This window comes from Anomaloglossus baeobatrachus, chromosome 11 (assembly GCF_048569485.1).
Source record: "Anomaloglossus baeobatrachus isolate aAnoBae1 chromosome 11, aAnoBae1.hap1, whole genome shotgun sequence".
Classification (NCBI taxonomy): domain Eukaryota; kingdom Metazoa; phylum Chordata; class Amphibia; order Anura; family Aromobatidae; genus Anomaloglossus; species Anomaloglossus baeobatrachus.
Window position 1 is genome coordinate 59,628,406 of NC_134363.1, and position 63,211 is coordinate 59,691,616.

A 63,211-nucleotide genomic window follows, 5' to 3' on the forward strand; every position below is an offset into this window, starting at 1 on the left:
CTGGTGGAACAAGGCGCCATGGGAATGGACCCTAGCGCTCCAGCCGAAGCCCAACGCTTGTGGAAAGAACGAAAACGGCTCTACCTACACCAAGGGAGGCTGTGCCGTGAGCTGATCAACCCAAAGACCCATGAGAAAATATGCCAGTTGATCGTTCCTCAAGCTGAGGTCGCTACTGTCCTGCAGGCGTACCATGATGGTGCTGGCCACTTCGGGTGGAAAAAGCTGGAGATGCTGTTGAGGGAGCGGTTCTATTGGAGTGGGATGCGGGAATCGGTGGAAGCCTGGTGCCGAGAGTGCGGTCCTTGTACACTGAGGAGAAAGGACGAGACTAGCCAGAGGGCACCATTACATCCCATCGTTACCCATCAGCCGCTGGAACTGGTCGCCCTGGACCATGTCAAGCTCACCCCTAGCCGAAGTGGGTACACCTACGCATTGACCATGGTAGACCACTACTCAAGATTTATGGTGGTAGTCCCCGTTAAGGACCTAACTGGTCGAACCGCTGCTCGAGCGTTCCAGGCTTATTTCTGCCGACCCCATGGGTACCCCGAGAAGGTGCTGACAGACCAAGGTCCGGCTTTTGAAGCAGAAGTGTTTCACGAATTCTGCCAGTTGTACGGCTGCAAGAAGATCCGGACCACTCCGTACCACGCCCAAACCAACGGCATGTGCGAGAAAATGAATCACTTGGTCCTGGGGCTCCTCAAGACGCTGCCGCTGGAAGAACGGAACATGTGGCCGGAAAAGTTGCCCGACTTGGTCGACATGTACAATAATATCCCGTCCAGCTCGACGAAGTGCACCCCAGCGTATCTGATGAGGGCTCGGCCTGGCCGCCTGCCGGTGGATCTAGAGATGGGGTTGGAGGCCCCAGAAGCACTCCCTTCAACGGCAGAGTGGGAAAGTCGGAGGAGGGCACAGTACCGGCAAATCCAGGAGTATGTGGAGAAAAACCTCGGTCGAAGTCGAGAACAGCAAGAGCACCGGTTCAATCAGAAGGCGCCCGCAGGTCCTTTCCAGCCAGGAGATGTGGTGCTGAAATGGAAGAGAAAAGCCCACAAGCTGGATGATCAGTGGGAGCAGGTCCCTTACGTCATACAACCCACAGCATGGGAAGATGGGAAGACCTACCAGATCAGTCGTGACCAAGGGGGCACCCTGGCCACTGTTTCCCGGGACCATCTAAAAAAATGCCCCCCAGCGTTGAAGGCAGAGGCTGAAGTACCGGTTCCTTCACCCGTGGAGAAGGCAGCAGAGGTAATCCACACTGTAATGGGTGACTTCCCAGCAAACTGGCCTACACAGAACGGCGCGGTGATACTTCCAGTGATACTGTTCCCACAACCCGTGGATGAAGAAGTAGTGGAAGCGGTTAACCGTGAGCCAGAGCCAGTGCCAGTGCCCAGGGATGAACCTGTACCCAGCCCCCCTGCACCTCCGCCTGCTCCACACTATAGCAGGGAGGAGGAACCGATTGTTCCCTCTACCCCACTGTCTAGCACCACTGACACCGGGCCCCGAAGGTCCACCCGTTCCAACCTAGGTAGACCCCCACTTAGGTACAGGGAGACCGTTCTATGAGTAAGAGGGGTCCGCAAATGTAAAAGAGTGTTGTGTGTCTGTTTGAAAGTTTTGAAAGTTTGAAAGTTTTGCCAATAATGAAAATGATCCGAAGAAGTCACCTGATTTGTTGTTGATTTGCAACCGGCTGGAGCCGGCACCGTTGTCCCCGTGGGGACCGTTTAAAATGCATGGGAACTATCCATGGACAAGCCCGTGAACTCTGCAGGGCAACCACAAACGTTAGTGGCTTGTATATATGTTGGGTACCGTTACCGTTTCCGCAATGCCGCCTCCGGAGAGGCAGGTTGGAGGGAGGGCCCTGAGCAGAGCAGGCCAGGGCCCAGCTGCCAAAGGAACCGGTGGCTACCCTCTGGAGGGAAGGACAGATCCCGCTCGGGTACCGTGTGCTGGACAGTGGGTCAAGGGGTGCTGCCTGGGTTTTAGGGGCAGCATCAGGGCCAGGTTACTTGGGTGGGAGAGAGCGGAAACCGTGACCGTATACCGTTGAAACGTTAAAAGTAAATGTGCCTCCCGTCTTGGGAAGAGTTTATTAAAAATGTTATGCATGTTTGTTTAACCCTGTTATCCCCTTTTTACAGAAAAATAAAACCGGTGTAGGACGGCAGCCCGCGGACGGTCTGCATTTTGCTAAGGGGGAATGTGTCGCCCTGGGCAAGCCAGGGGACACAGGTCACAACACCACCGCACCCCACACTCCAGGTAGGCACATCTGCTAACCAGAAATCCTTGTTGCCTTCCTCCAGGAGTCTGTTGATGCACACCAGGGGGTGGGCCAGGCGGTTGGCTCCGCCCACCAAGGAGCTCACAGCTCTGGAGGCAGGAAGTGTCAGGCAGATAGCCCCGGGCAGGGGAAGAGTGAAGTCTAGCTGAGGGCTAGAGTAAACAACCAAGAAGTGAAAGTGGAGGAAAGAAAAGGAGTAAAGGAGGAAAGCAAGAAGTGGTGACAGAGCAGAGAGTGTGCAAAGCCTGAGAGCCCAGCTGTGTGTAGGGCTAGAACAGCAAGGTCAGCGACGGCGGTGACTGTTCGGAGGGGGACCGTTTGGAAGTTCCTGGAAGGACCCCGTTGGCTGTGTGCCCGGTGGTCTGGAGCAGTGTTCCAAAGGACAGTCAGCACCAGGGCAGGGGCCTCTCGGACCCCGGCAAGGCTAGGAGTCGCCAAATTTGCCGAATCCGTCAGTGAAGGGGACGTAGATCCCCCAGCAACCAAGTCCCGATTGACGGCAACAGCCCGACCATTACAGGGGAGACACCGCCACCGCCAGGGCACCAGTTTCCCCAGGGCCAGCGCCTGCGGGCAAAGTGTAGAGCTCCTCCGGCCCAGATTGCAGTCGGGGAGCGGGTAACCGGAGGGAATCCACCGCTACCATCAGTCAACACAGGTGCAAGGAAGAGAGACATCACCGTCACCTACCGGGAGTGCAGGTGCAGCCGTCTGTGGGACCGTCCTACCAGCCGTTTGGTTTACCGTACAAACTGTGTCCAAGTCTCAGGCTGAGTGAGTACCACAGTGCCGCAAGGCACAGCGCTGCCCCCGCGTCCCTGCGCCCTCCAGGCCCTACACTTCACATCTCTTCACTGGGCCCCGGGATCACCAACCCCTGCCCACGGAGGGGCAACACAACACCTGGCTGCTCCGCATCACCATCCCCGGGACCCCCACACTGAGCAGCGGTGGTGCAATCACCACAACCGTGGGTGGCGTCACGAACTATAACAATCCCCACACCCAACAAACACCCCCCTTTCACTCACGGGCGAGGAGTGTCGCTCGAGGAACCCCGGGATCCGGCCCACGGCTCGAGCCACCACTGAGCAGCTGCCGGACCCGAGCAGAAGGGGTGAGCGCGGTGTGCTGACACCCTCCTCCCCGCCCGCAACATATACAGGCCGTGTAATACTCTTCTGGGCACGCTCTGTATACAGGCCGTGTAATACTCTGCTGGGCACTCTCTGTATACAGGCCGTGTAATACTCTGCTGGGCACTCTCTGTATACAGGCCGTGTAATACTCTGCTGGGCACGCTCTGTATACAGGCCGTGTAATACTCTGCTGAGTACTCTCTGTATACAGGCCGTGTAATACTCTGCTGGGCACTCTCTGTATACAGGCCGTGTAATACTCTGCTGGGCACTCTCTGTATACAGGCCGTGTAATACTCTTCTGGGCACGCTCTGTATACAGGCCGTGTAATACTCTGCTGGGCACTCTCTGTATACAGGCCGTGTAATACTCTTCTGGGCACGCTCTGTATACAGGCCGTGTAATACTCTTCTGGGCACTCTCTGTATACAGGCCGTGTAATACTCTGCTGGGCACTCTCTGTATACAGGCCGTGTAATACTCTGCTGGGCACGCTCTGTATACATGCTGTGTAATACTCTTCTGGGCACTCTCTGTATACAGGCCGTGTAATACTCTTCTGGGCACGCTCTGTATACAGGCCGTGTAATACTCTGCTGGGCACTCTCTGTATACAGGCCGTGTAATACTCTGCTGGGCACTCTCTGTATACAGGCCGTGTAATACTCTGCTGGGCACGCTCTGTATACATGCTGTGTAATACTCTTCTGGGCACTCTCTGTATACAGGCCATGTAATACTCTTCTGGGCACTCTCTGTATACAGGCCGTGTAATACTCTGCTGAGCACTCTCTGTATACATGCCGTGTAATACTCTGCTGGGCACGCTCTGTATACATGCTGTGTAATACTCTTCTGGGCACTCTCTGTATACAGGCCGTGTAATACTCTTCTGGGCACGCTCTGTATACAGGCCGTGTAATACTCTTCTGGGCACGCTCTGTATACAGGCCGTGTAATACTCTTCTGGGCACGCTCTGTATACATGCTGTGTAATACTCTGCACTTTTTTGGGTTGCAAGGAAACAGGAGATCATCAATTAGGGGATGTGGTGTGGTGCTGGTGTTGGTGGTGTAGTTGCAGCAGGGAGAGGACGTGGTCAATCTGTGCCCAAATGAGACATCTTACTTCGGTGCACGCAGGCGACAGGACGCTGTGGGTAATTTATTAGGCCCGAGTACCGCTGCACGAATGGTGAGGTCAGAACAAGTAGAAGTGGTTTTAGATTGGATGTCTGACAGTGCCTCCAGTTCCTTCGTTTTGTCTTCCTCCCAGGGCCTGCGTCACCACCTAGCGCACCAAGGCAAATTCCGGGGCCCTGGACAAACAGGGGGGCCCACTTGCTTGTTAGCAACACTGTCAGCGCTGTTTGCTCGATGGTGTCCCCAGCCCTTTATGGTACTCATTTTTGTATCAGCTAAGTTAAGTAAAACTGAAGATTTTGTAACGACCGTTATACTATTAAGGCTGCTTTCACACATCCGTTTTTTGCCGTCAGGCACAATCCAGTTTGTGCCTGATGCAACGGATCCGTCGCAGATTGTGGTAAAACTGATACGACAGATCCGGTAAAAAAAACGGATCCGTTGTAAAAGTTTGTACCGAGAATCCAGCTATTGCCGTGGGTAACCTGAGTGACGTCACCGCTGATAGCACGACTCACTTCAGTTGCTGCGTGGAGCTCACAGTGAGAGGCGGTGTTCTACAGCCGGTCCTGTCAGCTTCCGATGTAGCAGTGCTGAAAGCGTCGTGGGACCTCGTGTGGATTACGTCGGACCTGGAGGGGTATTTGGGGATTAATAAAGTGGGGAAAAAAAGGGTGTTTTTTGTTTTTTATTTCAAATAAAGGATTTTTCGGTGTTTGTGTTTATTTACTTTCAGTACAGTTTAGTGATGGGGGGTGTCTCAGACGCCTGCCATCACTAAACTAGGACTTAGTGGCAGCTATGGCCTGCCATTAACTCCTTATTACCCCGATTGCCACCGCATCAGGGCAATTGGGATGAGCCGGGTACAGTCCCAGGACTCTCGCATCTAATGGATGCGGCATTTCCGGGCGGCTGCTGGCTGATATTTTTAGGCTGGAGGGCTCCCCATAATGTGGGGCTCCCCATCCTGAGAATACCAGCCCTCAGCCGAGTGGCTTTACCTTGGCTGGTATCAAAATTGGGGGGACCGCATGCCGTTTTTTTAAAATTATTTATTTATTTATTTTACTGCAAGAATTAGACCCACACACCGGCGGCCGACATCGACAGAGAGAGAGACTGACCGACAGAGAGAGAGAGACCGACATCGAGAAAGAGAGAGACCGACAGAGAGAGATCGACAAAGAGAGAGAGAGAGAGATTTTCTAACCAGAAAGGAATTTACATATCTGAGCATGCTCACTTAAAAAAACGGATCCGTCGGTGGAATGCGGTTTTTGCCGCATTACGATGGATCCGGCGCCTATAGGCTTTCATTTTACAACACACCGCACGGCGCCGGATCCAGCACAGTGCGTTCTTTTGCTGGTGACAAAAAACCTTCCCTTGTGCCTCCTTTCCGACAGCCAGACACAGAAAGTTCGCTGGATCCGGCGGACGCCGGATGAAATGCGATGCCTTGCGGCACAATCCGGTGCCATTACAAGTCTATGACGAAAAAACCGGATCCGGCGAGCAAAGACGCCTCATGTGACTCAGGGAATGTCATAAACTATGTTTTGATGGGAAAATTTAACCCCGCGCTTTACAGTTACTTTCCAAAAAACGTGCCTCCATTAAAGTGAATGGAGCTGGAAGCTACAAGTTATTAATAGCAGCTGTGATTGGCTGCTATAGGAGCAAAGGACATTCATACTATAAGAAGCTTATGTGTGAGGTGATATGATGTCGGTGGGGAGACGGATAGAGATAGACACAGACAGAGGCAGACAGGGAAAAAGACAGAGACATTCAGAGACAGATAGGAAAAAAAAGACAGACAGAGAAAGAGACAGAAAGACAGACAGGGAAAGAGACAAACTGAAAGAGAAAAAAAGGCAGACAGAGACAGAGAAAGAGACAGACAGAGGCAGACAGGGAAAGAGACAGACAGGGAAATAGGCAGACGGGGAAAGACATACAGGGAAAGAGATAGAGAGACAGGGAATGAGATAGACAGACAGAAAGAGACAGACAGAAACAGACAGAGACGCAGACAGGGAAAGAGAAAGACAAACACAGATAGAAAGACAGACTGATAGAGAGAGACAGACAGATACAGAGATAGACAGACAGAGAGACAGACAGAAGCAGACAGAAAGAAACAGACAGACAGAGACTGACAGGCCAAGAGACAGACAGAGAGACACAGAGAGATAGAGAGACAGACAGAGACTGGGAGAGAGGCAGAGAAACAGTTACTATCCCGGGTAACGCCGGTACTACAGCTAGTATACATATAAGGGAGAGATCGGATGAAATACTGAATGGGGGATAATGATGTCTGTAGGGAGGATGGAGGCCTCCATTGTGTGTGAGAAGGTACTGGGGGAATCACACTTTGTGTAGGGACATCAGACTGTGGGGAAACGGCAAGGGACATTGTACTATACATGTGGGGGACATGGGCAACTTATACTGTGTGGGGAGAGCTGTGGGGCACTCAGACTATGGGGGATTTGCATGGGGCATTGTGCTGTGTGGGTGGAACTGCAGAGCCCTCATATTGTGTGTGAAGGGATAGGGGGGTACATAATATGTAGGTAGAATTTGGGGGTGTCTGTGTGTTGGGTACTGTGAGAGCAACATACTGTGAGAGGTACTGGAGGAGAATTAAATTATGTATGGAGGGTGATATTGGGGTCATCATACAGTGTCAGGGAAGCTGCGAGAATATAACATTGTGTGTGGGGTGTGAGCCTAGTCTCTTTCATTCTTAGTGACTTTTGGGGGGGTATTTCACTCCTTTAGCCAATTTTGCCCCTCAATGCAAATCTTTAATAGTAGACTTTTAGCACCCCTGTAGATACTAGGGTCTGGTTTTACTGAAACCCCTGTACACATTATAATGGTCAAGATTTTTCTAACACCAGGATATGCCGTTTAATGATCATCCATCGTTCCAGAATAGCATGGTGAATCCTACTCGTAAGGTAGATTTGCCATTCAGGAGTCAGGGAATACCCTGTATTCCCAAAAATAAGACGGGGTCTTATATTATTTTTGACTCAAAAAAATGCGCTAGGGCTTATTTTCAGGGGATGAATATTTTATATTGGCATCAGTGATTGGGTCGCCTGTTTATAGAAATGAATATTCACTCCCTTCCTTATATTATAAGCATACTTTTAAAAGGCTCAAAAATCCTGCTAGGGCTTATTTTCAGGGGATGAATATTTTGTATTGGCATCAGTGATTGGGCCACCTGTTTATGGAAAATTAATATTCACTCCCTTCCTTATATTATAAGTATACTTTAAAAAGGTGGAAAAATCCTGCTTATTTTCAGGGTAGGTCTTATTTTCGGGGTAAGTTTGCACGTTTGAAACCTTATAATAACTTATGTAATCATCTTGCCCTGTAGTGTCCTAGACAAGCCTCAGTGTACAAATAGCCCCTGCCTTGTGCACACAGCGACTGCTCAGTGCATTAACCGCAGGTGACAATAGGAAGGATTATGGCAATTAATCATTGTAACCAGTTCAGCTCAAACATAATGGATTATTGCAGACACACAACGTGCAGCAACCGGGAATGTCACAATGGTAATGTGAAGTGTCCGATCACTGGACACTCATTAACTCGGGACATTGGGCCAAAAATAGAAGCTTGGGTAATGTGACATGAGTGACGACAATAGGCTGTGATCTGGAAGGACGGAGATGTGAGACAGATGGGTAGAACGAACAAATGAGGTCATGATTCTGGTTAGTATGAGTGATATTATGTGAAAGAGTCAGAATAAACTTGGTAGGGTACGCTCCAACTGAACAGCCCTGTCCATAAAAAAAATTAGAGACGTCCATGATTTATTTGAAGTCGAAAAAACTTATATAGACAGGGTTGTAGAGGTAAAACTGCTATCAATACAAATACCTATTTTCTTAGTTGGGGGTAGTCATCTAAGGAGGGGTTTGCTGTTAGTTGGGTGGGGGTAGTCATTTGAGAAGGGGTTTGGTCTTATTTGGGGGTAGTCATATAAGGAGGGGGTAGTTGGGGGGTAGTTGTGGCACCCCTAAGGCTCTCGTCACCACAGGGTATTGCAACTCAATTAAGGTGGTATTCATCTCTGGTAAGGGAGGGGGGGTAATCACATCCACACACTACATACAGTTTAGGAGCCTTCACACAGGGTGGGTTAGCTCAGGGTAGGCAGGGGGGTGGCCATACGATCATAGGACTTTACGGTCACTGAAGCCAGCCACCTGGGGGGCGGGTTCCACTTGGCTTAGAAATAGGCGCAACATGCTCACATCATGAGCAAACCCGTCAGGACCATAGTTCTGGCAAGACATCTCCGGAAGACTTGAACTTTACAGGGCTCGGGCCTTGGAGTGGGAACTTAGCCAGGGTACATAACTGCGGAGGGGGACACCCTAGAAATAGCACTCTCTCTCCTTCTCTCTCACAACACCGGTGGTGGCCCCATTTCCGGACCTGGGATGACCAGGCTGGTAGCCGAAGTTGTGAGTAAACTACACCCTGACCCGCAGAAACTGTGTTGGCTTGTCCTTACCGGTGCCACCGCCCAGCACTTAGGCGCCAACGGCCATCAAATTCTCATCATCCACCCGGGGCCCGCTCAGCCTGTGGGGAGCAACACCATCCCGGCTGCCATAATACCTGCCCCGGCGAGGAATTCTGCAGCGGCCACTACTCCCTGGCCGCATACCACAGGTGGCGTCACTGCAAACTTTCCCCAATAACCCGTTTCCCCCACCATTTACTGCACGCCTCGGGGCAACAGAACTGGGCAAGGCCACCCGTGACATCGTCTGACCCGACCCGTAACGGCCCCGCAACGAGTAGGCTAACCATCTGCCCAGTGGGGCACTGCATAGTCATATAAGGAGAAGTTTTTTCTTTGTTGGGGTCTAGTCATATAAGGAGGGGGTTGCTGTTAGTTGGGTGGGGGTAGTCATTTGAGAAGGGGTTTGGTCTTATTTGAGGGTAGTCATATAAGGAGGGGGTTAGTCTTAGTTGGGGACAGTCATATAAGGAGGGGGTTGGTCCTAGTTGCGTGGTAGTCATATAAAGAAGAGTTCGATCTCAGTTGGGGAAGGTCATTTAAGAAGGGGTTTGCTCTTAGTTGGGTGGGAGGTAGTCATAAAAGAAGGAGTTTGGTGTTAGTTGGAGTAGGTTAAATAAGGAGAAGTTTTCTCTAATTTGGGGCGGGTCAAATAAAGAGGGGTTTGCTCTTAGTTGGGGCACCTAATATAAGGAAGGGTTTACTCTTAGTTGTGGAGGTAATCATATAAGAAGGCGTTTACTCTTAGTTGGGTGGGGGGTAGTCATATAAGAAGGAATTTGCTTCTAGTTGGGGTTGGCTATATAAGAAGGGGTTCGCTCTTAGTTGGGGCACCTTACAAGGTATATGGAGGAGTTTGCTCTTATTTGGAGTGGGTCAAATAAAGAGGTTTGCTCTTACTTGGGACACCTCATATAAGGATGGGTTCACTCTTAGGCTGGTTTCACACTACGTTTATTTAACATGCGTCAGGAACGTTTTTTTGCTGCAAAAGCGGATCCTGCTTTTACAGCAAAAAACGCATGCTAACGCATCTGTTAGTTTGCAGGATCCTGTCACTGGATGTTTAGGGGCGGGCATTGGAGTCATGTGATCGGGAGTGAGGGGAACTAGACTGGGAGCCGGCTTCTGACAGCTGCAGACGCTGGTAACCAAGGTAAACATCGGGCTTGGATACCCGATATTTATCTTGGTTACGAGTGTCTGCAGCTGCTAGGAGCAGGGCTGCCTGCACACGTAACCAACGTAAACATCGGGTAACTAAGAGAAGTGGTTACCCGATATTTACCTTGGTTACGAGTGTCCGCAGCTCTCAGGTGGGAGAGAGAGGGAGGAGAGGGAGGGGGAAAGACAGAGATAGAGAGGGTGAGGGAGGGAGGAGGAGAGAGACAGATCACGCGAGACTGGTTCTGGGCATGCTCAGTAGAGCAAGCAGGATCCTGTCTATCAGCACGCCAGCGTTCACCTGCGTTTGCGTGCTGTTTAGTCAGGATCCGGTGACATGCAGTATTTGGACACAGCTCAAAAACGCTAGAAGTAGCGTTTTTGAAAGATGTTAAAAAACTGCAAGTCGCTGGATCCTCACTATAACGCACGCAAACGCAGGTGAACGCATGTTAACGCGAGTCCATTGCAAATGCATTGAAGTGAAAACGCATTTGCACTGGATCCGTTTTTCCGCTAAATAAACGTTATGGACGGATGTTAAATAAACGTAGTGTGAAACCAGCCTTAAGCCCGCTACACACGCTTCAATATATCTCACAATCCGTCGTTGGGGTCAAGTTGTAAGTGACGCACATCCGGCATCGTTTGTGAGGTATCTGCGTGTGACATCTACGTGCGATCAGGATTGAACGCAAAACCGTTGATCGCAAACACATCGTATCATTCTCTAGAATTGAGCGTTTTGTTGCACGAACCTAGTCAATTGTAACGTGTGACATCCCTCATACGATTTTGGTGTCTGATGCTATGTGCGCAGGTGTGCGCTCTGCACCGCAGCAGCTTAAAAAAGGTCCGCTTCAGAGCGCAGCTGAAAAGCTGCGTTCTGAAGCGCCTCACAATGTCTGTCATTCACTAATCTCTGTCAGTCCGTCACTATCTCTGTCCCTCACTCTCTGTCCATGTCAGTCTATCCCCCTCTCTCATATACTCACCGATCCCCGATCCCCGGCGCTGCACGGCATTCACACTGCTCCGGCGGCTTTTACTGTTTTGAAAAAGCCGGCCGCCCATTAAACAATTTCGTATTCCCTGCTTTTCCCGCCCACCGGCGCCTATGATTGGTTACAGTGAGACACGCCCCCACTCTGAGTGACAGGTGTCACACTGCACCCAATCACAGCAGCCGGTGGGCGTGTCTATACTGTGTAGTGAAATAAATAATTAAATAATTAAAAAAAACGGCGTGCGGTTCCCCCCAATTTTAAAACCAGCCAGATAAAGCCATACGGCTGAAGGCTGGTATTCTCAGGATGGGGAGCTCCACGTTATGGGGAGCCCCCCAGCCTAACAATATCAGCCAACAGCCGCCCAGAATTGCCGCATACATTATATGCGACAGTTCTGGGACTGTACCCGGCTCTTCCCGATTTGCCCTGGTGCGTTGGCAAATTGGGGTAATAAGGAGTTATTGGCAGCCCATAGCTGCCAATAAGTCCTAGATTAATCATGTCAGGCGTCTATGAGACACCCTCCATGATTAATCTGTAAATTACAGTAAATAAACACACACACCCGAAAAAATCCTTTATTAGAAATAAAAAACACAAACATATACCCTGGTTCACCACTTTAATCAGCCCCAAAAAGCCCTCCATGTCCGGTGTAATCCAGGATGCTCCAGCGTCGCTTCCAGCGCTGCTGCATGGAGGTGACCGGAGCCGCAGCAGACACAGCCGCTCCGGTCACCTCCACGCAGCTAATGAACACAGCCGCGCGATCAGCTGCTGTCACTGAGGTTACCCGCTGTTACTGGATCCAGCGGTGGGCGCGGGTAACCTCAGTGACAGCTCAGCTGATCGCGCTACTCACCTCCGCTCCTATCACCTCCACGCACCAGGGCAAATCGGGAAGAGCCGGGTACAGCCCCAGAACTGTCGCATATAATGTATGCGGCAATTCTGGGCGGCTGTTGGCTGATATTGTTAGGCTGGGGGGCTCCCCATAACGTGGAGCTCCCCATCCTGAGAATACCAGCCTTCAGCCGTATGGCTTTATCTGGCTGGTTTTAAAATTGGGGGGAACCGCACAACGTTTTTTTTAATTATTTAATTATTTATTTCACTACACAGTATAGACACGCCCACCGGCTGCTGTGATTGGGTGCAGTGTGACACCTGTCACTCAGAGTGGGGGCGTGTCTCACTGTAACCAATCATAGGCGCCGGTGGGCGGGGAAAGCAGGGAATACGAAATTGTTTAATGGGCGGTCGGCTTTTTCAAAACAGTAAAAGCCGCCGGAGCAGTGTGAATGCCGTGCAGCGCCGGGGATCGGGTATCGGTGAGTATATGAGAGAGGGCTGCTAACTTCAGTAACTTAGGAGATTAGCGGTCACCGGTGAGTCCTTCACAGGTGACCGCTAATCAGGGCGCGACACAGACAGAGCCGCAGCATGACAATGAAGTCGGGGGAAGTTCACCCGAGTTCATTCTGACAGTGCGGCTCTGTCTGTGTCTGCTGTCATCTGCCATTCAGCTCTGCTACATGGCTGTCTGTGTCTGCTGTCAGCGGCCATGTAGCAGAGCTGAATGGCAGATGACATAGTAAAAACGCATCCCACATTACACACGCTTGGCAAGTCAATAAATAAAAAAAAAAAAGGTGCCCAATGCATACGTCACAGAACACATGATCTAAAGGATCGCACACAAAATTGACCAATTTAACATAGACTACTAACGCACGTGTGGCAGCAAATGAACGACCTACGTGCAATCTCATAAGATGCCGTATGCAACCTGGGCGTGTTACATCGCAAATGCGATTGTACAACTAATTGCAACGTGTAAAGTGGGCTTTAGTTGGGGTGGGCCATATAAGGAGGGGTTCGCTCTTAGTTGGGGAACATCATAAAAGGAGGGGTTTTCCAAGGTACTAACTAATGAAAAAAATTACCCAATTCTTAAAATAATTTATTTCAGGTTCCGCTCTTCTGCTAATAATACAAGGGTATTCACCGGCTCTATAGACATGTTATAGCACAGTCACCTGAGCTCACTAATTTGATGGGACTAGCTGAGTAATTTATGTACATGGTGCTTCATAAATGTCCCTTAACAGATGATGTTGTAGAAAGTGGGGTCCGGTATGTCTGACTTCAGCGCCCAATCCCATTACCTGAGGAGATTAGTCCTCCCCAGAGGAGCCCGGCAGCTGCATCTTCTTCCCTCTCGCTGGTGAAAACACCTGCATTCACAGCCGAGCCGAGCATGCATGTGTATGGGGGATTTGGGAAAAATAATTGAAGTAGTATGTGCACTTTTTCTGAGTTTTTATCCAAGATGACAGAAAGATCTTAAGACATGATGGTTACAAGCTGATTCACTGCTACAAATATAACAGAGGAAGCATAAAGTGACTTCCAAGAAAGGAAAAGAAAGTGTAAGGAGCTGAACTTCAGGTCACCGCTGACTCATCTGAACAGACTATGACCTGCTGCTTGTGTCTCAGAACACGTAAGCTGTAGATAGCGATGGGCTAGCCAGAGATAGTCGCCAAGACAAGAATCCACCTGTATCATCAGTACTCAGACCGGGGATACAATGTGTGCAATATGATATGTGCAATATGTTCATGTGTATTACACAGATTGTTCTTGGATTTCTCCTATGCAATCTTTGCAGATATTTTACTTGCTGAATTACATGCTTTGTACTGTATTTTTTTGCAGGTTTTTCCTGCAGATGTTAATCACACATACAGAGGCATTTATGGTTAGGTTTTTGGATAATAAGAGATTACGGGTGGCACGGTGGCTCAGTGGTTAGCACTGCAGTCTTGCAACGCTGGCGTCCTGGGTTCAAATCCCACCAAGGACAATATCTGCAAGGAGTTTGTGTGGGTTTCCTCCGGGTACTCCGGTTTTCTCCCAAAGACATACAGATAGGGACTCTAGATTGTGAGTCCCAATGGGGAGAGTGCTGCCAAAGTATGTAAAGCGCTGTGGAATTAATAGTGTAATATAAATGAAGAAAAGTATTATTATTACCTTGTCGTGGTATCTGGACACAATTGCATTGATCAATACTTTTGCTAAATATCTCTTTTATTTCAAATATTCTCAGCAGTTATGCAATTTCCATTTTTCATGTTTTCCATTTTTCCAGTTAGTCAAAAGTATTTTTCATTGTTCTTATATTCCTATAGCAGTAATGATTTTTCTATAATCCCTTATAACATAGTGTTTAGTGTGCAGCTTTTTCACTTTATTATAGTTATGTGTTTTTTTTAAGCTAGCACCTAGTTCACACATATTGGTGTTCTAGACAGTCTTTTCTTATTTGTGATATACGGGTCAGCTTTGTACTTGGTGATGTACGGCTCGGCATTGTGCTTGGTGATGTACGGCTCAGCATTGTGCTTGGTGATGTACGGCTCAGCATTGTGCTTGGTGATGTACGGCTCGGCATTGTGCTTGGTGATGTACGGCTCAGCATTGTGCTTGGTGATGTACGGCTCGGCATTGTGCTTGGTGATGTACGGCTCAGCATTGTGCTTGGTGATGTACAGCTCGACATTGTGCTTGGTGATGTACGGCTCGGCATTGTGCTTGGTGATGTACGGCTCGGCATTGTGCTTGGTGATGTACGGCTCGGCATTGTGCTTGGTGATGTACGGCTCGGCATTGTGCTTGGTGATGTACGGCTCAGCATTGTGCTTGGTGATGTACGGCTCGGCATTGTGCTTGGTGATGTACGGCTCAGCATTGTGCTTGGTGATGTACAGCTCGACATTGTGCTTGGTGATGTACGGCTCGGCATTGTGCTTGGTGATGTACGGCTCAGCATTGTGCTTGGTGATGTACGGCTCGGCATTGTGCTTGGTGATGTACGGCTCAGCATTGTGCTTGGTGATGTACAGCTCGACATTGTGCTTGGTGATGTACGGCTCAGCATTGTGCTTGGTGATGTACAGCTCGGCATTGTGCTTGGTGATGTACGGCTCGGCATTGTGCTTGGTGATGTACGGCTCGGCATTGTGCTTGGTGATGTACGGCTCAGCATTGTGCTTGGTGATGTACAGCTCGGCATTGTGCTTGGTGATGTACGGCTCGGCATTGTGCTTGGTGATGTACGGCTCAGCATTGTGCTTGGTGATGTACGGCTCGGCATTGTGCTTGGTGATGTATGGCTCAGCATTGTGCTTGGTGATGTACGGCTCGGCATTGTGCTTGGTGATGTACGGCTCAGCATTGTGTTTAGTGATGTACGGCTCGGCGTTGTGCTTGGTGATGTACGGCTCGGCTGTTATGATCCGGAACCATGGAAGACCACCACAAATCATTGGCAAAAAAGGTGACAAGAGCATTGGCAACTAATCTGGCCGCCATCCCCTTACTAACCAACACAACTAGAAGTAGCCGAGGGGTGAACTAACATCCTGTGCACCGCGAACCCAGCCGGAGAACTAGCTAACCTAAAGGTAGGAAAGATGAATAACTCTCTGCCTCAGAAAATAGACAAGAATAGCAAGCCCCCCACATTCAAAGACTGCGGTGATATAGGAAAAACACAATACACAGGTAGATGACAGGATTAGCAAAAGGTGATGCCCCCACTGACTAAAATAGGAAAGTACAGGAAAGGAACTGATGGTAGCCAGAGAAAAACCCTACAAAATACCAACTTCCTGATAGTACAAAAAGGCCCTCAGATCGCTTGATCTGAACTCCGTCCTATACCAGGTGCCCTTGTCATACCAATGAACAGAAAACAAGAATTATAACAAATTCAACAAGCCATACACACATGGACCCAAAGGAGCTAAACTCCACACAGAACTGCAGGGAGTTCCTCAACAATCCCCAGAGGGGGAAAATCCCTGGAAGGAAATAAACTGAAACCAACCACAACAAATGACAAACTCAGATAAGCAAAAGAACCAGACAATAAATAAAGAGCAAGCACTTATCTGGAGTAGATGTGGTGTAAAGCAGGATTAAGCAGGCTGGAGATACAAAGAACAACTGACATCCGGCAACAGCCTGCAATCAGACCAGGACTTAAATAAGCAGAGAGTTAGGAAAGGAAACACCCACTGCATAACCCACCTGGTCTCTGTCCAAACCCTTCCTGGCCACCAGAGGGAGCCTCCCAGCAGCCAAGACATAACTAACATTCACAACACTCGGCATTGTGCTTGGTGATGTACAGCTCGGCATTGTGATTGGTGATGTACGGCTCGGCATTGTGTTTGGTGATGGACGGCTCAGAATTGTGCTTGGTGATGTATGTTCGGCATTGTGCTTGGTGATGTACGGCTCAGCATTGTGCTTGGTGATGTATGTTCGACATTGTGCTTGGTGATGTACGGCTCGGCATTGTGCTTGGTGATGTACGGCTCAGCATTGTTCTTGGTGATGTATGGCTCAGCATTGTGCTTGGTGATGTATGTTCGGCATTGTGCTTGGTGATGTACGGCTCAGCATTGTGCTTGGTGATGTACGGCTCAGCATTGTGCTTGGTGATGTACAGCTCGGCATTGTGCTTGGTGATGTACAGCTCGACATTGTGCTTGGTAATGTACGGCTTGGCATTGTGCTTGGTGATGTATGGCTCAGCATTGTGCTTGGTGATGTATGTTCGGCATTGTGCTTGGTGATGTACGGCTCAGCATTGTGCTTGGTGGTGTACGGCTCGATATTGTGCTTGGTAATGTACGGCTTGGCATTGTGCTTGGTGATGTACGGCTCGGCATTGTGCTTGGTGATGTACGGCTCGGCATTGTGCTTGATGTACGGCTCGGCATTGTGCTTGGTGATGTATGGCTCGGCATTGTGCTTGGTGATGTACGGCTCAGCATTGTGCTTAGTGATGTACAGCTCAGCATTGTGCTTGGTGATATACGGCTCAGCATTGTGCTTGGTGATGTACGGCTCAGCATTGTGCTTGGTGATGTATGGCTCAGCATTGTGCTTGGTGATGTACGGCTCAGCATTGTGTTTGGTGATGTACTGCTCGACATTGTGCTTGGTGATGTACGGCTCGGCATTGTGATTGGTGATGTACGGCTCGACATTGTGCTTGGTGATATACGGCTCAGAATTGTGCTTGGTGATGTATGTTCGGCATTGTGCTTGGAGATGTACGGCTCGACATTGTGCTTGGTAATGTACGGCTCAGCATTGTGCTTGGTGATGTACGGCTCAGCATTGTGCTTGGTGATGTATGTTCGGCATTGTGCTTGGTGATGTACGGCTCAGCATTGTGCTTGGTGATGTACGGCTCAGCATTGTGCTTGGTGATGTATGGCTCAGCATTGTACTTGGTGATGTACGGCTCAGCATTGTGCTTGGTGATGTATGTTCGGCATTGTGTTTGGTGATGTACGGCTCAGCATTGTGCTTGGTGATGTATGTTCGACATTGTGCTTGGTGATGTACGGCTCGGCATTGTGCTTGGTGATGTACGGCTCAGCATTGTGCTTGGTGATGTATGTTCGGCATTGTGCTTGGTGATGTATGGCTCGGCATTGTGCTTGGTGATGTACGGCTCGGCATTGTGCTTGGTGATGTACGGCTCAGCATTGTGCTTGGTGATGTATGTTCGGCATTGTGCTTGGTGATGTATGTTCGGCATTGTGCTTGGTGATGTACGGCTCGGCATTGTGCTTGGTGATATATGGCTTGGCATTGTGCTTGGTGATGTACGGCTCGGCATTGTGCTTGGTGATGTACGGCTCGGCATTGTGCTTGGTGATGTACGGCTACCGCTCTCCTCCATGAACCTCCCCGCACAGTGTTTATGCTGATGTTACCAGAGGAGGTCTGGACTCTGCAGTTATGGGGTCTGCAGAGAGGTAGTGACTTTTTTGCCCTCTCCTCCTCAGCACTCTGCCCCCCGCTCTGTAACATCATGGGTCTCCACTTTGTGGCTGAGTTGCTGCGGTTCCTTCCTTTTCTCAATAATATCACTCACAGGTGATGGGGAAGATTTAGGAGTAAGACATTTCATCTCATGTAACACTTTCACATAGCACCTCCCAACTACTGCCATATAGTGCCCAAATAATGGTGCCACACTATAACCAAATATTGCTACTATATGCATATGATGCCCACATTTATACAATGCTACCAATGTCCTCACTTCATTCAAGTTGCTCCTGAGGTTCTGTCCTCAAGATTTTGGAAATAGGGGTTCTGTACAACATCACATGTTCTTCAACCTGGAGCCGTCCCTGTGGACCTTCACCACAAAAACAAAAAGTTCTATGACTTTCGCTCCTGCAATGATTCGTCACTATTAACCCATCCTGTTCATCTGACACATGACAGATTAGTGAGTAAGAAGACCACGACGATGATAAATCTCTCTACGGTTTTCTCCTATCGTTGTGGCAAACCATAAATAAGACATGGTAAACGTAAGGAATCAGACAGATGTTTTTGCAGGGTTATTTTATTCAGCAAGGGACATTTCTGTGGTTGTTGGCCTGAAAGCACATAGAAATCTATAGACAGTTGCTGACAATGCATTTGGCTCACATTGTACAAGCAGCGGTATGTCCTTGTGCTTGGATCATTGTCTTCTCCAGACATAACATGAAATATAGAGCACAGGATGTATTCCCGAATACAATAACTTCCAGCATTGTGCACAATCACCATATTGGACCTTTACTTCCAACGACCCCCTACACGGCCTTTTCCGGCTCCTTTTTTGCTGAAGAAAAAGAAAGACAATTATTCTCAACCTTCCTCTGCATAATTAGACAATATTGACCAATTATTGATTTCATACTCATCAAACTGTTGGCTGAACAAGGGTATGCTAATGCTAATTAAAGAGGACCTGTCACTTGCTTAAAAAATTGAGTTAAATATTTTGTAAAAATCTCTGTTCTCCCCTGATTCTGGCACTTTTTTCCGTTTTGCTCTACGTCACTCCACTGCAGAGATATGCACATTTAAAGATTTTGGAGCGCACTATGTGAAATCTCTGCTTGTAATCCAAATTGGTATTTCTTTTTTCTTTCTTCTTTCACCCTTTCTTTTCAGCTGTTGTCAATTACAGCTCTGAGATGCTGCCGAGCTGTGATTGGCAGCGTCTTGGAGGGATGAAAAAAGAAGACTATGAAAAAAGCCTTGTTGGACTACAAAAAGAGATTTCACATAGTGCACTCCAAAGTAACAAATGAGAATATCTCAGCAATGCAGCGACGTAGAGCAAAACGGAAAAAAATGCCAGAATCCGGGAAGCTCAAGGATTTTTACAAAGTAGTTACAATTTTTTGTTTAGCATGACAGATCTTCTTAAATGATATAGAAAAAAATGTTCATCTGTTGCACAGCGCTGCACCTTTTAAGCCGTCAAATTTGGGGACCCACTCAGAGGTTCGCCTTGGCATGGCAGTGGGCTTCATACAGTGTGATCAGAATGTTAAACAAAGAACCTCATGTGCAGGTGCAGAAATTTTTGCCAAGTGGCATTAGATCAACTTATGAATTTTGGAGGTGCGGTTTATGTTTTTCTCTACAACTATGTTCCTTCTTTTGCAGTTGTTGCCAATCACAGCTCTGAGATGTTGCCGAGCTGTGATTGGCAGAGTCTTGAAGGAATGAAAGAAGAAGAATATGAAAAGAAGCTCTGTTGATCTACAAGAAGAGATTTCACATAGTGCACTCCAAAAGTAACAAATGGGAATATCTCAGCAATGGAGCATCTTAGAGCAAAACGGAAAAAAGCATCAGAATCAGGGGAGCTCAGGGATTTATAGAAGATATTTAACAACTTTTTTCACGTGACAGATCTTCTTAAATGGTATAGAAAAAAATGTGCATCTGTTGAATAGGACAGAAATTTAATATGGCAAAAAAGCAAGATGAAAGGTCCATTAAAAATTCTCCTGTCATTCGTAAGTGGCATTCATACCCCATACAGAATAATATATACCGCATATAATATCAGACGGTCACAGTATCCACCCCGGGGTGTAGTACAAAACAACATTCACATGTGTCAGTGATTATAGGGAAGATCTACTGACAAGGAACATCGTGATAAGAATGCGGTCATGTTCTTTGGCCTCAGGATCCTGTATTGGCCAACGTCTTATCAGTGAGTTTGGTTCCTTATTGATAAGATCCAGGAAGCCCCAAATTCTGTGTAAATAACCATAAAGTTTACCTAATGTCTCATCAGAGGTAACACAGGCCCTGACCCACTCCATCAGAGGATCCATTATCGCCGATGACATTTATTAGTAAATATTTGTATCATCCTAATGAAATCTATGGATCATCTTTTATTGGATTGAACATTTCCCCTGTTATTCCTCCTGAAAATGTACAAATGGATTGTCAAATGGGTGTTACCTTTACCAACGTCAATGTGCTCTGTCCCTACATTGTGTGATACTGTCCAATCAGTGTTGTTAATTTAAGGCCATGCAGGGACACAGAGGAAAAGGTAACACTCCGTTGTCAATTTAGCCAATATTTCCAGTAGGTGTAACAGAGGAACAGCACAATATAGAGCTCTAAGAAAACAAACACCCACTCACATAGCAGTTTACCTGTACTAGAAATGTACTTTAGTCATAGCTGGATGGCTGTGACATATTATTGCTGTGTGGTTTTATGACAGGCTGAAATGAATGATGGCATTCAGTGGTGCAATGTAATAATGCTAAGCAATAGATCTTCACAAGTAAAAACTGGTTTTACTGCGCACACCAGTATAATATCTTGAATTGTGTGGTACCTCCTTACTAACATTCTGCCAGCACTATAGGTGCTGGAACTTCCTTTCTCTTACTTTCTAGCTTGCATTTTCTGTACCGAAAGGGAACCTGTAACCTTCAAAAATGCTGCAGGTGCAGTGGTAATAGCTCAAGTAATGTCTGGCAAGTTTAATTACAGGAGGTAGGGTCGAGGCTTTGTCTTTGCTCCTGCTTCTACACCCAGCTACAGGGAGAAAATAAAGTTATATTCTCCCTAAAGGGCACTTTACACGCTGCAATATATCTTACAATGTGTTGGCGGGGTCACGTAGTAAGTGACGCACATCCGGCATCGTAAGGTACCTTGCAGTGTGTGACAGGTACGTGCGATTGTGTTTGAACGGTAAAACGTTCATCGCATGCACATCGTTCAATTCCTAAAAATTGCACGTCAGTTTGTTCATCGTACCCGGGATAGCACACATCGCAGTGTGTGACACCCCGGGAATGATGAACAGATCTTACCTGCGTCCTGCGGCTCCCGCCGGCAATGTGGAAGGAAGGAGGTGGGCGGGATGTTTATGTCCCGCTCAGCTCCGCCCCTCCGCTTCTATTGGCAGGCTGCCGCGTGACGTCGATGTGACGCCGAACGTCCCTCCCACTCCAGGAAGTGGATGTTCGAAGCTCACATCGAGGACGTATGGATGGGTAAGTGCGTGTGATGGGGGTTAATCGTTTGTGCGGCACTTTCAACAAACTGAACATGCCACACATACGATGGGGGCGGGTACGATCGCATACGATATCGTATGCTGGATCGTATAGTGTAAAGCAGGCTTTAGGCCCCCTTCATACGCACGTGTCTCCGGTACGTGTTAGGTCCGTTCCTGCACGTACCGGAGACACGGACACATGTACTCCAATGTTAATCAATGTATGGAGTTACACGTGCGTTATTCCATACGGTGCGTGTGTCCATGTGCGTGATACGTTTGTTTGTCCGTAAAACACGGATGCATGTCCGTTTTCCTCATGGAACACGCACACACGCACCCATTAAACTCAATGGGTCCGTGAGCACACGTACGTGACACGGATGCATCTCCGTATGGTCCGTGTCCGTTTTGTGCTTTTTTGAAGCGATGTCGGTCAATCTTTTTTTTCTGTGTATGTCAGTCAATCTCCCTCAGTCTGTCGGTCAGTCTCCCCCCTCTCATACTCACTGATCCCCGATCACCAGCGCGGCGCTGCACGGCTGTTAAAAAAGCTCCGGCGGCTTTTACTATTTTGAAAATGCCGGCCGCTCATTATTCAATCTCGTATTCGCTGCTTTCCCCTCCCACCGGCGCCTATGATTGGTTGCAGTGAGACACACCCCCACGCTGAGTGACAGCTGTCTCACTGCAACCAATCACAGCCGCCGGTGGGCGTGTCAATATCGAGTAGTTAAAAAAATGAATAAATAATTTAAAAAAAACGACGTGCGGTACCCCCCAATTTGGATACCAGCCAGGGTAAAGCCACACGACTGAAGGCTGGTATTCTCAGGATGGGGAGCTCCACGTTACGGGGAGCCCCCAGCCTAACAATATGAGCCAGCAGCTGCCCAGAATTGCCGCATCCATTAGATGCGACAGTTTCGGGAAGCTACCCGACTCATCCCAAATTGCCCTGGTGCGGTGGCAATCGGGGTAATAAGGAGTTAATGGCAGCAACCCATAACTGCCACTAAGTCCTAGATTAATCATGACAGGCGTCTCCCTGAGACACCTTCCATGATTAACCTGTAAGTTAAAGTAAATAAACACACACATCCAAAAAATCCTTTATTTGAAATAATAAACAATAAAAAACACCCTCGTTCACCACTTTATTAAGCCCCAAAAACCCCTCCATGTCCGGTGTAATCCACAGAGGTCCCGCGACGCTCTCAGCTCAGCTACATGAAGCTGACAAGAGCTGCAGTAGAACACCGCCACTCCTGCCAGATCCACACAGCAACTGAGGTGAGAAGCGCCATCAGCAGTGACGTCACTCAGATCCTCCAACTGTGACAGAAAGTCGCCTAAGTGACTGAAGTGAGCTGCACGATCAGCGATAAAGTCACAGGTGAGTTGCGGTCTCGGGTGGAGGATACAGCTAGCCGCGGGTAGCCTGAGTGACAGCAGCGCTAATCGCGCTGCTCACTTCAGTCACTCAGGGGATTAGCGGTCACCGGTGAGTTCTTCACGGGTGACTGCTAATCAGTACGCGACACAGACAGAGCCGCAGTATGACAATGAAGTCGGGTGAAGTTCACCAGAGTTCATTCTCATTGCGCGTCGCTGTCGGCGGTCAGCCGGCATGTAGCAACGTCATTGTGCATCACACACGGAACATTTCACACGGACAACACACGGACATTTCACGTACGTATCTCACGCACACACGGACATTCCACACGCACACACGGCTAGCATACGCCATCACATGGATGTCACACATGCTGGAGAAACGTACATAAAATACGGAACACGGACCAGAAAAAGGAACGTAATACACGCACGTGTTTTTCACGTGCGTGTGAAGGGGGCCTTAAGCTGTTTGCTTCTAATCTTTAGAGTGGTACTCAATGAAAGTACATACTGCGCTCACTCTAATCACTTCCCTTAAATTTAATTGCCTGCACAGACACATTACACACACACACACACACACACACACACACACACACACACACACACACACACACACACTGCTGTGTAAACTGTCAATCAATTTACTGGGGAGTGGTTATTGTGTGCTCACTTTGTAATGATTGGTTATTGTAACCCTTCCCTACGTCACCTGGTGATTGTAAAAAGTAGCTGCAGGGAGAATAATACGTCATTTTCTCCCTGCAGCTGCAGCTCCATTAATCGGTGAGTTTAGATTTTTATCATTTTAACATCATTTGCCGTTTGATAACCAGAGGAACAGGAACAGAGACAAAGTCCCGGTTCCACCTCCTCTAATGCGTCTCATTGTCTCTAATGCTGGAGGTGGATTGCACTCGACAACAGGCAGTATATAACAAGTTACAAATAAAATAGAATTTACCGGGGAGTGGTTATCATGTGCTCACTTTGTAATGATTGGTGATTGTAAGCTCTCCTTATGTCACCTGGTGACTGGAAGGAGTAGCTGCATGGAAAATATAACGTAATTTTCTCCCTGCAGCTGCAGTTTCAGTAATCGGTCATTTTAGACTTTTATCAATTTAATACAATTTGTTAATAACCACTAAATCTGCAGGTAAATAGTGTTTTTTGGATTTGACAGGTTCCTTTTAAAGCCATACTCTCTGTTACACCTGCATGAAGGAGCAGAGACAAAGCCCCAGTCCCACCCCCTTTAATCCATCTCATTGTCTCTGCTTCTGGAGGTGGATTGCACTCGACAACAGGCAGTATTACACAGAAAAGAAAAGCACCTAGGAGACGCCATTTTGGAATAAATTTTCGGGGTGAAACAACAGCATTTTTTAAAAATAGAGAATTAAAATTTGACTATTTATCAAATGAGATCAGTTGTCTAAAAGTAAAGAGACCAAGATACTTACAATTTCTGCGCATGGCTTATACGGTTGTATAGGACGTTAATCTAAAACCAAAATAGTGAGAGTTGTAGAATTATAACATATAGAAGTATATGTGTTCTGCACGTGTCACCACATCTATATAATACCTCGTATTTTTGCGTCTTCATCTTCTCCATGAGATCAAACTTTTCGGACTCCAGCTGATGCATCCAGTCTGTGAGCTCTTTAGCTTTCTCCCTATTACAATAAAGGAGACGTTGATCCAATATTATTAGGAATTTCTATACAGGCAGTTTTCCATATAAGCTGTTCACACATATCTCCAGAATTTTTGATATTTAAAAGGGGTATTATTTAATATTCTGGTATATCTGTGAGATTTATCAGAAGGTCCTTCAGTATCTCTCCAGCACATGTGGACAATGGCGGCCGCAGACAGAAGAAGGTATCTGTACAAGAACAATATATGGGCCCTTTTGTCACGAATGTGTCATGGCCGGCTAACAATCCAGTGGCAGCAAATGTTAGAAAATCCCAGAGATTGGTAGCACATGTTATCTAACAGTTCACTGTTTCTACAGCCTAGGAAACTGTCGGTTTTTCCTCTGAGTTGCTAGCCTCTGACTTCCTTTATATACCTCACCCTAGGGTGGGTTGGGTGCGGTTTATACTTGTACCTGGCTGTGGTCCGCAGTGCTCATCTTCTCTTGTTGTTCCAAAGACTTCTGTGATAGCTGCTCCTAAGATAAGTGTTTGACTTTTTCTATCTACCTGGGTTCAGATGGTAGCATTTGAGTTTCCTCTGTATTGTTTCCCTTTATCTCCCTTAGCGTTAGTGGTGTTGACAAGTGGTCATACCCGCCATCCTTACTTAGGGCCCAGATCAGGGTTATCCTAGGGTGAGGTATTCCTGGTCAGGGCCAGCTGCGGAACCTATAGGGTCGGTGGGGGCAGTGAGGATGAACTGCAGGTTGTTGTCAGGGGTCACCACTTCCCCCTTTCCCTAGTGATAGGGCATTCCTTTCACCTTCCTTTTGTATTGTACTATGCGGCGGTATAGCTTCTATCCGCGGCCGTGACACCTTTGCAGTCCATTATCTCATCCTAATGCACAATTCCACCTGTTTTGGAGGTAGAAATGGGTCCTCTTGCCTCTTGGGCCCCAGGTTGTACCAATGATATGACCGTCCTCGCATGTGGTTGTGTGCAAAAATACAGAAGCATCAAGATCCTGTCATCTGATTCTTGTTGCCCAGATCCCGGCTGCTTGATGGCTCTCCAGTGTTTCCAAGAAATAATACTTTGAAGATCCAGCCATGGACCATAGCCGGAGACAAGACTAGTCCAGCTCTGCCCTTGGCCGGCTCCTCCCAGCGCTGTAGTGACAGGGAGAGATCTGTCAATCAGCCTAAAGACTTGAATGGCCGAATTTCATCCAAATCTCAGAGGAGACTCGTGCATGCAGCCATTTTTTTTACATGCCAAATTAGTCAGTGAAAAAAAAGCTAATCTGTATTGTTTCATTGAATAATATAGGTCAGAGTGCAATCCGTGAAAACCATGGATAGCACTCAGAAGACCAAATCATCCTGAGCCCTAACGCTGAGAAAAAGGAGGAGAAGCAGAGAAAACCATTCTTCTGCTTTCCTTGGTTCTATCTGAGGCTGTTTTGCCACCATATTATGCTTATATTATTATTCGCGGGATGTTTTTCTTTTATGTGCACTATGTACTTTAGCTGGTTTTCATTCATGTTCTCGATGCATAAAGGTTTGTGCCGCTCCGCTAGAATCTTTCTCTTCATTTCACGACCGGTTTGTCTCTTCCCTCTCTTCTGCTCCGCCTAAGAAAGAAAAAAGGTGGATAACCTTAAAATAATCCATGTACAGTACGAACGCTCTTGCAGGGGGACACGCTATGAGCCCTATTTATTATAGCATTTGCACCTTGAGTTTTTGGTGTTTTACACCTTTTTTGGGGAAGTTTGCACCAAATTCATCTTTCCTTTTGTGCTTTTTTCCACACTATGTTATGTGTTCACTTGGTTTAGGCTTTCCAGATGTTTTCATCTGATTCCTCATTTGCAACTTTTCGAAAAACTAAAATTTGTCACAAATGACCCCCTTTCCCCAAGAGTGATTTTTTTGCATGAAGAAATCAATTTTTACATTTTGAAAAAGATGTAACTTTTTGGTTTAAAAATGGTTAAAGACTGGAAAAAAAGACCATTATTTACTGCAAAAATGTAATAAATAATGTGCACAATTTTTGTGAATTTGGTGCAATTAATTTTAGCAAATACTAATGCGGGCTTCACACGGTACGATCTATCGTGTGATTGCACGAGCGATCGTACCCGCCCCCGTCGTTTGTGCGTCATAGGCAATTAGTTGCCCGTTTCGCACAAATTCGTTAAACCCCCGTCACACGTACTTACCTGCTGAGCGACCTCGCTGTGGGCGGCGAACATCCACTTCCTGAAGGGGGAGGGACGTTCGGCGTCACAGAGACGTCACACAGCGGCCGGCCAATAGAAGCGGAGGGGCAGAGATGAGCGGGATGTAAACATCCCGCCCACCTCCTTCCTTCCGCATTGCCGGCGGGAGCCGCAGGTAAGCTGTGTTCATCGTTCACGGGGTGTCACACAGAGCGATGTGTGCTACCCCGGGAACGATGAACAACCGGTGCCATTAAAAATAAACAGTTTTTTAAAAATAAGCGACGAGTACACGAGACTCATGATTTGTGAGCAATTCTGCGTCGCTCGGAGGTGTCACACAAAGCGACGTCGCAAGCGATGCCGGATGTGCGTCACGAAAACCGTGACCCCGACGACATATCGCACGATAGCTCGTCTCATGTGACGCCCGCATAAGACAAAAAAAAGGAAAGTGACTTATTAAAAAAATACCAATGATAAACTATATGTTTGTTTTTCTCAGGTTGTTATATTTTATCAATAACAATATGTCACCCATGATGATGGCTTACCTTCATGAGATATCCCCCAAACTGGGCTCCCATGTTGGATAGAACTTTTTTCTTCTTGGCATCATCGTCTGCTCGTTTTTTAGCCTCCTCTTCTTCTTTTCTCATTTTTTCTTCCTATAAAGAACCACATTTCCATTGTGAATATTTATCCTATATTGGTCCGAGTGTTGGATGTGCCCCACCGTGTGTATATACCATGTTTTATAAAATGATTAATACTATAAGATGTATATGTTTGTATCATCAACAGTTGCTATCTAGTAGCGATTCGGCTTTAGATTAGATGTTAGACAAGATAGGGTTAACGTAGTGCAAGGGAGGAGTGGCGGATGGCAGGAAAGAGAACAGGAGGGAAGGCTCGAGAAGGGACCAGTAGAGAATAGGGTTCAAGTGTGAGAAGATGTGGTCTCGGTGCTAGGGCCACTCAGGGAACCCTGACGTAACCTCAAGAGGTCCAGAGCCTATGGGTCACCCCAACGGACTTAGAGAGTCATCCAGCTAGAGAGCCATCTTCGCCAAGAATGGGACAATGGTACACGGAGTTAGGGGGAAGGAGGCACAGACCCCAGACCCTGAAGACGAGAACCAAGATAGATGGGTTCGAACAGGTCGAGAAGCAGTACTCCTGTCATGAGTGTGCCTTGCCTGGAATCAGATGATCACAGCTCTTTATTGCTTGCAGATCCACCACTGGTACTTGAGTGGCATCTATTTGCTTGTAGTGCTGTAAGGGTTAAGCACCCTTGCCTGTCTGGCTGCTGTCGGTAACTTTTATGTCAGGTGCAGCTCATTTGCTACCTCTCCCCTTCACTATATACAGTTGCATGTCTTATCATCTGAGGTCTGTGATAGAATCTGAAACCTCATTTTCTTGCGGTCCACTTTGGAAAGAGCCTGGCTCTAGAAGAAGCTTTTGTCTTGTTTCATTTGCAGATGTGGTGTTAGCTGCATAATAGCTGCTTGGAGTGTTTTCCTTTTTGTGTCAATTTCCCCTGTCTGTTTTCCTACCCTTGTGTTTCTTTATTGCACAGGCAAGACTAGTGCTTTTGCTGTCATGCTCACTAGCCAGGGTAAGTTTAGGGTAAGTAAGGGTTTAGGAACGTGATTGGCGATAGGGTGAAAGAACCCATATAGGGACATCATGGAGTGCAGGTTTTAGCCTCAGGTGGTGCAGGTGCTGACCAAGCTCCCATCAACCTAGCGCCAGGGCCCTCCATTGTATTGTGGCCCCTGTGTTTTGTGGCACCTGTCGGGGGGTTTCCAGGTGCCTGGTAAAATGCCGTTAATAACTGTGCTAAAACCCTACAATGAGAGGAAGGAAAGGAAAGGAAGGCCATGTCCGTCATAATGGTGTGAAGAATAAAAGTGTATGATTCTGGTTGGCTAAGCGAACTCTAGTGTTGCGTGTGTTACTGTTTACGATGATGACTACCAGCAGGGTGATGGATGCCAGCCTGAAGAAAACAGTAAGTGTCATGCACCCCACTTGAAGCCACATCCGCACATAGAGTCTCCTTGGCGAAGTGCGGGCCTGTGTAGCCCGATGCCCCCTCCTTCACCAATGTCCAGTGGGCCTTTTGCTGCTCATTCATGGGGGAAACATACTTTAAACATTACCCTAAAAGGGCACCACCAAGAGGAAAGGCAAAGACTGAGCCCTGACCCCGGGATGGTCAGTAAAGTACAGTTTTTGTCTTTTTTGCTAAATAAAACTGTAGCCGGGAGACAAGTTTACTGAAACCGGAAAACCCCTTTAATATTTGCCCACGAGACAGAGCTTCTGCAATGGTGACACTGTAGGAAATGAAGTAAGGTGGTTCATGTCCAAATCTGACCCATTTCCTTTTTGTAGCCACTTGTCAGCTCTCACGACGTCGCTAAAACAGGACAAAACCACCTATAATAGAAATCTACAGCCAGTACAGACGGCTTACGACTACGGAAAACTAATTTCTTCCATCTACTTTTCTCCAGCTAAAAATGTCGACAGAACCCATGAGAAAACAGAACAGATCACAAACCTCTAAAATAAGAAATTTCAGCTGCTTGGTCCCTGCATGACTTGACCCTGATCTCTACTGCTCAATACTTTTCATGAAAGGATGATGTGATACAAAAGCCGTACACAAGTTACATAATATTTATTTCATGGTTTACGGAATCATGGAGTGACATGTTCTATTTACTCAAATACTGAAGCATTGGCCAAAGTCACAACGTTCTAGGTAGATGTCCAATAGATGACATCTCAAGAACGAAGACCCAACACATGATATTGGTGATGAAGAGGTGGCCATGCAGGAGGAGCGTTCTACTATTCACTCCAAAAATTTCCAATCAAGTTTTCTTGGCAATTTTCATTGCTCCCATAGGAATGAATATGAAGGGGTTCTTGTACCAGGGGCCCAGCTCTATCAGACGGTGGTGGGACCAGCATCTCGATGGGATGGGAACAGGTTGGAAGAGCCCTTTAATGTTACTGTCTACATTGGGTAATCCTTAAGGGGGCTTTCCACACAGCGCTATCGCTAGCGATATCGCTAGAGAGCGTACCCGCCCCCGTCGTTTGTGCGTCACGGGCAAATCGCTGCCCGTGGTACACAATATCGTTAGGAGCCGTTACACGAACTTACCTGCCTAGCGACGTCGCTGTGGCCGGCGAGCCACCTCCTTTCTAAGGGGGGCGGTTCGTGCGGCGTCACTAAGCGGCCGCCCAATAGAAGCGGAGGGGCGGAGATGAGTGGCCGTAACATCCTGCCCACCTCCTTCCTTCCTCATTGCCGGCGGCTGCAGGTAAGCTGTAGTTCGTCGTTCCCGAGGTGTCACATGTAGCGATGTGTGCTGCCTCTGGAACGACGAACAACCTGCGTCTTCAACAATCAACGATATTTTGAAAAGGAACGACGTGTCAACGATGGACGATTTGGTGAGTATTTTCCATCATTAACGGTCGCTCATTGGTGTCAACGACGTCGCTAACGATGTGCGTCACGGAATCCGTGACCCCCAACAATATATCGTTAGATATGTCGTTGCGTGTAACGGGCCTTTACTTGTTAAAAGGGCTAATTGGTGGAGGAAGGTTGAACTTGATGGACCTAGGTCTTTTTTTCAACCTATGTAACTATGTAATATATAGGGTAAATTTCTGAGGACACTTTTCTTTTAAAACCACAGATACATAGCACTACAGCAAATCGAGTGCTAGTCCCTGAATGACTGGTGCAGCTTCTCTTTTAAAGTTAGTCAACCAAGAACTGGTGGAAGACATTTTTTCAAAATAGACCGTAACTCTGGAAAGAAGAGCGGCACAAGAAGCACCATCTGCCATCTCCTATCTCTTCACTGAAGACAGTTTTTACACCTGAATTGAGTAAGATGAGTCAAGGAGGAGAAAGAGGCAGATTTCTGTGCTAGGATATTTTATCATTTTTTTTTTTTTTAATGTGTAATATTAAAGATTAAAATGACGGTTATGATTTACTTACCGCCATCCTGGCTTGCCTCTCCCGCTCCTTTTCAGTCCTGAAGCGATGTTGCTCTGCCCGTTCAGCTCTCCGGTGTTCCTAAAGGACACAATAATTAAAAGATTGTATCTCGCCGCAAAAATATTGGCACCCTCCATATCGTGTGTGTCACGGTTGACAGGCTGGTGTCCGGCTGTAGAAGGTCGCGGCATTTGGCTACACAATCTTCTCCCTGAAATTCTATTCTTCCTGCTGTGGCGTAAATGGTATTCTATGTATCTTCTCTGCCTGGGGTTTATCCCTTTCTTTTTAGGACCCTGTGGATATCCTCCCCTTTCAGCTGTTAATCATCATCACTTTCTCATGTGTCCTTAAATACCCACATTTCTCTTTTGTGTTTGCTGGTGATAGAGTTAAATTCCTATACCTTGAGTAGACAAAATACCTTGAGTGCAAGCAGTCTACTTGTATTCATCTGGAGAAATATTGTTGTGTGTTGCTGTTACTCTCCCAGAGACTTCCTGGAGATAAGTTATTTGTTCACTTCCCCTTGTTTGTGCTCCCTGTGTCTTCTGTAGAGCTTAGTGGGGTTGACTAAGCTCTCATCCCATCCGTTCTTTACCTAGGGCCCAGTTCAGGGTCAGCCAGGGTTAAGTATCCTGCTCGGCGCATATATGCGGAACCTATCTAAAGTAGTCAGGGGAACAAGGGGCCAGCAGAAGGTTGGATCAGGGGTCACCATCTCCCCCTTCCCTAGACACAGGGTTTCCCTTTTCTCTTCCCTCCTTTTTTACTATTCGCTTGTTAATTCTCCATAGTTAGCATGACACTCCATCAGATGATATATAGATGATCATTTTCTCTACTATTTTCTAACATTTATTTATTTAGAAAACTTGTATTCCGCCCCTCTCCAAAGACTCAGAGTGGTTCACAACATATAAATGCAAAATACAAAGTTTTAAACAAATAGAAACATTTTACGTAAAATCAGTTAACCTTAAAAAAACATTAAAAACTCAACAAACATACCCTATTTATAGCAATTTTTAAAATTATTAGCCGTAGTCAACACTGCCCGTCCAAGGCCTGCCGACATATGTAAGTCTTAAGGTCATTACGGAATTCCAGTAGAGTAGGGACAATACGGATCTCTGGGGAGAGATTGTTCCAAAGGGTTGGGACTGCTATAGAGAAGGCTCTAACCCTGGGAGTTACCAATCGACAGTGGCTTATTGACGGGACTCGGAGGAAGCCTTCCCTATGAGCCCGGACTGGTCGCTGGGACACATGAGGCAAGAGACGGTCTCAGAGGTATGCTTGACCTACGGCATGTAGAGCTTTATAGGTAACTAACTGTACTACCAGGCTTCGCCCGGGTTAATAACTGCTGTTAACAAAATAGAATGTATTAACATTCCCGGGATAGAATGTATAAATAGAATGTATTAACGCCCGGGGTAGTAACTGTCTCTCTGTTTCTCTCCCATTCTCTGTCTGTCTCCCCCTCTGTATATATCTCTCTGTCTCTCTCTCTCTCTCTATCTCTTTGTCTGTCTGTCTCTTTCCCTAACTGTCTCTGTCTCTTTCTCCGTCTGTCTCAATCTCTTTCCCTGTCTGTCTGTCTATCTCTTTCCTTGTCTTTTTATCTATGTCTGTCTCTTTCCCTGTCTGTCTCTTTCCCTGTCTGTCTCTTTCCCTCTCTTTCTCTCTGTCTCTTTCCCTCTCTTTCTCTCTGTCTCTTTCCCTCTCTTTCCCTGTCTGTCTGTTTCCCTGTGTCTGTCTCTGTCTCTTTGTCTGTGTCTGTCTCTTTACCTGTCTGTGTCTGTCTCTTAACCTGTCTCTCTCTTTCCCTCTCTTTCTCTGTCTGTCTCTTTCCCTGTCTGTGTCTTACCCTGTCTGTGTCTGCCTCTTTCCCTGTCTGTGTCTGTCTCTTTCCCTGGCTGCATTGTGACACGCCAACATTCCATTTAAGGGCGTGGCTGCGCATTCTTCTGAAGTTCTGGCTGCACTGTGGCTCCCAGCTCCATTCGCTTTAATGGAGGCAGGTTTTTTGGTGAATAACTGTAAAGAGTGGGGTTAAAATTTCCCCTCAAAACATAGACTATGACACTCTCGGGGTCCAGAAGTGTGAGTGTGCAAAATTTTGTGGCTATATGTCACGCTCCCCAGGTCCTCTGCTCCGCTCCCCGGGTCCTCTGCTCCGCTCCCCGGCTCACCTGCCACGCTCCCCGCTCTCCAGTCTCCAGTGCCCACGCTTCCCAAGCCTCCGGGTTCCCGCTCCCGGCGCCTGTCGGCTTCCCAGTCCCTGGCCGGCTCTGCTGCGTCCTCCTCTCAGCTTCCTGCCCTGGCTTCTGGCACCCGGGCCGCGCGCATGCGCATTAGGGCGCGCGCGCGGTTACTGACCCTTTCTTAAAGGGCCAGTGTCCACTGACAGGAAATGATGCATACAGGTACAGGGTATAAAGGGGGTTAATGTCCAAGGGAGCGGGGCCTGTTCTTCGTGTTTTCCCAAGCTAGGAGTCAGGTCTCCTTGTGTTCTGTGAGATACTTACCTCTCTGTCTTCTAGAGCCGATCCTGCATCGCCATCCGGTCCTGCTGTATCTCGAACCCCGAACGCTGCCCATCTGCCATCCTGACAGTCCGTACCATCTCGGTTCCCTGCGGTGACTCGTCATCTCGCTCCAACGGTTCCGGACCCCGCCAGACATCATCACGGCTTCCGAACCTGAGCTCCGTCACCCGGACCACCATCAGTGACCTCGTGGTCCCAGGGACTTCTCCATTGTGTTCCAGTGCACGGACTGTCCTGCTACCTAAAGTGCTCCGGCTACCGGACTCCTTTCCCTCATCAGGGAGTTCGGCCCAGTGGATCCACCTCCCGGGTCTGCCCGTCCATCTGGCCCTAACAGTAAGAACAGGCCATGGATCCCGCCGAAGCACTAGCGGCCTTGCATGAGGAACTCCAACGCCAGCGTGAAGTCCAGACCCGCATGCTGAACTTTATGACCTCCGTGGACGCCCGCTTGAACACGCTACAAGCCTCGGTCACATCTTCAGCGCCTCGGGTCTCCACTAGTCAATCCACGGCCCCCGCTCCCGTGGCAGCCTCCTCGGATGCTTCCAGACTGCGTTTGGCCTCACCACCCCGGTACGCCGGAGATCCCAAGACCTGCAGGGGGTTTATAAACCAATGCTCCCTCCATTTCACGCAGCTGCCACATTTGTTTGCCTCCGACCAAGCCAAGGTCGCCTTCATCATGTCTCACCTAGAGGGCGAGGCACTGGCGTGAATGAACCCTTTGTGGGAGAAGGAGGACCCTATGACCAAGAACCTCCAGGAGTTCCTGCAGGCCTTTCGCAGCACCTTTGACGAACCCGGACGCGCCTCCGCGTCTGCTTCATCTCTTCTCCGGTTACGTCAGGGGACTCTGACGGTGGGTCAATACGCCATCCGTTTCCGCACCTTGGCTTCAGAACTCGGGTGGAATAACGAGGCCCTAACCGCCGCCTTCTGGGAAGGACTCTCGGGTCGAATCAAAGATGAGCTGGCTGGACGTGACGTACCGTCCACCCTGGACGCCCTGATTACCCTAGCAACTCGAGTGGACATACGCTTTCAGGAGTGGTCCAAAGAGGTGTCCCGAGAGAGACGTCCGGTAAGGCATTCCTCTCCTCCACAGAAGCCCGCCGTACTTCAGTCAACGGCCTCTGGTGTCTCCGTCCATGAGCCCATGCAGATCGACCGTGTGCGACAGTCTGAACAACGCCGAGCAGAGCGGCTCGCCAAGGGTCTCTGCTTCTACTGCGGAGAGGGCACACACCTGCTACGCTCCTGTCCAGAGAGGCCGGGAAACTCCAAAGCCTAGGGTTGGTAGGAGAGGCCACCCTAGGTGCTGGGACTCTCTCAGACCCAGTTACATGGACTGTGCAAGTGACAACGGGAGAGACGCGGTTTACGGCGGAGGCGTACCTCGATTCTGGGGCAGCAGGCAATTTCATCCAGCAGGCCACGGTGGACAAATACCAGGTGCCTGTTACTCCACTCGCCAAACCTCTTGTGATTGCCTCTGTGGATGGGAGACCCCTCTCTGACACCATCTCCTGGATCACCAAGCCGCTTGAACTGCGTATCGGTGCTCTGCACACCGAGAACATCGCTCTCTACGTCCTCCCACATATGTCACATCAAATCCTGCTGGGCCTTCCTTGGTTGCGGACACACGAGCCTTCAGTCAGCTGGGGTACTGGCGATATCACTCGATGGGGGTCTTCTTGCCATGAGAACTGTCTGAAGACCATACAACCTATCCGGCGACCTCCGGTTCCCGAGTCCCTACCGGGACTGCCCTCAGCCTATTGGTCCTTCGTGGACGTCTTTGATAAGAAGGAGTCCGAAGTACTTCCGCCACATCGTCCTTACGATTGTGCCATTGACCTGCTCCCGGGAACTACACCACCTCGAGGACGGATATATCCACTGTCTCCAGCCGAAACAAGGGCCATGTCTACGTACATCACAGAGAGCCTGGCTAAGGGATTCATTCGGAGATCCTCCTCTCCTGCTGGAGCAGGCTTCTTCTTCGTAAAGAAGAAAGAGGGCGACCTACGCCCATGTATAGACTACCGGGGATTGAACCTAATCACCGTAAAAAACAAGTACCCCCTGCCGCTCATCCCCGAATTGTTTGATCGGCTCAGAGGAGCTCGTGTGTTCACCAAGTTGGATCTTCGGGGTGCCTACAACCTGGTCCGTATCCGCTCAGGGGATGAATGGAAGACCGCGTTCAACACTCGCGATGGGCACTATGAATACTGCGTGATGCCCTTCGGCCTGTGTAACGCACCAGCAGTCTTCCAAGAATTAGTGAACGATGTGTTCCGGGACCTTCTCTACGTTTGTGTGGTGGTATATCTGGATGACATCCTTGTCTTCTCTCCGGACCTCCAGACCCACCGAGAGAACGTGCAACTGGTTCTACAAAGACTGAGAGAGAATCGTCTGTACGCCAAGTACGAGAAGTGCGTCTTCGAACAGTCTTCTCTCCCCTTCCTGGGTTACCTCATCACCGATACCGGACTGCAGATGGATCCAAAGAAGGTCTCTTCCGTTCTCAACTGGCCTCCTCCTTCTGGACTGAAGGCAATCCAACGCTTTCTGGGATTCGCCAACTATTACCGCCAGTTTATTCCTCACTTCTCGGCTCTGACTGCTCCTCTTTCCGCCTTGACCAAGAAGGGGGCTAATCCAAAGGACTGGTCACCTGCGGCCGACGCCGCGTTTGGCTCTCTAAAGCGAGCCTTTGCCTCCTCTCCTGTACTCCACCGTCCAGAGTTAAACCGCCAGTTCATCTTGGAGGTGGATGCCTCCTCCTCGGGAGCCGGAGCAGTGCTCATGCAGAAAACCTCCTCCGGGAGGATGGTGACTTGCGGTTTCTTCTCCAAGAGCTTCTCAGCGCCTGAACGCAACTACACCATCGGTGACAGAGAGCTATTGGCAGTCAAGCTGGCTCTGGAGGAATGGCGCTATCTCCTGGAAGGAGCAGTGTACCCCGTCATTATTTACACGGACCACAAAAACCTGGAATACCTGCGGACGGCTCAGCGACTGAACCCACGGCAAGCCAGGTGGTCCTTGTTCTTTGCCCGGTTCGACTTCCAGCTCCATTTCCGACCCGCGAACAAGAATGTACGCGTGGATGCCTTGTCTAGGTCTTTCATGCCCATGGAGCAGGAGGAAGAGACATCCCAACCCATCATCTGCCCTAGTAAGATCATTCCGGTGGCTCCTGTCACCCTGGCCCAGATACCGCCTGGGAAGACCTATGTCTCTGAGACTGACAGGCAAAAAGTGTTACACTGGGGCCATGCCTCGAAAACAGCCGGTCATGCAGGTCAGAAGAGAACATGGAATGCGATTGCACGTCATTACTGGTGGCCATCTCTTCGCACGGACGTCGCCTCTTTTGTCTCTGCCTGCTCCTCCTGTGCCAGGAACAAGACTCCCAAACACCTGCCATATGGCCGTCTTCTGCCTCTGCCCATACCCTCAGTTCCCTGGCAACACATAGCGATGGACTTTATTACGGACTTGCCATTGTCCTCCGGACACACAGTCATATGGGTCGTGGTGGATCGGTTCTCTAAAATGGCCCATTTCGTTCCTATGGCTGGACTGCCCTCTGCCCAGGAACTCGCGGACGCCTATATACATCACATCTTCCGCTTGCATGGCTTTCCATCACACATAGTGTCCGACAGAGGAACTCAGTTCACCTCCCGCTTCTGGAGGGCTCTCTGTAAACATCTGGGAGTGACTCTGGACTTTTCTTCGGCCTACCATCCTCAGTCGAACGGCCAAGTGGAACGGGTCAATCAGATATTGACCTCTTTCTTACGTCACTACGTCAACGCCCATCATGACGATTGGTCCACGCTTCTTCCTTGGGCTGAATTCTCCCATAATCACCACGTCAGTGAGTCCTCCTCCAGTTCTCCCTTCCATGTCGTCTACGGACTTCAGCCGTCTGTCCCATTGCCTGTATCCTCTTCCTCGGACATCCCTGCTGCTTATGCAGTACTCCGTGACTTTACAACCATTTGGGACTCAGTTAAGGCCTCCCTTGCACGTGCATCCCTGCGGATGAAGAGGCACGCGGACAAGAGACGTCTGGATCCTCCGTGTTTCTCTCCGGGAGATCTCGTCTGGCTTGCTTCCAAATACATCCGACTGAAGATACCATCCTACAAGCTGGGACCTCGCTACATCGGACCGTTTAAAGTCCTCGGCAAGATCAATGAGGTCTCCTTCAAACTACAGCTCCCGGCCACGATGAGGATACCCAACTCCTTCCACGTGTCTCTGCTCAAGGCGGTTGTCCTTGGTCCCTTCTCCGCTGCCGCCAGTCCGGCTCCTCCTCCTATTGCTGAGGACGACATCTATGCGGTAAGGGATATCGTGGCCATGAAGACCGTACGAGGTCGACAGTTCTTCCTGGTGGACTGGGAAGGGTATGGTCCTGAGGATAGGTCCTGGGAGCCCAGGGAGAATGTGGGCACTCCTCTGATCCGTGCCTTCCTGTCCCGGTTGCGGGGAGGGGGGCGTGGGGGGGGGGGGGTACTGTCACGCTCCCCGGGTCCTCTGCTCCGCTCCCCGGGTCCTCTGCTCCGCTCCCCGGCTCACCTGCCACGCTCCCCGCTCTCCAGCCTCCAGTGCCCACGCTTCCCAAGCCTCCGGGTTCCCGCTCCCGGCGCCCGTCGGCTTCCCAGTCCCTGGCCGGCTCTGCTGCATCCTCCTCTCAGCTTCCTGCCCTGGCTTCTGGCACCCGGGCCGCGCGCATGCGCATTAGGGCGCGCGCGCGGTCACTGACCCTTTCTTAAAGGGCCAGTGTCCACTGACAGGAAATGATGCATACAGGTACAGGGTATAAAGGGGGTTAATGTCCAAGGGAGCGGGGCCTGTTCTTCGTGTTTTCCCAAGCTAGGAGTCAGGTCTCCTTGTGTTCTGTGAGATACTTACCTCTCTGTCTTCTAGAGCCGATCCTGCATCGCCATCCGGTCCTGCTGTATCTCGAACCCCGAACGCTGCCCATCTGCCATCCTGACAGTCCGTACCATCTCGGTTCCCTGCGGTGACCCGTCATCTCGCTCCAACGGTTCCGGACCCCGCCAGACATCATCACGGCTTCCGAACCTGAGCTCCGTCACCCGGACCACCATCAGTGACCTCGTGGTCCCAGGGACTTCTCCATTGTGTTCCAGTGCACGGACTGTCCTGCTACCTAAAGTGCTCCGGCTACCGGACTCCTTTCCCTCATCGGGGAGTTCGGCCCAGTGGATCCACCTCCCGGGTCTGCCCGTCTATCTGGCCCTAACACTATAGCTGCGACGGTGTGGATGCCAATCCCGGACACACACACACACACACACACCTTTTATATATTAGATCACCAACACCTTGAATTGCACTCGGAAACTGGTCGGTAGCCAGTGGAGCTCGCAAAGTGTTGGTGCCTTGTTATGTACTTTGGCCCCGCTCAGAAACCAATCGTCCCACATACTTCTGCACCCCATTAGGAGTTTCTCATTAACCCTTTAACGACAAGGGAATTTTATTGTTTTTGCAATTTCATTTTTTCCTCTTTCTTCTTCTGATCAGCTGGGGTCCGACACCCTGCACCCCCACCGATCAGCTGTTCTTGGTGACGGCGGCTGGAAATGATCAGTTCTGTAGCTGCTCCTTTTCAGATAGTGGCCGCGGCTTGTACTGCACATCCGCTTCCCATTGATTTGATTTGGAGGCGGATGAGCAGTACACGCGACATGTGATAGGGGGCCGATAGGAGCCATTGCGTGCACACACTGGCAACTGCTCGATTTTAATTGTTAACACACTTAATACACGGGAAGGGGTTAAAGAATACTATATATGACCCATTTCTTATCCAACTGTGTGCATAATGCCCAAAAGAGATTTTAATTCTTGGGGGAAATAATCTAGGCGTTCATGGATAGACTTTCTGCAATTTTAGCGGGGTCGTCCTTTATGGAACCCGGCTAAGTATAAAACACTTGAATTCATTGTTACACCATTAAATGTCAGGAATGGCTTGTTTGAAGCCAGTTTATTGTAAGTCCATTACAAGTGTAACCTCTCCCAGGGTAATTTGCTCCTGTATTGTGTATAATTGTGTGCAGCACATACACCCACATGGGAGCCGTCCATCACTGTGCTAATAATCTCATAGGGTGGGGGCGGCGCGCAGGGTATTATCTGGCTTTTACTTGTCAATACATGCACTTATGTCTAATTTATTGGCACGGCAAAGACTAAATAGATTTTTTGTTACTGAGTGTTATTCTTTCGATGGTTAAGAGCAGACTACACCTAGGTGCAAACTAACCATTCCTACATTTATTACATTGAATAAACAGTGGCCAGATCTGTATTTAATGACGAAATCATGAAAAAACCCAAACGCTCTTTGTCTTCTGGTTGTTACAGGAATGTATTTCTGTTTTGTTACCTTGTATAAGAGATCTATACAAACAGGAATCTTTAAAAGGAATCTGTGAGTAAGATTAACCCCCTCAAATCGCATCTAAGGGCATGCAGGTGTCATGCGTACAGACGGTCAGCGTGCAACGCAATGCAAGGGTAACAAACGAAATGATAAAGAAGGAAGACCCTGGCACTAAGAGAGGAGAGAAAGGTTACCTCCTGCAAATCACCTGAGTCTGGACCCTACCATTCTTATACGGGTCCTTCCCCCATCACCGTCACGTGCCTAAGCTCTAGCTTGTCCTCAAATCACCCTAGCTAGTGAGAAGGCAGATGAGAACACTAGTCTTATCACTGCACTAATACAACACAAGGTAAGGAGATAGACAGAGGGAAAATAGACAAATAAGGAAAACAATCCAAGCTTCTCCAATGCAGCTAAACACCACAGCTGCACCGGTCATGACTCTTCAGCTTCTTCCAGCCAGAGACAGGCTCCTTCCAAAGTGGACAGCATAGAATGAGAATCTATAACCAGCGTCAGATGTTAAGACATGTGACTTTTTATAGCAAAGGGGTGTAGTCACAAAAGAGCTGCACCTGAGATTAAGGCTGCAAACAACACAAGGGTAACAATGGGAATGGTATAGAAGGAAGCCCTGGTGCAAGAGAGAGGTGAGCAGTGTCACCACCTGCAACTCACCTAACTACCCTACGCTCCCTACCATCGTTATACTGGGCCTTATCCTTGTTGCCATCATGTGCCTAGGCCCTTGCTTGCCCTGAACTCACCCCGGCTAGTGAGAAGGCCAGTGAGAACACTAGTGTTACCACTGCAATAATACAACACAAGATAAGGAAACATAGTAAAAATATACACAAAAAGGAAAACAAGCCAAGCTTCTCCAATGCAGCTAAACACCACGGCTGCAACTTTCAACTGACTCCCCAGCTTCTTCCAGAGACAGGCTTCTTTCACAGTGTTTAGCATAGAATGAGAATCTATAACTGGTGTAAGATGGTAAGACACTTGACTTTTTATTCCCAAGGTGTGTAGACACATCAGAGCTGCACCTAGGATTAAGGCTACAAAGAACAGATAGGAAAGAGTCCTTAACCCTTCCAGCACTAGAAGAAAGTAGATCCACTCAAAAACAAACTGTGCATAATAAGGCGTTGCAACCTTCTGGTTCCAGACTCGCTAGAAGTCTCCTCTGAGAGGGACACACCCACGACAGCATTCCGTTAAAAGCTAATCCATCTGCACCTTTATATATCTTCTATCTGTTGCTGCATTGTTGAGTAATTATCATTTCAATTCACATGCAATTGAGTATGACAGAGCACTTAAGGTGCCACCACCTGCTGGGCTCATTTAACCACCAAGTACCAGCTTCTTTAGGTTGCTGATAGCTCACCATCTGAATTCTTTCCCTAGTACCTGATGTCACACATCAATCAATTTAAAGAGGCTGCTGATCGGTGGGGAAACAATTTCGGGAAGCATTGTCACACCACGAGCATTTTACAACCTCATTTGCATATGAATAACACAATTTTTTGGGGAAATGCAGCACCAGATATAAAGGAGTCAGTTATTTACATTTCAATGTCCATATATGAGATTTCTTTGGTTGATCTTAATGACAGATTCCTTTTAAGTGCACCTAATGGGATTATGGTGCTCTGCAGATTGCTTGCCATGATTTATTTTGGTAAATTTGTGGTGGTCCAAGAGCGTGGACTCCACCAATCTTATCGTATATGTGTCTATAAAAATAAGTTTCTCCTTTTGGGACTTTATATTTTGAGCTAATTTTGATGGTTTTACTAAGGGGTGTGGCTCCCAGGATCCTCTGAGCAAAAAATGGCCACTTTTGACCTAATGACAGGTCCTTTTTAAAGGGGTTGTCTCCTATTCGGACAACCCCTTTTGATTCTACATGTTTCCCCCAGGTAAAATAATAAGCATATACTTACCTACCTTACCAGTGCCGTTCCAACAGTGCCATGGCTTGCATTCCCGCGGCTAATGTGAGGATGGGACATCATGCGAGCCCCATATCCAATCAGCACTGGTTTCTGTCTCCCCACCTTTGGACCAAACGAGTTAAGTAACAGGAAGTGAGGGCAGCAGTTTCACTCACTTCCTGTTGGTTGTTTGTTTGGTCCTGAGGCGGGAGATGAAAGCTGACGCTGATTGGACGAGGGACTCACATAACGTCACAACCCTACCTGAGCACCAGCACCACGAGCTTGGACACCACTGGAACCGTGCCAGCCGCGGAGGTGAGTATAGGCTTTATTATTTTACCTTTGCCAAACATGTGGAATCAGAAGGGGTTGTCCTAGTAGTATAATGGTGGTTACTCCAGTTGGATCTCAAGCTAGCAATAATGCCATTAGGACAACAACCCTTTAAGTCCAGAAAGAGTTTTCCATACATATCCAGACCCCAAATTATCCTCATTCAGTAAGATGAATACTATATACTTTTCATGTATATTTCATATTAGGTATATAATAATATACATACTATTCTATCCTTTAGGCCAATTAATTCTTCTTCTTCCTTTTTTCGTTGCTCAAAGTGAACATCTATCAGTGTCTGAAGTTCCAGGAGATCTTTTTCCATTCTCTTCCGATGGATATCCTGAAATAGTAAATGATGACGGCATGTGGCTTTATTCACGTATTATATAATATCTCTAGAGAAACACTGGTGTGTTCTCTATTTTCTCATGTTTAAGGCAATCCATAGATCTGGGTGTATTTAGTTCAGATCGCTCAATCATACTATTATTACTGTCCTTTTGTGCCTATAATATCAAATATCTTCCTGAAAAAAAAGACAAGTTTCCCTTTTACTTAATGAGAGTCCAATGTAATCATTATATATTTACTTTAATAAACGACAGTCACTTACATCAAAGTCAACTCTTTCACCCTCTGGAATTTTTGGAGGTACAAGCTGGGCCATCGTGGGTCTAAGGACGGGATAAGAGGAGTGATGAAATAATATGATATCCATAAATTATATGACTTTGCAGTGTTAATATTTGACCTTAAAACATAAATTTGGAATGCTTTTCCTTATAGTTGTAGGCATGGCATCTATGATGGACAATCCCAAAATCACAGGTTAAAGCTAGATAGATTTAATTGTGGCTTTGGCGACATGTGGCCATGAGAAAAGATGAGCAAACTTGTTTGAAAAAGTTTGCATGTCTCAAATTTGGCACATGCCTTGCCCATTCAGATTTGGATTCCCGAACACTTTTCTCAAAATTGGCAAAATTCGGCCTTTTGTTTGGTAACTTTTCACGCAGAGCTGGTGTCAGCACCTGGGCAAGTGCCTGGGCTGTGGACAGCTGAGGGGGCCCAATAGCTGTCACTTTCGTGGCTGCTGGCCCTTTAAACTCGCATTTGCATGCAGTGTTCATTGCTGACTGCTGCGTGCACGTGCACTTAGGTTCATACGTGGGTTGAGTCAGTATGTAATGCGGTCCTGTCCCACAGATGAAGAGAGGAGCTTCAGTGTAGTGCCAGCCAGTGTCACCCAGCACAGTGTATGGGCCCCCCAAAGCTGTATGCCTCCCCCTGAGCTGCATGTGCCCCCCCTGAGCCATATGGGCCCCCAAGAACTCTGTGCCTCCACCCAGAGCTGTATGCAACCCCACACCAGTAATGTCCATGCACCCAGTAATGTGTACTCCCTCCAGTAATGTGTATGCCCCTCTTGTGATGAATATTTTGCAGCCCCTCTTTTTTGATGTATAAAGTGTAGCCCCCAGCCCCTTCTGTGATGTGTATACTGTAGCCCCCAGCTCCTCCTTTGATGTATATAATGTAGCCCCAGGCTCCCCTATAATGTATATACTTTAGGTCCCAGTCTCAAATGTGATGTATATACTGTAGCCCCCATCCTCCCCTGTGATGTATATGCCATAACTCCCAGCCCCTCCTGTGATGTATATACTGTTGCCCCCATCCTCCCCTTGTGAGGTATATACTGTAACCCCCAGCCTCCCCAGTGATGTATAAACTGTAGCCCCTAACCTCCCTTGCGATGTATATACTATAGCTCCCAGCCTCTCCTGTGATGTACAGTTAGGTCCAGAAATATTTGGACAGTGACACAAGTTTTGTTATTTTAGCTGTTTACAAAAACATGTTCAGAAATACAATTATATATATAATATGGGCTGAAAGTGCACACACCCAGCTGCAATATGAGAGTTTTCACATCCAAATCGGAGAAAGGGTTTAGGAATCATAGCTCTGTAATGCATAGCCTCCTCTTTTTCAAGGGACCAAAAGTAATTGGACAAGGGACTCTAAGGGCTGCAATTAACTCTGAAGGCGTCTCCCTCGTTAACCTGTAATCAATGAAGTAGTTTAAAGGTCTGGGGTTGATTACAGGTGTGTGGTTTTGCATTTGGAAGCTGTTGCTGTGACCAGACAACATGCGGTCTAAGGAACTCTCAATTGAGGTGAAGCAGAACATCCTGAGGCTGAAAAAAAAGAAAAAATCCATCAGAGAGATAGCAGACATGCTTGGAGTAGCAAAATCAACAGTCGGGTACATTCTGAGAAAATAGGAATTGACTGGTGAGCTTGGGAACTCAAAAAGGCCTGGGAGTCCACGGATGACAAGAGTGGTGGATGATCGCCGCATACTTTCTTTGGTGAAGAAGAACCCGTTCACAACATCAACTGAAGTCCAGAACACTCTCAGTGAAGTAGGTGTATCTGTCTCTAAGTCAACAGTAAAGAGAAGACTCCATGAAAGTAAATACAAAGGGTTCACATCTAGGTGCAAACCATTCATCAATTCCAAAAATAGACAGGCCAGAGTTAAATTTGCTGAAAAACACCTCATGAAGCCAGCTCAGTTCTGGAAAAGTATTCTATGGACAGATGAGACAAAGATCAACCTGTACCAGAATGATGGGAAGAAAAAAGTTTGGAGAAGAAAGGGAACGGCACATGATCCAAGGCACACCACATCCTCTGTAAAACATGGTGGAGGCAACGTGATGGCATGGGCATGCATGGCTTTCAATGGCACTGGGTCACTTGTGTTTATTGATGACATAACAGCAGACAAGAGTAGCCGGATGAATTCTGAAGTGTACCGGGATATACTTTCAGCCCAGATTCAGCCAAATGCCGCAAAGTTGATCGGACGGCGCTTCATAGTACAGATGGACAATGACCCTAAGCATACAGCCAAAGCTACCCAGGAGTTCATGAGTGCAAAAAAGTGGAACATTCTGCAATGGCCAAGTCAATCACCAGATCTTAACCCAATTGAGCATGCATTTCACTTGCTCAAATCCAGACTTAAGACGGAAAGACCCACAAACAAGCAAGACCTGAAGGCTGCGGCTGTAAAGGCCTGGCAAAGCATTAAGAAGGAGGAAACCCAGCGTTTGGTGATGTCCATGGGTTCCAGACTTAAGGCAATGATTGCCTCCAAAGGATTCGCAACAAAATATTGAAAATAAAAATATTTTGTTTGGGTTTAGTTTATTTGTCCAATTACTTTTGACCTCCTAAAATGTGGAGTGTTTGTAAAGAAATGTGTACAATTCCTACAATTTCTATCAGATATTTTTGTTCAAACCTTCAAATTAAACGTTACAACCTGCACTTGAATTCTGTTGTAGAGATTTCATTTCAAATCCAATGTGGTGGCATGCAGAGCCCAACTCGCGAAAATTGTGTCACTGTCCAAATATTTCTGGACCTAACTGTATATAGTGTAGCCCCCAACCTCCCCTGTGATGTTTATACTGTAGCACCCAGCCCCTCCTGTGATGTTTATTCTGTAGCCCCCATGTCTCATGTGATGTATATACAGCAGTCTCACTGTGCACTGTGTGGCCATGTCTGTTAAAGTGATGGTCTTCACACAGCGCGGCTTTACAGCAAAATACCTGGGAGGAGCTGGATGGGAAACAAGTGGGGAGGTGAGACTCTCACTTGGGTCTCCTTATTGTGTTTTGACTGCAGTGGCTGGGGTCTCAGAGCACCAGGCCTACACCTGTCACTCATTCACCTCTTACTGATCAATGTTTTAGTTAGAAATGCTGGGCCAGGCCTTGTTTCGGGCCCTGTCCCAAGGATCCATGCTGTGCCATTATACTATTTGTACTCTGGGGCAACTGATGCCACTGTACTGGTGTCTTCATTTTTTAAAATGTGGATACTCCAAATTGGATCTCTTTGTTGTGTGTCGCCTGTAGTGGCAGGGGTCTCGGAGCACCAGGCCTACAACTCTCACTGATACACCTCTTACTGATCAATGTTTAAGGTAAAAATGCTGGGCCAAGCCCTGCCCCAGGCCCTATCCCATGCATCCTTGCTCTGCCATTATACCATTTGTACTCTGGGGCAATTGATGCCACTTTAGTGGTGTTTGCCCCTAATTTTTTGAAATGTGGAGATTCCAAGGTGGGTCTCCATGTTGTGTGCTGCCGGAAGTGGCATGGGTCTCAGAGCACCAGGCCTACACTTGTCACTCATCCACCTGTTACTGATCAAGGTTTAAGGTAAAAATGCTGGGCCAAGCCCTGTCCCATGCATCCATGCTGTGCTATTACTGTATAGTATTTATACTCTGGGGCAATTGATGCATGGTGTCTTCCCCTAATTGGGAGAAATGTGGATGGGGACGCCTAGTTGGGTCTCCTTGTTGGGTGTTGCCTGTACCAGTAGGGCTCCCAGACTGGCAGGCATGCACCTAGCTTTCACTCATCTACCTCTCTTACTTTCCTTATGTCTAGCAATAACAGTCTATGAAGCTAATATTGGTGCCACCTGAGTGTGGCTGAGCAGAAAAGCAGTTTGAGCTGTTGCATGAGGTATAATGACTCCCAGACCACCAGGCCTATACCTCTCACTCATTCACCTTGATTTTTCTTATGTTAATAGTCTAGGAAGGTAATGGCTGTGCCACAACAATGTGGCTCCACTGTAAAATGGTTTCAGCTGTTTTGGCAGCTTTTGGACCCCCCTGAAGGTGTTGCCTATGCCTTTGGTTTTGCCTCCCATTGAATTCAACAGGGTTCGGAAAAGTACATCGAACTGTTCGGTGAACACCGGGAAATTCGGAGAACCAAACCGAATTTTGTAAGGTTTGCTCATCTCAAGCCATGAGATCTGTGACCTCGTGTACAGTGGTCCTAAGGGGTGCTTCACACACAGCGAGCTCGCTGCCGAGATCGCTGCTGAGCCACGCTTTTTGTGACGCAGCAGTGACCTCATTACATTAGCGATCTCGCTGTGTGTGACACTGAGCAGTGATCTGGCCCCTGCTGCGAGATCGCTGCTCGTTACACACAGCCCTGGTTCGTTTTCTTCAAAGGCGCACTCCCGCTGTGACACACAGATCGCTGTGTGTGACAGCGAGAGAGCGACAAATGAAGCGAGCAGGGAGCAGGAGCCGGCGTCTGGCAGCTGCGGTAAGCTGTAACCAAGATAAACATCGGGTAACCAAGGTGGTTACCCGATATTTACCTTAGTTACCAGCCTCCGCAGCTCTCACGCTGCCTGTGCTGCCGGCTCCGGCTCTCTGCACATGTAGCTGCATTACACATCGGGTTAATTAACCCGATGTGTACTGTAGCTAGGAGAGCAAAGCTAAGCGGTGTGCACTGGTAACTAATGTAAACATCGGGTAACCATACCCGATGTTTACCTTAGTTACCAGTGTCCGCAGCTTCCAGACGCCGGCTCCGTGCAGGCGCAGGGTCGCTTGCACGTCGCTGCTGGCTGGGGGCTGGTCACTGGTCGCTGGTGAGATCTGCCTGTTTGACAGCTCACCAGCGACCATGTAGCGATGCAGCAGCGATCCTGACCAGGTCAGATCGCTGGTCGGATCGTTGCTGCATCGCTAAAGTGTGAAGGCACCCTAAGACTGCCACTTTATCTCCCAGTTGTTTATTTGCACCTCCATGGACATCCCTTGACTATAATTGAATTACCTCTAATAAGAAATTGGCATCAAATGCTAGCACTATGCTGACAATATATTTGGTGAGACAATCCTTTTTGCATTCTATGATGCACATTGGTGGCTAAGCTGTTATTCAAACAGGGCAAAGATCTAGGTACTCTATCCTGGCAAATTCAGGTTGGTTGCTTCTCCTCCCCTTCCACCATCCCGTCGACCAGCAATTGGGGTACGTCCTGCCAGCCTTCTAGCTACATTCCAACTTTGACAATATTACAATTTTCTAATTTTTAACCAAATTAACATGTCTTACCATGTTTTCTGCAATGAAGGGGTGGTCCGAGACCTAAAATGTCCATTGTAAATATCTATCTTTCACTCTTACCATGTTTGCAATGTGTGTGTCTTTTTTACTTCACTTCTTTTGACGTTTGTTTAAGAGGAATCTCAAACGAGATGTCACATGAGGCCGGGGCTGCACTCACTTCCCCTCGAAGGCTTATCACTAGAGACGAGCGGACTTTTGCAAGTTCAGTTCGGTGGGTTACAGACGGACTTTTTGAAAGTTCGGTTCTGAACCAGGACTTGACCTTAACTTCTTTTAAAGTCACCGAGTGGCAGTCCGGGTCTCCACCCACGTGCAGCCAGCCATAAACGGAATACTTCCGGGGGAGGGTGGGAGGTTTTTTTTCCATTTTTTTTGTTTGATGCACACTACATCTGATCACACTATTGTTACCCCCAGTGCAAGCTGATCAAATACTGCAAGCGGCTCACACTGGGCCAAGCAGCGAGCATACCTGAGCACAGTGATGCTTGAGTGAGTGGTTTGCACACGTAAAACACCCAAACTCTGTTTTTAAGAAAAGTCTGTGTTCGATACAAACTTCGAACACCGAATATCAGGTTCGCTCATTTCTTTCTATCACCCATCCTGTAATAAGAAGTGATATCCAGGCGGCACTCAAAATTGCAGGTGCTCGGTCAAGAGATGGCACACCCAAATAATATATGAACATAAGACCGGCACAAAAAGGAACGTGTTTTCAGCTAGACCTTTAGCCTATTGACAAAGGCTAAAGGTCTAGCCGAAAACGCGTTCCTTTTTGTTTGTACTGTGCTTCTATGGATTAAATCCTAAAGATTACTGCAAGTTTTAAGGTCCAGTCACACTAAGCAATTTACCAGCGATCCCAACAACGATAGGGATCGCTGGTAAGTTGCTAGGAGGTTGCTGGTGAGATGTCACACTGCGACGCTCCAGCGATCCCACCAGCAACCTGACCTGGCAGGGATCGCTGGAGCGTGGCTACACGAGTTGCTGGTGAGCTCACCAGCAACCGGTGACCAGCCCCCAGCGCCGCGTGGAAGATGCTGCGCTTGGTAACTAAGGTAAATATCGGGTAACCAACCCGATATTTACCTTGGTTACCAGCGCACGGAGCTACATGTGCAGAGAGCAGGGAGCAGCGCACACCGCTTAGCGCTGGCTCCCTGCTCTCCTAGTTACAGCACACATCGAGTTAATTAACCCGATGTGTCCTGCAGCTACATGTGCACAGAGCAGGAGCCGGTACTGACAGTGAGAGCGACGGAGGCTGGTAACAAAGGTAAATATCGGGTAACCAAGGACAGGGCTTCTTGGTTACCCGATGTTTACATTGGTTACCAGCCTCCGCAGAAGCCGGCTCCTGCTGCCTGCACATTTAGTTGTTGCTGTCTCGCTGTCACACACAGCGATCTGTGCTTCACAGCGGGACAGCAACAACTAAAAAATGGCCCAGGACATTCAGCAACAACCAACGACCTCACAGCAGGGGCCAGGTTGTTGCTGGATGTCACACACAGCAACATCGCTAGCAACGTCACAAAAGTTGTTCGTTAGCAGCGATGTTGCTTAGTGTGACGGGGCCTTTAGAGTGCTGGTCTTATGTTCATATAGCACCCATCCTGGAACAGCACGTCATCAGAGGGCGGTGCTGCAGTTTCTTACTAGTGTTTATTGCATCACAACCCTCTAAAAATGTCCTGGATCCATCGTGATAGAAGATGGGGGAGCAGTGAGTGCAGTGCCGGCACTCTGCTCCTGAGGCCGGGGCCACACGGGGACTAATGCGATCCTCGCATGACACTCGGATCACACTGGCAGCACAGTGGGAGCCGAGTGTCATGCGAGTGTCACTGCGACTGAAGTCCGATTATGTGATCGGACCTCAGCTGCGGGGGATGGGCCGGCACGGAGGAGGAGAGGGAGAGATTTATCTCCCTCTCTCCTCCGTTGCTGGCTATTGCCATTCTTGCACTGCACTCGCAGTACACCGGTGTACCATGAGTGCAGTGCGATCTTCCTCTCGCCCCATACACTTGAATGGTGCGAGAGAAAGAGTCTTGCATTACAGTCGCAGCATGCTGCGATTGTTTTCTTGGTCCGAGTGGGGCCGAGAAAATAATCACTCATGGGTGCTGGGACACAGGCTAATATTGGTCCGAGTGGAATGTGATGTTTTATCGCATTCCACTCAGTCCGATTTTCTCGCCGTGTGGCTTAGGCCTAACTGTGAAACAAGGCATCATCAGGGGGCGGCGATAGAAGCAGTGTGAGTGATACCAGCTATGCCCCCTGATGACGATTCGTCAGAGGGCAGTGTAGGGCAGAGCTGGTGTCACTCACACTGCTTCTATATCCTGCCCCTGACAATGGTTTGTTTACAGTTAGAAGATATGGTGGCGAAGACAGAAGCAGAGTACCGGTGCTGCACTCACTTCTACCATCGCTGTGAAATCAGGGGATCTTCACTGGGGATTTGATGCAACAATCTGTAGTACTTAACTTTTAGATAGTGAGAAGCGTGAGGCATTTTATTATAAAGCTAATTACCAAAGTGATTAGGGTGTAATGATAGATCTTTAGAAAGGATATTTAGGTACTGGACCACCCCTTTAAGCTGATATGTAATAACAAGGCATTCAGATAAGACCAGCATTGGTCATTAGGTGGGACCATCAGTGAACATTTAACATTCCAGGAACACAAGAACTGAACATTCTAAATGTTTTCAAAAATTTAAATTTAAACTGAATGTTTTGTTTTTTTTCAAATTCCGCATTAACTGACGTTCTATAAACTTTCTTCGCTTTATGGACGACTAGTGACGGACCTGAATTTAACAAGATCTAATATACAACCTGAAATCTGACTAGCTGACAGTTTAACGTGCCGCCATGGGCCGAGAATGCTTACCTTGGCCTGGGGCGCTCCTCCTCTGTTAAAGAGAAAACATATATAATATTATTAAACTATTCAGCACAGTAATGAGATTTGACATTACACTGAAAGCTGAGTCCTGACGTAATCTTCTCCCGGTCACAAGCCTGTAGGGAAGGTGTTAATCTTCTCTGATGTCGGATTTTACAATTTAACATCACTTAATTTCCCATCAAACATGGTGTCAATTAGCGCACACAACAAAAGACATATCGGTCCCTGCCCTCGAACACTTATGTTGTGAACTGATCCCGAGTGATCGAAGCTGCTTCATAATCTCCATGTCAGATGTGTATTTGCTGTGACAGCCGTATGTTACACAAGCCGCAAAGTGGAGATGGAACATGTATGACTCAAGCTGGCTTACACGCAAGTCTGAACTTAAAGGGGTTCTCCACTGTGGGCAGCACTACTTCTTGGAAGCTTAACAGTAAGCTAAGCATGAAGTTGGCCCCTCAGTTATTAGCTGTAATCTTTTTGGAAACATTTCAACAGAATTCTGGCATAACTTGCTCCTAGTTTGTTAGACAGTGACTACCGAGGTCCCACCAGGTGTAAGGAGACTCTCAGCGAGTGCCGTAACACACAGGGTACACCGGGACGACAATGGTAGGACCTGATGCTAGGCAGAGGGGAGCAGGAAAACCTCCTTGCACTCCCCTGAGGCTGATCCCTGCACTCCCTACCGTCCCTAGACGAGTCCTTCCCTTGTATGCCGATCACGTGTCTAGACCCTTGTTGGCCCTGAACTTGGCCCTGACTAGTGCAAGCCAGTGAGACTTTAGCTTTGCTACTGACATAAGACAACATGAGATAGGAAAGACAAACAAATAACATTCTGGCAGGAGCTTCTCAGCTGCATCTGAAGTGACACCTCAGCTTCCTCCAGAGACTGGTTCCTTCCAAGTGGACAGCATAGGTATGAGCTATAGCCGGCAGTGGGAGGAGTGAGGAGCGGATAATTATAACAGAAGGAAGCGGCTGCAGCTGAGGTTACAACTACCTGTTAGATCACTGCAGGATAGAAAGGAACCTTAACCCCTTCAGTACTGGATGATATTAAATACATTCCAACTCAATTTAAATGACAGAGGATCTGCATTATGCTGTGACCTTCTTATCCCAGATTCCCACAAGATCACATCAGGCTGCAACACACTCGTGACAGAGTTTTGCCAAAATATTTTGGAGTATTCATGCCAGTTCTGCGGACTGGAAACCTGTCTACAATTTCTCTTACATGCTTTATTCTATTGAATACACTTTATATTTGATACCTAAAAGTGGCCGTTAGGAACAGTAATTGTTTTAGTAAATCAGTTTGCGTCTGTCAGGACACTGAACTATTAGCGTAAGAGCCACACTGCCTTCAGGCAATCGCATTGATCTCAGAATATGTATTCATTACCCTGCGCACACACCACAAACCATCCGCAAGAGGAAAAGGGGCTGGGAATTGTAAAGTCATTTTATGGGAACGAATGCACTGACACAGTCAACATATCGGCTTTGAAGATGGGTAATTGCCTTCAGCTCAATTCAGTATAGAGGGAAAGGGCAAGGTTTACTAAGCAGTGATAGGAATTCTGAGCGGATTCCACTCCTTATTATATCTGTGTGTGCAGCGGAGCACTGTGGGCTGACAATGCCCGGGGCAAGGCAAGCACTTTCTGTCCTCTAACCCATGGACTGTTAGACATAAAAATAAAAAATTAAAGTTATACATTGTTATATTTTTTACTTTTTATTTTTTCTTACCTTTTTGTGTTTCTTTTTTTATGTAACTAGCCTGCTGAAATATAATATAAGCCTATTCTTAATGCTAGCACTAAGGCTGCTTTCACACATCCGGTTTTTGCTGTGCGGCACAATCCGGCTCTTTGCAGAAAAATCGCAACCGTTTCTTTTTTGCTGCCGGTTGCATTTTTTCCGCATAGACTTTCATTAGTGCCGGATTGTGCCGCATGGCCTTGCGTTCGGTCCGTTTTTTGCGGGATGCGGCATATTTAGCCCATGCGGCGGCCGGATGGAACGTTGCCTGGCACGTTTTTTTGTCCGGCAAAAAAAATCGCATTGCGCCGCATCTAGCCGATGCGGCGCTTTTTCCAATGCATGCCTATAGATGCCGGATGCGGTGCGATGCAGCAAAAACTGCATTCGGCCGCCGCATGCAGTTTTTTGCACTGCGCATGCTCAGTAGCGTGCCGCAACCAGCAAATATCGGACGGGCCGCATGTAAAAACTTATGCAAAGGATGCGGTGAAAAAAACGCATCCTTTGCATAAGTTTTTACATTGCATAGGTGTTAGAGCCGGATTTAGAACCACTGCTAAAACCGGATGTGTGAAAGCAGCCTAATAGTACCTTCACACTTAGCGATGCAGCAGCGATCCGACCAGCGATCTGACCTGGTCAGGATCGCTGCTGCATCGCTACATGGTCGCTGGTGAGCTGTCAAACAGGCAGATCTCACCAGCGACCAGTGACCAGCCCCCAGCCAGCAGCGACGTGCAAGCGACGTTGCGCTTGCACGGAGCCGCCGTCTGGAAGCTGCGGAGACTGGTAACTAAGGTAAACATCGGGTATGGTTACCCGATGTTTACATTAGTTACCAGTGTGTGCAGGGAGCAGGGAGCCGCGCACACTGAGCGCTGGCTCCTTGCTCTCCTAGCTACAGTACACATCGGGTTAATTAACCCGATGTGTAATGCAGCTACATGTGCAGAGAGCAGGGAGCCGCGCACACTGAGCGCTGGCTCCTTGCTCTCCTAGCTGCTGTACACATCGGGTTAATTAACCCGATGTGTACAACAGCTACATGTGCAGAGAGCCGGAGCCGGCAGCACTGGCAGCGTGAGAGCTGCTGGTAACTAAGGTAAATATCGGGTAACCACCTTGGTTACCCGATGTTTATCTTGGATACAGCTTACCTCAGCTGTCAGATGCCGGCTCCTGCTCCCTGCTCGCTTCATTTGTCGCTCTCTTGCTGTCACACACAGCGATCTGTGTGTCACAGCAGGAGAGCGGCTTTGAAGAAAACGAACCAGGGCTGTGTGTAACGAGCAGCGATCTCGCAGCAGGGGCCAGATCGCTGCTCAGTGTCACACACAGCGAGATCGCTAATGAGGTCACTGCTGCGTCACAAAAAGCGTGACTCAGCAGCGATCTCGGCAGCGAGCTCGCTGTGTGTGAAGCACCCCTAATTCTAACACTAATCATAGTCCTAAATTTAACCTTATCTCTAATCCTAGTTCTATCCTTAATCCTAATCCTATTTCTAATCCTAATCCTATCTCCAATCATAGTCCTAGCTCTTACCCTAGTACTAACCTCTAACCTTAGCACTACCTCTAATCCTAGACCTACCTCTAATCCTAGACCTACCTCTAATCCTAGACCTACCTCTAATCCTAGACCTACCTCTAATCCTAGACATACCTCTAATCCTAGACCTACCTCTAACACTAGACCTACCTCTACCCCTATTTATTTCTCTAGCCCTAGTCAAATATCTAACCCTAGTCCTATCTCTAACCTAGTACTACCTTTTAGCCTAGACCTATCTCTAACCCTAATCCTATCTCTAACCTTGGACCTATTGCTAACCCTAGTCCTATCTCTAACCCTAGTACTACTACTAACCGTAGACCTATTTCTAACCCTCGTTTAATCTCTAACCCTAGTCCTGCCTTTAATGCTAGTCATACATCTAACTCTAGTTCTACCTCTAACCCTAGACCTATCTCTACTCCTAGTCCTACCTCTAGTGCTATCTCTAACCTTAGGCCCATCTCTACTCCTAGTCCTTTCTCTAACCCTAGTCCTATCTCTAACTGTAGCAAAGAGCAAAAAAAGGAGAGTGGGGCGCAATGAGGAGCACCTGCGGTTTTAAAAACTAAAAGGTTCCTAAATACTGCTCACCTTGTAGGGTTGTGCGGCCCCGCACAACCCCAGTAGTAGGTTCTATTAAATTCTAAGGAGAGATTCCAGCCATCCTCTCTCCAGCGCTGGGTCTGGAATAGATTTGGTCCGGGTGTCACGTGAATCCATGTCTGGGTGTCACGAGAATCCATGTCCGGGTGTCCACGTGAGTGGCTATAAGGGACCATTATTGAAAGGTTTGTTGTTCTGATAAACCTTCTGAACTTTTCCTTACATTAGCGCTCCATGAGACCAACCCTTTTTTGTCCTCCATAGCTCTAACTCTATTCCTACCTTTAACCCTAGTGCTACCTCTAACCATAGTCCTACCTCTAACCCTTGACCCATTTTTACTCCTTGTCTTATCTCTAGCCATAGTGCTATCTCTAACCCTAGACCTACATCTAACCCTGGACTTACCTATATTCCTAGTCCTATCTCTAAACCTAGTCCTATCTCTAAACCTAGTCCTATCTCTAAACCTAGTCCTATCTCTAAACCTAGTCCTATCTCTAAACCTAGTCCTATCTCTAAACCTAGTCCTATCTCTAAATCTAGTCCTTGCTTTCTGCATAGGCAGCAAATAATATGACAAAGCTCACCTCTTTATACTGAGAGTTTTGTTATCTTGGTCACTGTCTATGCAGAGCGCAGCAACTAATGGCAAACTTATATTGATTGCTGCACTTTGCATAGGAAGCTGTGGCACTAACCAAGCAGCCCCTGGCTGCTTTAATCATCTACGGTAGTTCCAGAGGAAACTTATTATGCCCATGTGCTGCTCCAAATAGAAGCAATATTGGGGGTGAGGGGCACAATTTTGGGCTAATATCATTTGTCACCAGGGACTTGCCTCCTATTCACCTGTTAAATCTCTACCTATATAGGCAATTGCAATAAGCACCACTTATCCTTAAAAGGTGCTGTCGGATTTTAAAGGGGTTTTCCAGGCTCAACATAAATTTCTGCAGTCACTCTATGCTGAATCTTGACAGTGTGCAATATACTCCTCTGCAGCGATAATATCATTAAAGGGAACCTGTCAGCAGAAATTTCCCCTAAAACCTAAAAGCTTCCCCCTCTGCAGCTCCTGGGCTGCATTCTAGAAAGGTCCCTGTTATTATTGTGCCCCCTTTCTGACCAAAATACAGAGTTTATAAAGTGGTACCTTTTTGGATTTGGATTCTGTAAATGTGACACGGGGGCGGGCTGCCTGGCGTCCGTTATTCTGCCTCCTGCCGCTTTAGGCCGTCCCCCATCACTCCTTTCCATAGCTGTGGACACCGCCCAGTGCTCCACAGGTCCCCGCGCATGCCCAGTGCTCATCTCTCGTGGATGAGCACTGTGCCCAGTGTCAGCGCAGGCTTTAGATTATGGGCGGTGCTGTGATGTTTGTTACCAAGCAACCGCCCATAATCGCGGGACCGCGCTTTCCCCCTCGGCGTCCTTCGTTCTGCGCAAGCGCGTGCCTGCTGACCCCACGTCACCTCCTTCCTATCTATTTTCTGCCTCAGGTCAAGATGGGAAGGAGGTGACGTGGGGTCAGGAGCACCGCGCTTGCGCAGAACGAAGGACGCCGAGGGGGAAAGCGCGGTCCCGCGATTATGGGCGGTTGCTTGGTAATAAACATCACAGCACCGCCCATAATCTAAAGCCTGCGCGCACGGCACCAGCGGTGACACTGGGCACAGTGCTCATCCACGAGAGATGAGCACTGGGCATGCGCGGGGACCTGTGGAGCACTGGGCGGCGTCCACAGCTATGGAAAGGAGTGATGGGGGACGGCCTAAAGGGGCAGGAGGCAGAATAACGGACGCCAGGCAGCCCGCCCCCGTGTCACATTTACAGAATCTGAATACAAAAAGGTACCACTTTATAAACTCTGTATTTTGGTCAGAAAGGGGGCACAATAATAACAGGGACCTTTCTAGAATGCAGCCCAGGAGCTGCAGAGGGGGAATCTTTTAGGTTTTAGGGGAAATTTCTGCTGACAGGTTCCCTTTAAAGTGACCCATGCAGCCAATCAGTAGCCTCAGTAGTCACACGCTGCACATACAAGCATCATTGTAAGTTTTTTCACCAATATGAGGGGTGTGGATCCAGGGAACCGAGCTTTGCACAGAGCTGAGTGCTGAACTTGTTTTTTACCTGACAATCCCACAGACCATGGATATAGTTAAAGTCGAGCATGTGCTATTGTGCTTCATTTAAAATAGGACTCTGGTTCCAAGGAAGATTGCTGAGGGTGTCAATGGTTGGATCCCCAGCAATCAGTAAATTATCCTCTTTGGAAAGTGGAAGCTCATTCTCATTCTTGTACAGTAAAGACCAAAAGTTTGGACACACCTTCTCATCTCTAGAACAACTGTTAAGAGGAGACTTTGTGCAGCAGGCCTTCATGGTAAAATAACTGCTAGGAAACCACTGCTAAGGACAGGCAACAAGCAGAAGAGACTTGTTTGGGCTAAAGAGCACAAGGAATGGACATTACACCAGTGGAAATCTGTGTTTTGGTCTGATGAGTCCAAATTTGAGATCTTTGGATCCAACCACCGTGTCTTTGCAGAAAAGGTGAACGGATGGACTCTACATGGCTGGTTCCCATCGTGAAGCATGGAGGAGGAGGTGTGATGGTGTGGGGGGGCTTTGCTGGTGACACTGTTGGGGATTTATTCAAAATTGAAGGCATACTGAACCAGCATGGATACCACAGCATCTTGCAGCAGCATGCTATTCCATCCGGTTTGCATTTAGTTGGACCATCATTTATTTTGCAACAGGACAATGACCCCAAACACACCTCCAGGCTGTGTAAGGGCTATTTGACTAAGAAGGAGAGTGATGGGGTGCTACGCCAGATGACCTGGCCTCTAGTCACCAGACCTGAACCCAATCGAGATGGTTTGGGGTGAGCTGGACCACAGAGTGAAGGCAAAAGGGCCAACAAGTGCTAAGCATCTCTGGGAACTCCTTCAAGACTGTTGGAAAACCATTTCCGGTGACTACCTCTTGAAGCTCATCAAGAAAATGCCAAGAGTGTGCAAAGTAGTAATGAAAGCAAAAGGTGGCTACTTTTAAAAAAAACCAAGAATATAAGACATATTTTCTGTTGTTTCACACTTTTTTAAGTATTTCATTCCACATGTTTTAATTCATAGTTTTGATGCCTTCAATGTCAATCTACAATTTTCAGAGTCCTGAAAATAAAGAAAACTCTTAGAATGAGAAGGTGTGTCCAAACTTTTCGTCTGTACTGTACATAGGAGAAAGCTTGCAGTACCATTCACAGCCTCTCTGCAATATATAGCGCTGTGCCGCCTCCTATGCTCCAAGTTACCTTTTAAAGGGGTTGTCCACTACTAGAATCATAAAATCATAGAATGGTAGAGTTGGAAAGGACCTCAAGGGCCATCGAGTCCAACCTCCCTGAGTGCAGGATTTCCTAAATCATCCCAGCTATATTATATCCAGCTTCCGCTTGGAGATTTGCATTGATGGAGAGCTCATTACCTACAGTTGTAGACTGCCCTCACTGTCAAAAAGGTTTTCCTAATGTCTAATCTGAATCTAGGACAACCCCTTCTGATTCCACTTGTTTCCCCCAGTTAAAATAAAAGACCCTGTACTCAACTCCTGTTCTGGTGCCCTTCCAGCGCTGTCGGTAACTGCAATTCAGGGCTCATGTGACCTTGTGACGTCACGTAAGCCCCACGTCCAATCACCATTGGCTTCCTTCTCCCCACCTTCAGACCAAATGAGTTAATCAACAGGAAGTGACTCTGCAGCTGCCACTCACTTCCTGTTGATTACTCATTTGGTCCAAAGGCATCGCAAGAGAAGTCGGCAGTGATTGGACACGGGGCTCACATGACGTCACAATGTCACATGACCTCCGACAGCGCTGAAATGGCGCCAAAAGGGGAGGTGAGTACAAATTTTAACTGGGGGAAACAAGTGGAATCAGATGAGATTGTCCTAGTAAAGGACAATTCCGTTAATGAGCTGATTAGTGGTATAGGTGGGAATCAGGTCGCCAGTGATCTGATATTAGTAGCCTATTCTAGGGATAAGACATCAATATTAAATTTAGCATAAGTTAGATGAACACATTAAAATTCGGGCAAAAAAAAAAAGCATTTTAGATGAAAATTAAGGCAAAGAAGCTGTAAATGCATTTGCAGTGTTATCAGTTACCTTCTACTTGTTCTCCATACTCCTCTGTACCAGCAGAATGGCAGGATGGCAGGGAATAGCATAATGGCAGAGAGCAGCAGCAGCAGCAAAGCAAGGCATGTGGACAGGATGCCAGAATATGGAACATATAAAATACATGGAACAAATAAAATAGAAAACAAATCACAAGCTGCATCAGATACTGTCACAATAGCAACATTGGTATAAGCTGAGCAATGTCTTGTTCTAAAAGTTCAGGTTTTAATATCCTACATAGTTTGGTGTCGTCAGCAAAGACTGATATTTTTCTCTCGGTCCCATTCACAAGGTCATTTATAAAGAAAATAAAAAGAATTGGTCTTGACCCATATCCTTTTGGCCCCCACTGCTGACTATAGCCCATTTAGAGATTGATTAATTTAAAATGATTCTTGTCCCTTAACCAGTTTTCTTCCCATGTGCACATAGTTTCCTATAATCCTATACTGGATCTTCAGTATAAGGCTTTTGTGTGGTCCAGTATCCAATGCTTTTGCAAAGCCCAGACATATAACATCAGCTGCATGTCCAACATCCGGATTTGTACTTACCTTCTCATAAAAACTCAGCATGTTAGTTATACATCATACTAGTGATGATCAATAATTTTCACCTATACTACTAAATTATGCCAAAATGAAAATATTGGTACACTTGATTAAATCCCTTATTTGAAGCAATTTATTGCTTTTTGCATATATTGCTATCATTTTAGTATTATTATAAATGCAAAAAATGTTTAGAAAAAGTTTAAAAAAGTTTACCAAAAAAAAGTTATCCCCCCCCCCAATAACCTTTAAATGTAATATTGACTATTCTAATTAGTGTAATATATTCCACTGAACGTAAACTGCGGAGTGAGCGGAGAATGGAGAGATCTGTGCAGCGTGTAATCATCTCAGCTGGTGAGGTGCAGCGCAGTCGTCATTGTGGTGGTCGGGGGCGTCACAAGCTGTACTATTATTAATCACTGACAGCCATTGATTTCTGGATTTTCTATGTAATAAAAGTTTTAGCGAAGAAACATATTCAGCTCTTTGTTACTGCATCATGATAATTTTCCGTCACACGTAATTTTGCGCAAACTTTGCCGATTGTCAGGCTCTGTTCACATTGCAGATTATGACACTCCGCCCCATTTTTTCTCTGGTGTCTGGGATCAACACAGGCAGACTCGGGAGTCAACCTGCTGTGTGCTGATTGATAGGCAGGCTAGTGGGAGGTAATCTCTGCTAGTCTGCTTGTTAGGCAACTTTGATCACATGTGGTGGAGAGGCCTATCACATCTGCCTCCCTCCTATTTATGCTGGATGAAATCTTCTACCCATGCCAGCTATAGATTCTATGTTGGTCTGTGAGGTGTTGTGTCCAAAATTCTCTGGTGAAAGTTGTGCTATTTGCTTGATGTGGTTGTGGAGTGTACACCTGTTGTTTTGTAGTTTCCTTCCAGCTCTTGCTTTCCTCCTGAATCTCTTATTGTCTTAATCTATGTGTGTGCGTATTGTGTGACGGAGTTTTGGTTTTCTTTATCTGTGGGTTTCATCAATCTCCTGTGCCATCCTTCCCTGGGGGAGGGGAAATTAAATCAGGTCTATCAGGAGCAGGCCAGGAAGGAGACTCGGGCCTCTCCACCATCAGGAGTATCCCTGAGCCTAGGAATAGCATAGGGCCCCCTAGCTTGAGGAACAGCTTAGGAGCCCTGGTTCTCGGCAATGCCAGAGGTATCAGGACATTTTCAGAAGAAGAGACAGACTTTATTGTTCTTCAGTGAGCGTAATAATTAGGAAAACAGAAATCTGTCTCCCCTCAGGATTACTCACATATCTCTTGATTTGATAACCTAGAGAAAAAAAATCTGCATCCAAATTTGTAAATCTTTTTATGAGTTTTCTACTTTAGGGTCCCTGATGATAAAATGTTCAATTGTTATGGATACCTTTGACGTGAAAAATGATAGTTACATATTTTAGTCGTTTCAGTCTACAATCTACATTTGTTCATTTCTGTTCAGCCTCTTGCTATGAAGTTTTCAGCCTGATTCATAGTTCACATTTTTCTCTTGTGGGAGCATCTCTCCCAGTAATATAGGCTGGATTAGACCTCTGTGTGTATCCAGGATGTTGCTGTCTTTATTATCTCAAATATAAGTATAGCTCTAGGCCTGTACTAACTTCCTTTTCATGTGCTTTCCTCCTTATTAGTATTTTGTTTTCTCTACCCTCTCTGAGACTAGTTGCTTTATTTCCTCTCCACTTTGGAGATATGTGTAGAACTCCCTGTCCTTACTTGCTGGAGACCAGAGAGAGCTTTTATAGCTCCAGACCTGTACTTATTTAATTTTTATGTGCTTTCCTCCTTATAAGTATCTTGTTTTCTCTGCCCTCTCTGAGACTGTAGATGCTTTCTTTCCTCTCCACTTTGGAGATCTGTGTAGAGCTCCCTTTCCTTACTTGCTGGAGAGCAGAAAGAGCTCTCATAGCTCCAGATCTGTACTTATTTCTTTTTCATGTCCTTTCTTCCTTATCAGTATCTGGTTTTCTCTGCCCTCTCTGAGACTATAGTTGCTTTCTCTCCTCTCCAGTTTGGAGATATGTCTAGAATGTCCTCCCATTCAAAAGCAATAGAAAGCAGGTTTAAATACCGCGCCAAACCACAGGAGTCCAGATATTATTAGTAAATCCCTTTTTCTTTATTTACAAATAATAATTTACAAATTCCTCCTTATAAGTATCTTGTTTTCTCTGCCCTCTCTGAGACTGTAGTTGCTTTCTCTCCTCTCCATTTTGGAGATCTGTGTAGAACGCCCTCTCCTTATTTGCAGGAGAGCAGAGAGAGCTTTCAGAACTGAGCAGCATCTCTGATGCATTTGTAACACTTTTGCAGACCACTCAGCTAGACAAAGCACTTACAGACACTCGGCAGCAGCAAAATTGTATACAATCTTAATTGAAGACTATGTAGAAAATTACTAAACTTTGCAATTTAGAAGCAAAGAAAAAAAAAACAGCTGGGTAAAAAAAGCAAGTTGTGCATGGATAGTAAGCAAGCTGGAAACATGGCGCACACACATTACCTTCTTCCGCTTCTTCTGTAGGTAGCAAAAGCAATGGAGGCAGCGACAGAACAGCAGAGCACGGCCAAGCATAAAGACAAGGGGAGAGGCGGCAGGTTAGCCTGTGTGCAGTGACCATGGGCATACAAGAAACAATCACACCAAGAAGCCTGTCCTGATGGATGTTTTACCAAATGCCCTAATCTGTCTAAAGGGTGCTTTACACGCTTCGACATCGCTAGCGATCTCGTTAGCGATGTGACACGCCAGATCGCATCTGTGATCTGGCGTGTTACATTGCTAACAAGATCGCTAGCGATGACGCAGTGTGTAAAGCACCCTTAAGGAGGTGGACTATGGCTGTCATATTCTTTAACCCTGAAGACACCAATCACATTCTTGTATTGTGATGTTGTGCAATGTGAATTGTGTTCTGCTTCTTTTGTAAATAATGTGATATGTGACGTGTGATGTATTTTAATGTGCTCCTGTATAATGTACAGCAAGGCTATATGTAGTGATGTTTCATGTATAACTATGCAATGTTTGGATAACAAGCAATGTGTGCAACATGTATTGTGGGTGTAATATGCAGTGTATGTAAACATCAATGTGTGTAACATGCAATATGTGTGTAACATGCAATATATGTGTGTAACATGCAATATGTGTGTAACATGCAATATATGTGTAACATGCAAGATATGTGTGTAACATGCAATATATGT

The 63,211-nt window shown here is 47.4% G+C and overlaps 1 protein-coding gene across 1 annotated transcript; it reads right to left on the bottom strand.

The window, feature by feature from the left end:
• Window positions 1-18,775: 18,775 nt before the first annotated feature.
• TNNT1 (troponin T1, slow skeletal type) lies at window positions 18,776-51,313 on the bottom strand. The gene is made up of 9 exons (XM_075329094.1): window positions 51,275-51,313; window positions 43,000-43,060; window positions 42,610-42,726; window positions 31,093-31,170; window positions 27,605-27,718; window positions 26,347-26,456; window positions 24,760-24,850; window positions 24,635-24,675; window positions 18,776-19,055 (listed from the first exon to the last, which is right to left on the bottom strand). The coding sequence occupies exons 2-9, from the start codon at window positions 43,051-43,053 to the stop codon at window positions 19,010-19,012; spliced, it is 651 nt and encodes a 216-aa protein (XP_075185209.1). The 5' UTR covers window positions 43,054-43,060; window positions 51,275-51,313; the 3' UTR covers window positions 18,776-19,009.
• Between the last annotated feature and the right edge of the window lie 11,898 nt (window positions 51,314-63,211).

Bases quoted from the DNA above. Each gene is read 5' to 3' on its own strand.
- TNNT1 (XM_075329094.1), bottom strand. From the start codon at position 43,053: ATGGCCCAGCTTGTACCTCCAAAAATTCCAGAGGGTGAAAGAGTTGAC. The intron at 42,727-42,999 runs GTAAGTGACTGT...TTACTATTTCAG, and splicing joins GTGAAAGAGTTGACTTTGAT to GATATCCATCGGAAGAGAAT. The intron at 24,676-24,759 runs GTATTATATAGA...TTTTGGTTTTAG, and splicing joins TGAAGACGCAAAAATACGAG to ATTAACGTCCTATACAACCG.